A 71728-nucleotide genomic window follows, 5' to 3' on the forward strand; every position below is an offset into this window, starting at 1 on the left:
TTCTTTGGACACTGTGTTAACTAACCTCCAGACGAGCTTCAATGCCATACAACTCTCCTTCCGTGGCCTCCAACTGCTCTTAAATGCAAGTAAATCTAAATGCATGCTCTTCAACCGATCGCTGCCCGCACCTGCCCGCCCGTCCAGCATCACTACTCTGGATGGTTCTGACTTAGAATATGTGGACAACTAGAAATACCTAGGTGTCTGGTTAAACTGTAAACTCTCCTTCCACACTCACATTAAGCATTTCCAATCCAAAATTACATCTAGAATCGGCTTCCTATTTCGCATCAAAGCACCCTTCACTCATGCTGCCAAACATACCCTCGTAAAACTGACCATCCTACCGATCCTCGACTTCAGATATCCTGAGAGGAGTGGTGTGAGTAGTAGATTTGTACCAGTATAGAGGGATAAACCAACAAGTGATATATGTTTCAGAAAGATTGGATTTTTAGCATTTATATCAATGGTTATCAACTGTACTGCAGAGATGGAACGTAAAGTCACAGAAAATTGAGGATGTGGTGGCAGCTGCAGAGAGGTATTTGGGTGTGCGAGACTTGATGTCAGAAGAGCTACAGGATGTGTTATGTGGTGGTGTACTATCCTTTCAGGCCTGAGGTAGGACTAAATAGATTTAAATAGTGGAGTAGGGTGGTGGGTTTTTAGTGAGTGTAGGGCATTTTTATTATTTTTTTCAAGCAATGTATTATACTCCAGTCTAGTAGATGGCGAATGCATCATTCTTTTGGATGCCAAATGCCGTTAGTCCTCATCGACGAAGAAGAACGTGTAGCAAAGTTTTTATAACTCATCCAAGATGGATCACTGCTTGTCGTTTCCGATGGAAACAAATGAGTCATAGTGGGCAGAACTAGCAAGGAGGTGGGCAGAGTCTAGCACAAGCTACCAAGATCCTATTGGCACGTTCTAGAAAATATTTGCATGTTTCGGTTAGTCAACGCCTACTCTCTGAAGTGCATGTGTGCACTACCTAAATTCACATTTGCACTTCCTAAACAACGCGATGTTTTAAGACTTTGGCAAAGTCTACAAATCTTAGTCCACTCTGTTCATAAAATATTATAGTTTTAAATACATAAAACTGTATTGAGATCAAATTATTAATCGATGAGAAAAGTTTGCATAATGTCGGTCACAATCCATCTCGTTCAATCTTCTCCCACTGCCAGCCATATTTGCTTGTGATTGGAAACGCAGAGCGGAGGCTTCACATGTATACATCCGGTGAAATATCAGCGTCATTATTCTATCTGTGTTTCTTCTCGGATGTGACGTATGAGGGTTTGACTGTCAACATGTAAGATGGCGGCCCACCACAGACAGAATGCCGCTGGGCGAAGGAAAGTACAGGTCAATTGATATTTCTGTAATACAACTCTGTATACATGAAAATGCACACTATTCCAAATAGTGTGACAATGTGCACCACTAATCTTGGAAAGACGATGCAAATTGCAATCCAAGAATGCTCATCTCAGGCTAGCTAACGTACATGCTAGTTAGCTAGAATGCTAAACACACGATTTGAAGCATGATTTGCTCGAACAAAGTAACTTAAAATGAACCTGAGTTGTGCGACAATTTTATTTAACCATTGTTGCATTTCTTAGGGTATGTGTAAATTGTCATTGAATTGATAATTGCTATTCTAACATGTTAGCTGACTCCCAAGTGGCGCAGTGGTCTAAGGCCACTTGTAAATACAAATTTGTTCTTAACTGACTTGCCTAGTTAAATAAAGGTTTTTTAAAAAAGAAGCTGTGTCAGCTAGCTAACGTTAGCTAGGATCTTGAAACCTTAACCTGTAGCTTGCTAGCTAGCAAATGATGCGGTGAACTAGATGCATAAGTGACTGTAATGTAGTCATGGAGCCTCAGCCAACTTATACACATACTGTATATATATTTTTTTATTGTGTTATTTATTGTGTTATAGACTGTGTTTGTTAATTCCATGTGTATCTATGTGCTGTTGTTTGTGTCGCACTGCTTTGCTTTATCTTGGTCAGGTCGCAGTTGTAAATGAGAAACTTTGTTCTCAACTGGCCTACCTGGTTAAATAAAGGTGAAATAAAAAAAAACGTTTGGCCAAAGCTTTAGTCACGCATGCGTCAATGCTATAGAAGGGGTGTGTTCAGGCTATTATTGACCATCCCCCTCTATCTTTATTTGCAGGTATCTTATGTGATAAGAGACGAGGTGGAGAAGCACAATCGCAATGGGGTGAATGCTCTTCAGCTGGACCCTGCACTGAACCGGCTCTTCACGGCTGGAAGAGACTCTATCATCAGGATATGGAGTGTCAACCAGCACAAGGTATTGCGTCCCAGTCACCCTTTGATACATCTTAATATTAGCATAGCCCTGCCCTAACCCTTTGTGAGATGGTTTCCTGTATCATCTCCATTGAATGTGTTTTAAGACCACGATTAGGCTTAATCTGTGTTTGGGAAACCCCCCCGTCACCACTTATGTTAAGTGAATGTTATTTTACCATAGCAGGACCCTTACATCGCTTCCATGGAGCACCATACAGACTGGGTCAATGACATCGTCCTCTGTTGCAATGGAAAGACATGTGAGTATTGTTATGTTCCCCGGCAATAAACCAAAAAATTGTCACTCAAACAGAAGGGGGAACTAACAGACTAACAACCAAAACAGGTGGGGTTCTAAGTAAGTAGGTAGCCTTGCGTGAGCGAGCCGGAACAGCTCTTAGGAGCAGGAGCCCATCTCCTGTTTCTGTAGAGTGAACCAGAACAGCTCATAGGAGCAGGAGCCCATCTCCTGTTTCTGTAGCGTGAAGCAGAAAGGCTCATAGGAGCAGGAGCCCATTTCCTGTTTCTGTAGAGTGAACCAGAAAGGCTCATAAGAGCAGGAGCCCATCTCCTGTTTCTGTAGAGTGAACCAGAAAGAAAGGCTCATATGATTAGGAGCCCATTTCCTGTTTCTGTAGAGTGAACCAGAACAGCTCATAGGAGCAGGAGCCCATCTCCTGTTTCTGTAGAGTGAACCAGAACAGCTCATAGGAGCAGGAGCCCATCTCCTGTTTCTGTAGAGTGAACCAGAACAACTCATAGGAGCAGGAGCCCATCTCCTGTTTCTGTAGAGTGAACCAGAACAGCTCATAGGAGCAGGAGCCCATCTCCTGTTTCTGTAGCGTGAAGCAGCTTAATGTAACAGTACATCCCTTGAACAGGACGCTAGTCTTTAGTAGGGCCTTACCCCCTATCTATCTCCTTAAAGCTGAGTGCCAAACAGAGACGCATCAAATCAAACTTTATTTGTCACATGCACCGAATACAACAAGTGTAGACTTTACCGTGAAATGCTTACTTACAGGCCCTTAACCAACAGTGCAGTTCAAGAAGAGTTAAGAAAATATTTAGCAAGTAGACTAAAGTAAAAAAGTAAGAATAACAATAACAAGGCTGTATACAGGGGGTACCGGTACAGTGTCAATGTGGAGACTATATACAGGGGGTACTGGTACAGAGTCAATGTGGAGGCTATATACAGGGGGTACCGGTACAGTGTCAATGTGGAGACTATATACAGGGGGTACTGGTACAGAGTCAATGTGGAGACTATATACAGGGGGTACTGGTACAGAGTCAATGTGGAGGCTATATACAGGGGGTACCGGTACAGAGTCAATGTGGAGGCTATATACAGGGGGTACCGGTACAGAGTCAATGTGGAGGCTGTATACAGGGGGTACCGGTACAGAGTCAATGTGGAGGCTATATACAGGGGGTACCGGTACAGAGTCAATGTGGAGGCTATATACAGGGGGTACCGGTACAGAGTCTATGTGGAGGCTATATACAGGGGGTACCGGTACAGAGTCAATGTGGAGACTATATACAGAGGGTACTGGTACAGAGTCAATGTGGAGGCTATATACAGGGGGTACCGGTACAGAGTCAATGTGGAGGCTATGTACAGGGGGTACCGGTACAGAGTCAATGTGGAGGCTATATACAGGGGGCACCGGTACAGAGTCAATGTGGAGGCTATATACAGGGTGTTACGGTACAATGTGGAGGCTATATACAGGGGGTACCGGTACAGAGTCAATGTGGAGGCTATATACAGGGGGCACCGGTACAGAGTCAATGTGGAGGCTATATACAGGGGGTACCGGTACAGAGTCAATGTGGAGGCTATATACAGGGGGTACCGGTACAAAGTCAATGTGGAGGCTATATACAGGGGGTACCGGTACAGTGTCAACGTGGAGGCTACATACAGGGGGCACCGGTACAGAGTCAGTGTGGAGGCTATATACAGGGGGCACCGGTACAGAGTCAGTGTGGAGGCTATATACAGGGGGCACCGGTACCGAGTCAGTGTGGAGGCTATATACAGGGGGCACCGGTACCGAGTCATTTTGGAGGCTATATACAGGGGGCACCGGTACTGAGTCAATGTGGAGACTATATACAGGGGGCACCGGTACCGAGTCAGTGTGGAGGTGCACAGGTTAGTTGAGGTAATACAGTGGGGAGAACAAGTATTTGATACACTGCCGATTTTGCAGGTTTTCCTACTTACAAAGCATGTGGAGGTCTGTAATTTCATAGGTACACTTCAACTGTGAGAGACGGAATCTAAAACAAAAATCCAGAAAATCACAATGTATGATTTTTAAGTAATTCACATCTCTCAAGAGCACCGGAGCATAGGCCAGCCACTCTTAAATATCACCTGTAACACATACGGACTAACGAGGCGGAGCCAATCGGTGCGCCCCACGTGCTGACGTCCAACCTTAAAATATAAATAGAAAACCCCCCCCAAAGCCTATTATTAGTATTAATATTAGTATTGAACACCGCATCATCAGTAGTCCAATGTATTAGAAACATTCTGTTTTTATAATTCACTGTGTTTTAAAAATTCTTTCTTTCCAGTGATCTCTGCTTCATCAGACACGACAGTGAAAGTGTGGAACGCACAGAAAGGATTCTGCATGTCAACGTTACGGACTCACAAGGTGCTTCTTCTTTTTTTTTACACTCGATATTTGGCCTTTGTGGTTCAGAAATATGATGTCCATTTACAGAATACTGTTCTGCTGTGGAATTGTGCATATTTTTAAACAGTATAATAGAGATTTCCTATTTGAAAGAAGAAGGAAAAAGTTATGTTGTATTGCCCCCTGGCAGGACTATGTGAAGACCACAAAGTGATGTTGAGTTTGTATTTCCCCCTGGCAGGACTATGTGAAGACCACAAAGTGATGTTGAGTTTGTATTTCCCTCTGGCAGGACTATGTGAAGACCACAAAGTGATGTTGAGTTTGTATTTCCCCCTGGCAGGACTATGTGAAGACCACAAAGTGATGTTGAGTTTGTATTTCCCCCCTGGCAGGACTATGTGAAGGCATTGGCATATGCTAAAGACAAGGAGCTGGTGGCGTCAGCAGGGTTAGACAGACAGATCTTCCTGTGGGACGTCAACACACTAACAGCACTGACTGCCTCCAACAACACTGTCACCAGTAAATGTCATTTTATTGATTTCTACAATATTTACAAGTTGAGTCCCATTGAGTTTAAAAACATCTCCACAGGCCGGTTTCGTAGACACAGATGAAGCCTAGTCCAGGTCTAAATAGCATTCTCAATGAAGATTCGCCATTGAAAGACGTTTTCGGGCCAGGACTAGACTTAATTTGTATCTGGAGAACAGGTATTTGTTGAGGCAGAAATCAATCTTTAATCCCGCAAAGCCTATTGTTTTCCGTTGCAGTACGTGCCCTTAAAACAATGCTTTTACCTAACACAAACCTGTGCGCCGACCGTTGGAATCTTAACCGTTGTGCGTGTGTGTGTGACAGCGTCGTCCCTCAGTGGGAACAAAGACTCCATCTACAGCTTGGCTATGAACCAGATGGGGACAGTCATCGTATCTGGCTCCACTGAAAAGGTTAGAGGGCAACATTTTTAGTCACTTATTTATTTATTTTTTTGCCAGGTCAAAGTTAATGTTTTTAATACAATTTAATTGTATATCTACATTTTTTGACGGCAGTTGTTTGGCTGCCCTTTTGAAAGGTCACCTTTATTTACCAAGCACAAGTTCTACTGCATATTTGTAGACCGCTGTTGGGTTTTAAAGGTTGTTGTCTCTTCAATCTGTTGACGTTTCATCAGGTCCTGAGAGTATGGGACCCTAGGACGTGTGCTAAGCTGATGAAGCTGAAAGGCCACTCCGACAACGTCAAGTCACTGTTGCTGAACCGGGACGGCACACAGGTAAGGCATATCTTGATTCGGCTAAATAATAGATAATACTAGATAATACATTTTCAGAAAACGGTTATAAAGAAAATGAAGTGAGAGGTTCTACCAGAACTTGGTCCTAAAATAATGAGTATTTTTCTTTTCCGTCTCAGCATTTTTCCTACATTGCATCTGACCCTCTATTACATGAACCTTTTCTGTTTGGTTGTCCATCAGTCTAACTCTCCTCTCTCTGTGGTTCCCAGTGTCTGTCAGGCAGCTCAGATGGAACCATCAGGTTGTGGTCTCTGGGTCAGCAGAGGTGTATCGCTACGTATCGGGTCCACGACGAGGGAGTGTGGGCCCTGCAGGTGAACGAAGCCTTCACACACATCTACTCTGGAGGCAGAGACAAGAAGATCTTCTGCACCGACCTGAGGAACCCTGACATCAGAGTACTCATCGGTGAGGAGAAGGCCCCTGTACTGAAGGTAAGGGGAAGGGGGGTGCTGAGCTACTCAGGGTGGGGGAGGGGGGTGCTGAGCTACTGAGGGAGGGAGGGGGGAGGGGGGTGCTGAGCTACTGAGGGTGAGGGGGGTGCTGAGCTACTGAGGGAGGGAGGGGGGAGGGGGGTGCTGAGCTACTGAGGAGGGGGGAGGGGGGTGCTGAGCTACTGAGGGTGAGGGAGGCGGGGGAGGGGTGCTGAGATACTGAGGGCGAGGGAGGGATGCTGAGCTACTGGGGGTGAGGGAGGGAGGGGGGGGGGTGCTGAGCTACTGAGGGTGAGTGAGGGAGGGAGGGGGGTGCTGAGCTACTGAGGTTGAGGGAGTGGGATGTGGGTGGGTGTGTGTGTATTAACCTGGGTCTGACATGGGCTATCCCTCTCCTCCTCAGATGGAACTGGACAGGACAGCTGACCCTCCTCCTGTTATCTGGGTCTCTACCACCAAGTCATCTGTTAACAAATGGGTAAACAAACAAGCATGCCATGTCTTCCGATGCCCTCAGAGATCAATCTAGGGCTTTCTATGTGTCAGGGTTGGGGTCAATTCATTTTTTATCTAAAAAATAAATCTTATTTTTTTTTTCTGTTTTTGTTGCAGTGTCTAAAGGGAATCCACAACTTCCGGGCGTCTGGGGATTATGACAATGACATCATCGCCCCCCTGACCCCGCTGTGTACAGCGCCTGAACAGGTCATCAAAGGTACGGCTATGTTAGTGGGTGTGGAGTGATCCACCTAACTGGGTGTAGTTTTCACATGAATCTTAGTGCAACCTGTTTGTTGACCTCACTCAAATAGATCCTCTTTGGTTTGTTTTTTAAACTATCTCTTCCTGAATACAGTGGTTGTGAGGAGAGGCAGATGTGACCCTAGTTTCTAACCATGAACTAGGCTTGGGCGATATATCGTTTATAGTGTATACCAGGGTATTTCGAAATACCGACGGTATGATTTTCAATACCCCCAAATCTATATAAGTTTACTACATACACCTTAGCCAAATGCATTTAAACTCAGTTTTTCACAATTCCTGACATTTTAATGCTAGTAAAAAAAAATCCTGTTTTAGGTCAGTTAGGATCACCACTTTATTTTAAGAATGTGAAATGTCAGAATAATAGTAGAGAGATTTATTTCAGCTTTTATTTCTTTCATCACATTCCCAGTGGCTCAGAAGTTTACATACACTCAATAATTATTTGGTAGCATTGCCTTTATTTATTACTCCCTTCACAGAACATCGCAAACTGGCTCTAACCAGAATGGAAAGAGGAGTGTGAGGCCCCGGTGCACAACTGAGCAAGAGGACAAGTACATTAAGTACATTAAGAGTACATTAAGAGTGTCTAGTTTGAGAAACAGACAAGTCCTCAACTGGCAGCTTCATTAAATAGTACCTGCAAAACACCAGTCTCAGAAGCTGCCAGTTGAGAACTTGTGAAGCGTCTGTTTCTCAAACTAGACACTCTTAATGTACTTGTCCTCTTGCTCAGTTGTATGACGAAACATTTATTTGTACTGCTGTAATTACTTTGGTAACCAGTTTATAATGGCAATAAAGACGCCTTGGGGATTTGATGTATGGACAATATACCACGGCTAAGGGCTGTGTCCAGGCACTCAGCGTTGCGTCGTACATAAAAAATGCTCTTAGCCGTGGTATATTGGCCATATGTCACACCTCGGGCTTTATTGCTTAAATATCACTTGACCCTTTACAAAAAATAATTTACGTCCAAGCCTTATTCTAAAATGGATTAAATTATAATTTTTCCCTCATTAATCTACACGCCATAATGACAAAGCAAAAAATATTATTATTTGCAAAAAAAAATGGGCAAATATATTAAAAACAAATACCATATTTACATAAGTATTCAGACCCTTTGATATGAGACTAAAAATTGAGCTCTGGTGCATCCTGTTTCCATTGATTATCCTTGTTTCTACAACTTAATTGGAGTCCACCTGTGGTAAATTCAATTGATTGGACATGATTTGGAAAGGCACACACCTGTCTATAAGGTATCACAGTTGACAGAGAATGTCAGAGCAAAAAACAAGTCATGAGGTCAAAATAATTATCCGTAGAGCTCAGAGACAGATCTGTGCCTCGACACAATCCTATCTGGGGAAAGGTACCCAAACATTTCTGCAGCATTGAAGCTCCCCAAGAACACAGTGGCCTCCATCATTCTTAAATGAGTCTTGGTGGCTCCAAACTTCTATCTAGAGCTGGCCCGCACGGCCAAACTGAGCAATCAGGGGACAATGGCCTTGGTCAGGGAGGTAACCATCGGGTTCTTGGTCATCTGACAGACCTCCAGAGTTCCTCTGTGGAGGTAATTGTCCTTCTGGAAGGTTCTCCCATCTCTGCAGCACTAGTCCAATTGGGCCTTTATGGTAGAGTGGCCAGACTGAAGCCACTCCTCAGTAAAAATCACATGACGGCCCACTTGGAGTTTGCCAAAAGGCACCTAAAGACACTCAGTGGCAGGGACTGGAAGACTCGTCAGAGTACAGAGATATCCTTGATGAAAACCTGCTCCAGAGCACTCAGGACCTCAGACTGGGGTGAAGGTTCACCTTCCAACAGGACAACGACCCAAAGCACACAGCCAAGACAACGCAGGAGTGGCTTTGGGACAAGTCTCTGAATGTCCTTGAGTGGCCCAGCCAGAGCCTGGACTTGAACCCGACTGAACGTCTCTGGAGAAACCTGAAAATAGCTTTGCAGTGAAGCTCCCCATCCAACCTGACAGAACTTGAGAGGATCTGCAGAGAACAATGGGAGAAACACCAAATGCAGGTGTGCCAAGCACACCTGCATTTGTAGCGTCATACCCAAGAAGACTCGAGGCTGAAATTGCTGCCAAAGGTGCTTCAACAAAGGACTGAGTAAAGTGTCTGAATACTTATGTAAATGTGATTGTAAAATCTATTTTTTTATATATATTTTAAATTTGCAAAAAATTCTACAAACCTGTTTTTGCTTTGTCATTATGAGATATTGTGTGTATGAGTGGGGGAAAAATATTTAATCTGTTTTAGAATAAGGCTGTAACCTGTTGGATTCTACATTTCGAACATTGAGATATTAAAAGACATGATAGATGAGATGCATAGTATATAAAGGAGTGAGATCTGTAGAAAGACAGAGTGGCTGTGGAATGTGCTGCGTGGACGGGAGGAGATCAAAGGATTGCTATAGGGGAGGCAGATGGACATCTGTGGATTAGGCGAAGGAGGGGAGGAGGTCAGGTGGTGAGGTCAGATCCCCTGAAGGGAGTTATAAGGTTCCTGTGGAACCATAAGATGTAAGGATTGGAGAGGAAGAGTGTCCAAAGTGGAGATATTTACCTGTGATGGTGAGAAATGTTTTGTTCTCTGAATACAACTGTAACGACCCTTTGGGAAGAATTAAACTTGGTTTAGCTTCTCTAGTGTCCGTGAGTTATTTACTCTGAAAAATAAAAACCTAACAAACCATGGATAATGTCAAGGGGTCTGAGTGCTTTCCAATGGCACTGTATTTAAAATTTAAAAAATAGTGCCCCTTGTGTGCACTTTTAGTAATATCGTGTATCCCGTTATGGTACAGAAATTGTATGAAAATCTTAATACCGCCCAAACCTAGTCTTGCTGTGGTCAAACGATAACTACTGTACATATTTGCTGTTGTAGGAGGGGCCAGTATAATTCAGTGTCACATTCTGAACGACAAGAGGCACATCGTCACCAAAGACACCAACAACAATGTTGCATTCTGGGACGTGCTGAAAGCCTGTAAGGGAGAGGACCTGGGGAAAGTAGAGTTTGATGAAGAGATCAAGAAGAGGTTCAAGCAGGTCTACGTCCCAAACTGGTTCTCTGTCGACCTCAAGACAGGGGTAAGTTTCTCGTTTTATAACTTAGTAATACTATACTTATTCAGTGTTTTTTGAAAAGGTGAAGCTAGCTAGATAAGATTGGTTGATGTTGTGGCTCTCTCTCCCTCCTGTGTGTTGCTGGATAGATGCTGACCATCACGCTGGATGAGAGTGACTGCTTCGCTGCCTGGGTGTCTGCTAAGGATGCTGGCTTCTCAAGCTCCGATGGATCGGACCCAAAGTGTACGATTTTTTTGGGGGGTTTTAATTTTTAATATAACTTCTTCATACTGCATTTTTTTTTGTTTATCCTTTAGCTTTGCAATGTTTGTGTGTGTGTGTGTATAGTGAACCTTGGTGGACTGCTACTTCAGGCCCTGCTAGAGTTCTGGCCCAGGACGCACATCAACCCCATGGATGAGGAGGAGAACGAGGTCAACCATGGTAAATTGGCCTTGTTGTTGTTGTCAAAAACAGTGTTCACCTGAGATATTGGCTGTAGACGGCTATAGTGTTAGACATCCCATGTCGCAGGGTTAGGGCCCAGAAAAAAATGTCCATAGACTCACTATTTCATCATGGTATAGGAGCAGTAAAAAATATTCTAGTGACTTTTGACCTTGTCCAAACCCCAGCAGCAGTGAATGGGGAGCAGGAGACGCGGGTGCAGAAAGGGAATGGGTACTTCCAGGTGCCTCCACACACTCCAGTCATCTTCGGAGAGGCAGGAGGGAGGACTCTGTTCCGGTACATATTTCAATTTTACGAAACCCATAGCTAGCCTGCTAATATTGTTAGACTCGCTAAGTCTAGGGGTCTTAGGCCTAGCTACATGGTCTGTAACCTGACTCATTATGTCTAGGCCTCCTAGCTGCATGGTCTGTAACCTGACTCATTATGTCTAGGCCTCCTAGCTACATGGTCTGTAATCTGGCTCATTATGTCTAGGCCTCCTAGCTACATGGTCTGTAACCTGACTCATTATGTCTAGGGGTCCTAGCTACATAGTCTGTAACCTGACTCATTATGTCTAGGCCTCCTAGCTACATGGTCTGTAATCTGACTCATTATGTCTAGGCCTCCTAGCTACATGGTCTTTAACCTGACTCATTATGTCTAGGGGTCCTAGCTACATGGTCTGTAACCTGACTCATTATGTCTAGGGGTCCTAGCTACATGGTCTGTAACCTGACTCATTATGTCTAAGGGTCCTAGCTACATGGTCTGTAACCTGACTCATTATGTCTAGGGGTCCTAGCTACATGGTCTGTAACCTCACTCATTATGTCTAGGGGTCCTAGCTACATGGTCTGTAACCTGACTCATTATGTCTAGGGGTCCTAGCTACATGGTCTGTAACCTGACTCATTATGTCCAGGGGTCTTAGGCCCAGCTACATGGTGTCGTGTCTGTGACCTATCATTAAATGTGAAGACTGTTATTTTTATCAAATCAATTCTCTGTGTAATTTAATTACGCAATTAAAGTAATCATGTAACTTTAATTAACTAGGAAGTCGGGGCACCATGGAAAAATGTTGTTTATAGAGTGGTAATTTCCTGAATATAACTCTTCAGATATTTTCATATCTTATCGATTAGTCATTCTCATTGAGGTAATAATAATAATAATAATGATACATTATCAGTTCCATTACTGAACGTCCTCGAACCCTAGACTAAATCATGAATCAGCCATATACACATTTCCTTAATTATGTATTTACTAACTAAATAGTCACACAGAATTACATAACAAACCAACAGTGGATATTTGGGTTACTACATGATACAAAGTAAAAGTCCCTAGTGGACTAAGCCAATATGAAGGCTTGGTAGACAATGGAAAGGGGTGGGGACTGAGAGCAGAAAAGACAAAATGGATTCACTACCACAGTTGATAATTATATTAATTGAAATGCTAATCCTTTGCACATGAACGGCCGTTCATTTGAGAATAATTGCAATGTATGTATTTGTTGTCTTCTCTGTTGGAATCGCCGGTACGTCTGCTGGAGAGTCCATTCATCAGAGAGTCTCTGGTTAACTTCCCCAGAAGTCACAATATACTTTGTGGTTATAGTTTTCTGTGGTGTGACCACTGACTAGTTCAGCTTTTAAATGAAAATCCATATTCTCACTTAGAAGGCTAACATCACATTACATCTTTTCACAAAAAGTTTCATGTTTAATCACATACGTTCCACGATATGTAGATGTAAAGCTGACCGCTGGGAAATGTACACTTTAAGAGATACAGTTGTGTGTTTCCTGTCCCTCATGAGATCACCAAGTGAAACCCACTCGTCATGACTGTGCCTTTAAGTGTCCACAGACCACTCCCACATTCTCAACAATAAAAAATATTGTTATAATTTTTCAAACTTTTGATGACCAAGGGTCTCTGTGTTCCACAGTTTACATTCCAAGCTCAAACACTACAGAGCATAGAGGCAGTGTATTTTATGACCGACCATAAAACAGTTGACTTCCCGCTCTCCCCCCTCTATGAGAGAGACCCACTGTAACCCGGTCCTTCAGATCTTCACGAGTCATGATATTCCCACTCTACTAGAGAGAACACGCTGTAGAGAGGACTCACTGTAACCCGGTCCTTCAGATCTTCACGAGTCATGATATTCCCTCTCTACGAGAGAGAGCACGCTGTAGAGAGGACTCACTGTGACCTGGTCCTTCAGATCGTCACAGGAGGGTCATGATATTCCCCCTCTACGAGAGAGAGCACGCTGTAGAGAGGACTCACTGTAACCCGGTCCTTCAGATCGTCACAGGAGGGTCATGATATTCCCCCTCTACGAGAGAGAGCACGCTGTAGAGAGGACTCACTGTAACCCGGTCCTTCAGATCTTCACGAGTCATGATATTCCCTCTCTACGAGAGAGAGCACGCTGTAGAGAGGACTCACTGTGACCCGGTCCTTCAGATCGTCACAGGAGGGTCATGATATTCCCCCTCTACGAGAGAGAGCACGCTGTAGAGAGGACTCACTGTGACCTGGTCCTTCAGATCGTCACAGGAGAGTCATGACAATGGTCTGTAACCCGACTCATTATTTCTAGGGGTCTTAGCTACATGGTCTGTAACCCGACTCATTATTTCTATGTGGTCTTAAGCCTAGCTACATGGTCTGTAACCTGACTCAGTATGTCTAGGGGTCTTAGCTACATGGTCTGTAACCCGACTCATTATTTCTATGGGGTCTTAAGCCTAGCTACATGGTCTGTAACCTGACCCATTATGTCTAGGGGTCTTAGCTACATGGTCTGTAACCTGACTCATTATGTCTTGGGATCCTAGCCTAGCTACATGGTCCTTAAGCTGAATGAATGTGTGAATTTGTGAGAAATCAGTGTATGAGGACTGCGTTGGATGCAGGTGTGCCCAGGGAGACGACAACCTTACCTTAGGTCCAGGGCTCTGTCTTGACCCCTTTGGGTCAGTGAGCCCAAGTGGATTATCATGTGGTCACAGAAACAGATCTATACAGAAAGGAAAACTACAGACAGGCATGTCTAAGCTAAAGATTCCAAATGGAAAGCCTCATGACCACCAAACCGACCAGCAGCCTCGCAGCTCTGCCAGCTGGGACACTGACTGACAATCACCTGATGTGCTTATCAACCAGGCTCAGCATCTGGACAAGGTTGCTGCTGCCCCCCGGAGGAAGGGAGTGAAGTGTAACCTGGGTAGTGTGTTTGTCTATGACCTAACACTACCCCCCCCTCCCCAATCATAACACTACTGTTATATAAATACATTTGATTGAGGGATTATAGAGAATTTTGGGAGCAAAACATTTTTGTCGAGGCTATATCATGCATGCGATCATTCATGAATCTGAGAATGAATCACTACTTGTCTTGCATCACCAGTTGGACACACAAAAAAACCCCAGTCCTGTTTGCAACGTTTGTTTACTTCCCTGCACTGTTCTTCTAGCTGTTCTAATGCTGAGTCTCCTGTTTCAGACTGTTGTGTAGGGACTCGGGTGGGGAGACGGAGTCTATGTTACTGAATGAGACAGTCCCACAGTGGGTCATAGACATCACCGTGGACGTAAGGACCTCTTCAGTCTTCCTTTGCTTTTACTCTTCTTGCCTCGGACTTCACTTCATTTTTTAAAAACATTTTTGCCCTCTTTTTCTATGTCCTCCAGAAGAACATGCCGAAATTCAACAAGATCCCGTTCTACCTCCAACCCCACTCTTCTTCTGGAGCCAAGACACTGAAGAAGTAACATTTAGATTTTTTGATTTTCTCCGTTTCAGGTTTCTTCATGAGAAATCACTACATTCCACACTTCCAAGTCCCTTTTATTAATATTCGACTTTGATGTTCTTACCTGAATAAATCCTACACACACACACACACACACACACACTCACACGATTTGACCTCTACATATAAATGCACCGTCGACATTTCCCGTCGGAGATCAAGATCCCACTTCCCTTGACACATCCTTTTATTCCACTGTCTGTGTGTGTGTGTGTTTCTCTCTCTCTCTCTGTAGGGACCGTCTGTCTGCCAGTGACATGCTGCAGGTGAGGAAGGTGATGGAACACGTCTATGAGAAGATCATTAACCTGGACACTGAGTCCCAGACCACTGCTTCCTCCTTGGCAGCCAATGACAAGCCGGGAGAGACGGAGAAGGACGAGGACATGGCCCTCATGGCCGAGGAGAAGATTGAACTGATATGTCAAGACCAGGTGGGAACCCTCCCTACTCCTCATTCTCCTGTAGTTTCGGGAGGAATGAGGAACAATCTTAGCTTCTTTTTTTTTATAGTAAAGATTATGGACCTCAGTTGTTGATGGTTGAAGGAGAGTGTGTATCTGTTGTGATTCATAAGTCTTTTTTGAAAAAAAAGTCCACTACTTGACAGCTTCACTTTTGATGGTGGTTTGGGCAATGAGGTTTGTTGCTTCGATGTTGATTTTTTGAAAGTTATTTTGGTTTAGTATACCATGTCATATTACAGATTGCCGCAATGCTGATTTTGGTTTAGTTAAGTCATATTACAGCGTAATAATGACAGCGATGACTGAAATGCATATCCACCTGATTCACATCCTTGGTCGGTCTTCTCTGTTCTCACACAGGTCCTGGACCCAAACATGGACCTGCGAACTGTCAAGCATTTTATCTGGAAAAGTGGAGGGGACTTGACGCTTCACTATAGGCAGAAATCTACGTGAGGCAGACACCTCATTTTAAGGCATAAAGAGACAGTTTCTTCACACACTACCATCCTCCATCTTCAGCTCCGATGATTGGCTGGCCGAGAGAGGGTAGGCTTATCACCCCGCCCACTATGTTTATCAGGGTCGTAGTCATTAGACACCATATGGGAGAAACCATGGACTGAATCTGAATTTATTCAATAAGAATCACTTTTATTTTTATTCCATTTGCCGTTGAAGAATGTTTTGCTACGTTGTGTATGAATAAAAATACAACCCAGACGTTAAGAGATGTTTTCTCTGGCCAATTTGAGGGATGTGGGTGACTTCGTATTAATAGGAAACTCAACCGGACAGACCGGTGAAGCCCGGAGGCTAGTCAAGAGATTCATGATGAATGCGGTTCTTTCTTCAGACTGTGCTATAACGGAATGGGGGAAAAATGAAACAAATATTTTATCTAGCACTATGTAGGTTTTTTTTAAACATTTTGTTGTTGTCCTTTTGCTTTGTGATGTCATAGTTAAAAGGATAAGTGCAATGGTAGTGTATGTCTTCATGTATATGTGCTGTTTGTTCTTGTACATTCCAGAAACAGCCCGTTGCTCCTTCCTTCACCAATACTATGACTTAGTCCCAGTTCTCAACCCTTCTGGACTTGTACACTTTCTCGCATGTGTTTTTACAATGGAGGAAACTTCTTCCAGCCATTGCTTTTCCCTAATCCTATGCTTTTAGATCCAGGATAGGGACTATGCAAGTGTATATTTCTTGGGAAAGAGAATGGTACATCCCGATTCTCCAGGACCTGGTGTTCTTCCTTACCATGTGACTTGACCAGGAGCAACTCCTGGCCCTAACTCCACCTACAGTATACCTGGACAGCCTGACCAACTATTCAAGCCGATCAATGTTCGTCCCTGACTATATTGTTGTTCGTGGCTTAATTCTGTCAACCCGAATTAGGACTGACTGACTTGAGAGATTTGAATAATTGTTTTGTAAATAACATGCTTTATGTGAATTCATTTTCTCTTTATTTTTCAGGATGCTATGTTTAATTATTATTCTTTTGTACAGTTTCAACAAGTCAGAGACATTCACTTTGATTCAATGTTTTGTTTTTCTTCTTCAGAATCTCGGGATCAAAAGCACACGATATCAAGCCTGGTCCCAGTTCTGTTTGTGCTGTCTAGCCCAACTCATAACTGTCATTGTCGGAGCCAATGATCTGGGACCAGGCTACAGATTTTCAAGTATGTTTGTAGTTGTCTTAAGCAATCAGGATTTAAAAATAAATCTAAAAAAAGGTATTTCACACATTGTAACATTGGGAATCTGGTGGACAACGTTTACACATTTTCAAGTGAAATCTCCACCTACAGACTTGTTTTATAATCATGAACCAATATTCACATCTTCCAAGAGGGCTATTGTACTGTATAATGTTTCATATAGTTAGACAGAAATTGGGTCTAGGATGTTAGTTTAAAACAAATTTTAAAAAATCTCAAACTACAGGGTTTATACATATAACTTAACTGCGTATCCAAATTGAATATGTAAAATATATAGATTGGATGGGATGCACACTTACTTGTGACGAGTGAAATAACTAGTTTGAGTAAATTGTCTTTATTTTTAGGTTGTTATTGACTTGTCTCCCCCCTCTCCCCCCATTACTATGGTGATGAGTTAAGAGGAAGCTCCAGTATAGGGGCCACGTCATAGAAATATGACTTTCTATGGTGTAGACAGCAAGACGCCGTATCCTCAGTCTTACAATATTTATTGTTGGATGATGAAGTGTATTTTGGGCTTTCAAAAGCATATTAAATTTGAATGGTTTTAATATACTGAAATGTATTGTATTTGTTAACCGTCTCTCACATTTCACCATTCTCCTGCTTATGTCATTAATAACATCAATCAATCAAATTTATTTATAAAGCCTTTCTTTTGACATCAGCTGATATCTCAAAGTGCTGTACAGATACCCAGCCTAAAACCCCAAACGGCAAGCAATGCGGCTAGGAAAAACTCCCTAGAAAGGCCGAAACCTAGAGAGGAACCAGGCTATGAGGGGTGGCCAGTCCTCTTCTGGGTGGAGATTATAACAGAACATGGCCAAGATGTTCAAACGTTCATAGATGACCAGCAGGGTCAGATAATAATAATCACAGTGGTTGTAGAGGGTGCAACAGGTCAGCACCTCAGGAGTAAATGTCAGTTGGCTTTTCATAGCCGATCATTCAGTGTCTCTACATATCAATATCATAACGTTATTAATATCATGCAATAACGTATTAACATCATTCATATAAAATCAAATTGTTACATGCGCTGAATACAACAGGTGTATACCATACCGTGAAATGCTGAATACAACAGGTGTATACCATACCGTGAAATGCTGAATACAACAGGTGTATACCATACCGTGAAATGCTGAATACAACAGGTGTATACCATACCGTGAAATGCTGAATACAACAGGTGTATACCATACCGTGAAATGCTGAATACAACAGGTGTAGTAGACCTTACAGTGAAATGCTGAATACAACAGGTGTATACCATACAGTGAAATGCTGAATACAACAGGTGTATACCATACCGTGAAATGCTGAATACAACAGGTGTATACCATACCGTGAAATGCTGAATAAAACAGGTGTATACCATACCGTGAAATGCTGAATACAACAGGTGTATACCATACCGTGAAATGCTGAATACAACAGGTGTATACCATACCGTGAAATGCTGAATACAACAGGTGTATACCATACCGTGAAATGCTTACTTAAAAGACCTTAACAATGCAGTTCAAGAAAGTTAAGAAAATATTTACTAAATAAAAATCTAAAAGTAATAAGAAAATGACAACAACGAGTCTATATGCAGGGGATACCGGTACAGAGTCAATGTGGAGGCTATATACAGGGGGTACCGGTACAGAGTCAATGTGGAGGCTATATACAGGGGATACCGGTACAGAGTCAATGTGGAGGCTATATACAGGGGGTACCGGTACAGAGTCAATGTGGAGGCTATATACAGGGGATACCGGTACAGAGTCAATGTGGAGGCTATATACAGGTGGTACCGGTACAGAGTCAATGTGGAGGCTATATACAGGGTGTTACGGTACAGAGTCAATGTGGAGGCTATATACAGGGGGTACCGGTACAGAGTCAATGTGGAGGCTATATACAGGGGGTACCGGTACAGAGTCAATGTGGAGGCTATATACAGGGTGTTACGGTACAGAGTCAATGTGGAGGCTATATACAGGGTGTTACGGTACAGAGTCAATGTGGAGGCTATATACAGGGGGTACCGGTACAGAGTCAATGTGGAGGCTATATACAGGGTGTTACGGTACAGAGTCAATGTGGAGGCTATATACAGGGTGTTACGGTACAGAGTCAATGTGGAGACTATATACAGGGGGTACCGGTACAGAGTCAATGTGGAGGCTATATACAGGGTGTTACGGTACAGAGTCAATGTGGAGACTATATACAGGGGGTACCGGTACAGAGTCAATGTGGAGGCTATATACAGGGGGTACCGGTACAGAGTCAATGTGGAGGCTATATACAGGGGGTACCGGTACAGAGTCAATGTGGAGGCTATATACAGGGGGTAGCGGTACCGAGTCAATGTGGAGGCTATATACAGGGGGTACCGGTACAGTTGTTGCCGACCCTCACCGCCTAGGGGCGGCTCATCAGAAAGTCCAGGATCCAGTTGCAGAGGGAGGTGTTTAGTCCCAGGGTTCTTAGCTTAGTGATGAGCTTTGAGGGAACTATGATGTTGAACGCTAAGCTGTAGTCAATGAACAGCATTCTCACGTAGGTGTTCCTTTTGTTCAGGTGGTAAAGGGTAGTGTGGACTGTGATTGTGTCTCATCTGTGGATCTGAAATGGAGTGCGTCTAGGGTTTCCCTGCATGATGGTGTTGATGTGAGCCATAACCAGCCTTTCATTTAGGCAGGTTGCTTTCTTGGGCACATGGACTATGGTGGTCTGCTTGGAACTATGGTGGTCTGCTTAGATATTACAGACTCGGGTCAGGGAGAGGTTGAAAATGTCAGTGAAGACACTTGCCAGTTGTTTCTGCTATATCATCTTAGAACGCATTAATATCACGCTATAACAGCTTAACGTAGTTATGCTATTGTCGTGTCTTTGGCTATGCCGGATTAAGTGATATGACATGCTATTCTATAAAATCCTTTCTCTGTATTTAATATTACCTGATTGAGCTAATCATGTAAATGTAATTAACTAGAAAGTCTGGGGGCACCACGAAAGAGTGTTTATAGAGCTGTTATCTTCCGAATAAACTCTTAAAGACCTAGTAATATTTTACATAAATAGCAGGCAATATTAAACGTCACCTTATTTCAGTCTCATCTGAAAGTACTAAATACCTAACTAATCACACAATTACATATACGCAGAATGAATCATACCTTGATTACAAATGTCATAAAGGAAAACGTCCCTTGCGGAGGGAACAGATATGACAGCTTGTTACACAAAGAAAAGGGGGCTGGGTTTGAGTGATAGAGCGGGAAGACTGAAGAACAAAGGGAGAAGCGATGTCTCTATCGTAAATACAGTACCTTATGCATTCTAAATTACCGCCCATTTCGAAAAGGAAAATGCAATAAATATTTACTGAGCTGCGCTTCAATAGGTTGGTGGTAGATTGATGGCCGTGTTGCCCAACAGTCCGTTGTCTTTTGAAGAGTGTCTCTGGTGGTGAACGGGAAACGTTGTGTGGTAGACGGGATACTCTGTTCGTCCTTTCCTAGCCCACGTTTACAGCGGCCGCTGCTAACTCAACGGCTAGGAGGTATCACTTCTGTAGTGAATAAGAGTTCAAAGTTCATACCAATCGCAACCAAAGCTCACGCTGAGGTTGGCTTCGTTCTGTAGTTATCTGAACCCTTCTGATATCGGATTGTCGTTCTATTGTCAAGGCTTTCTATTGGAAGGGAGAGTTTCATTGGTTAAGACCAATGTCTCTTCACGTGGGCGGGCCACTGAGTCAGGCCTAATTCACTCATGAAAACCCAATTCTCACATTTTAGGAGCTAAAAAAAAAATCACATTTCATATTCAAACATTTAAATTGCACAACTATAATGTGTAGACTTTCCACTGTACAGTTTGTCATCCTATCATTGAGAATGTCTCAGATGACAACCGAACTGACATTATATTCATTAAGTACCACTGCATATGTTCAATTGGTTGGATTACCAAAATATGGTTCATTTCCCCCCCACCTTCTGATGTTCCCAGAATCCCTATGTTAACCAAGGGATTTTCAATAGTCACATCAGTAGGGTAGAGAGAGGGGGGGGGGGGGGGGGGGAAAGAGGGGGGGGGAGTATTTATGACCGTCATATGAACCTACGTCCAGCGTCATGACACAATGCTTAAAGGTTGAGAAAAACAAAAGGCTAAAATAAAATTGTGACCATTTTTATTTTTGTTCCAGTGACTAGAAGCGACTCCATTTTTGCATCAAAAGCTTTGCAGAGAATATTAATCAATTTTTCACAATCAGAATTTCATTTGCACTCATTAACAATAAACTCTCCATCCATTGATAAAATATTCCCCCTTCCCTCATTTCTCACAACTAAGTGCCTAGCCTAAATCAAAAAAGACCAAAGGAACCTTCTCTTACAGAAAAGCATTTGCTCAAAACATTTATATTAAACTAACAGTAGTGTCACTATTTAAATCAGAAGCTACTGCACAGGGTTGTGATCAAGTCAATTCAGAAAGAATTTAAGAGAATTGGAAATTTGAGTGTACTTCCTGAACTGACTAATTTAAATGGAATTTAATTAACAACCCTGATACTGTATTGTCTGTGGTTCCAGCTTACAGATATCTTCCATGATGGCTACAGTATGTTGCCTACAGCTTAAAAAAAAAAAAAAGTCAAACTACAAACATGGCTGACAATTGCATAGATCAAATATGACACAGATAAGAGGTAACATGGAGGAATGAGACTTTCCCTACTGTATGTTTACAAAATAATGACCTTTCACCTAAGGTGTACAGAAACCCATAAAATGACACTTTAAAAATAAATGCCCTGCAACAAAACCAATCCGATCATTCGGTAGATTTGAGATTTAGCACGGTTTACATTCAACGGTAAATTTACTATTGAGCCAACATATGCCGCGTTGGTGAATGTGGTCTCTGCGAACACAGGAACATTGACTTTATAAACAAGGTGCGTAGCCGACCAAACGCGATCGGATTGAATCTGGCCCTTACGCTACAGAAATCCAGAAAATATTATTGTCTAACAAATAAATGCACTGTAACTTATTGAAAACAGGTCTACCTCTACAGAAAGTACAGATTCAACTTTCTTGAGTTTAAGAACTAAAACTACAACCTGATCCCACATTAAAAATGTCACTCTTTTGTGAACACAGAACTAACAACAATTGCTATATTTGATGCATTAAAAACAACGACCGTTTCAAATATTTAAAAAAAACTTAATTTAAACATGGATTCCTATAACAGTAACCAAGGAAGACGTCACCTGTTCTCATCCTGTACAATGGATTAAAGTGACCTAAATTAAAATTCAGCCTTTTGTGTGGAGTACTCCCAACTCCTTTCTCCCTAGTCTGTTTGTCTTGGTAAGTCCTTCACATGGTTTCTAATCATTTTGTTTGCTGAAGTGCGAAGGTTATTTATTAAAACTTTATTTAAACGAGGCAAGTCAGTTAAGAACAAATTCTTATTTTACAACGACGACCTTTTCAAGGTTGACCTTGAACCCTTCCAAATGATAGGCATTTAAAAAAAAAGCTGTGCCCGATTGATTATATAAATGGTACTGTTCAGGTACTGAACCTGGGTCAAGTATGTATGTAAAAATGTCCAAAAATACATTTGAGATGCGCTTAATTTAGCTTGAAGTTTGTACTTTTGAGACTATTCCATGGTACCTGGCAAACTAACCGCTGAAGCCCAGGCTTCTCACGTTCGAGTCAACGAGTCGGGATTTGGAAGGAGGGCCATGCAAGCCTACTGGCAAACTAAATCAAGCGCGGCTCAAGTATTTGACTGTATTAGACCCAGGCCTATGAGGTCCACTCGTATGTCAAGTAGTGTATTTCAACAGGAATAGTCAAATTACAGGACTAAAAAAAGTTGGCGTCACAAATCAAATATTAAAAAGGTGCAACTATGCTTTAAGTTTATACATCACTGGTTTGTCGTAGTGAATTCTATAAAGTAGTTCAACAATATATAACGAATGTATTTATCTGTGTGTGTGTTTAATTATCTTTGGATCTTTCACACGGCCATTCCATTAATTGATTTGTTTTTTTAAGAAATCCAAAACCATAATAAAAAAATATCTATATTTTTTTTTTTTTTTTTTTTTTTTTTTTACACGAAAACAAACTACAAAATGTTCATAACATTGCAACCCTTACGGCTAATCAGAACATGAAGCTGAACTTGTAACATAGGATCCTACACCCCAAAAATACAAGAGAGCTATTGTTATGCATTTCTACCATGATCTCTCTCGTGACCCATCCAACCAGTCGTTCAAAAAAAAACTGTACAACGTTCTCTTGGACCATAGACTGTACGCTCGCCATCACTCATATACCAGAGGCCTGTTCAGCACGTTCAGATAGAACAGACATCCATTGTCATCATATAAAATTGGGGAAGCGTGTCAGTTAAATTCATTACATTTCTATCTGGTTCTATTAGTGTGTCATCTCAATACATCACCCCAGGTCTTTTCACCAGTGTCCTGAACATTTCCCATGTTGTTTGACTGCTCAGTATCTCTGCTAGTGTTTCTTCAGGCAGTGACCAGACCCGGAAAGAAAACACACAAACCTACTCTTCCTCCACTTCCTGGTTGCTGACCTCATGCTCGTGGTCATGGCAACACTCGTGGTCGTCATGGTGGTGTTCCGCCGCGGCGGTTTCAGACTGCTCCACAGAGAGTTGCTCCAGGGAGCTGATGACGTCAGGCTCTACCATTGGCTCTGGTGGTGTTCCATCCAATGTGACGTCGTCCTGAGTGAGTGAGTCCCCCACCAAGATGTCACTTACCTGGGGCTGAAGCAGGAGCTGGTCCTGGGGCAGGAGGTCCAGGGGAGGGGAGGGGGAGAAAGAGGTGATGTCTGGGTCCGGGAGAGAAGCTTCAGCATCAACAAGAGGGGCGAGGGACTCAACGTCAGGAGGAGGGGCGAATGGAGCCTCCACAACTGTGTCAGGGGATCCAGCGGATTCGGACGCTTGGTCTTGTGATTCGGTGATAAGGGACTCACGATGTTCAGTCTCCATCCAGTTCTCTGGTGGCGTCTCAGGAAGCTCACCCAGCTCTTTTGTACAAACAGAGAAGAGAGACACCGTCAACGTCGGGACTACGGAGATTCATTGTTGGACAAATTGGTTGCAGCGGTATAAAATAAAGTGTTTGACAGATAAGGGTATACCGTTTCACATTGTGATAATAAATAACAACAACAGTTTGCTTGTCTTGTTATGACACGGCAACCAATTGAAAATACAAACACTACCAAAACAACAGCTCGTTTCCCTTTCAATAAGCTCCAAGTTATAGTTAACTTGCCGGAGATGTTGTTGCTGTCCTTTTCCTCGTGCACGGCCAGAGAGGTGCCGGTCATGTCGATGGACGAGACGGACAGGTCCAGTCGATCAGCCATGTCTTCTGATGGGTCAGGGGTCATCATAGCCACCTCAGACTCAGAGAAGCCTGGAGGAACACAGAGTCACAGATTCAGAACCTAAAGAAAGGTTCACTTCCTTATCAGACAAAAAGGCAAAGCCAAGGCAGAGCACAGAGGTAGTTCAAGATAAAATAAAACAGACAACGACAGAGACTGCATCAATATAACAGTTTCACAGATTCAGAACCTAACCTCAGACACCCAGAGGAACACAGAAAGACAGATGTATTAACTGAACGGCCAAACAAAAACAACAACACAAGAGGGTCATGGAAGATGAACAGTAAAGACAGACATAGTTATCAGTCTTGGTTTCGGTGTATAATTGCGTTGTGTGGACCAAAGGACGAGTAGCTATTGCCCCCCCCCCCTCCCCCAAAAATAGACAAACATTTTAATAAACTCCTATTTCATTAATGGCTTTATGCTGTTGGCTGAATGTGTTTTATAATGATCTAGGGTGCGTTTGTATATTCACTCTGGAGTGCTAGAGTGCGCCCTGGGCGTTCGTCAGATTGTCTGTTGGTAAATTCAGAGTGTTTCGCCCTCTTAGCTTTCAGAGCACACAATGGATGCTCTGGCAGAGGAGGAGGGTTGATCCGAGCATTCAGTTAACCCACCTGGATCCATGACTTCCTTGTAACCAACCAGTCAGTCAGTCAACCCACCTGGATCCATGACTCCCTGTAACCAACCAGTCAGTCAACCCACCTGGATCCATGACTTCCTTGTAACCAACCAGTCAGTCAGTCAACCCACCTGGATCCATGACTCCCTGTAACCAACCAGTCAGTCAACCCACCTGGATCCATGACTCCCTGTAACCAACCAATCAGTCAACCCACCTGGATCCATGATTCCCTGTAACCAACCAGTCAGTCAACCCACCTGGATCCATGACTTCCCTGTAACCAACCAATCAGTCAACCCACCTGGATCCATGACTTCCCTGTAACCAACCAATCAGCCAACCCACCTGGATCCATGATTCCCTGTATGGGTAGAGGTGGAGGACTGTCCTCTTTCTGCAGAGTGATCTGTTCCAGTCTGTTATCTTGGTCTGTCATCTCTGTTCCCTGTCCCAGGCGTGGGCCGGACTGACCCACCATCAGAGACGCCTGTGGATCACACAGCCCACAACCCATAACAGTTGATTCATTTATTTCACAGGGACAATGCACATCAATGAACATTCTGGAAATGTGCCCTATGGGGGGGGGGGACAACATGTTTGCTGTTGTCATCTGTAGTTCCAAGTTTAATACTGCCGATCGGTATAATGCATTATGATGTCATAAGCATGTGTGATAGCCTTGTAATGGGGGTAACGGTCAGCCTCGTCACTAGCAGGCCTGTAGATTCATGTGTCATTACTGTACAAGTGACGGGCATAGTGGCATTCCCTCGGTCTTATTCCCATACATGTAGTTGTAGTGAAACACAAGGAGCCCATCCACACCTCTTGGTGTCCATTGGCGTGTATCTCTGGCGTGGAGTCATCTTCAGGAAGAGAGGGAACCATGGATGGGATCCTGTGCAAGTAGCCGTATCCGATACCGCAGCCCAAACTAAAAAAACAGATATCAGTTAGACTGCTGATGTTTCAGAGCCTTGGCATTTAGGCAGTACAGAATAACCTCAGAGAGAGAGAGCCCAGGTAAGACCTAGTGGCTCACTCACCTCCCCGGGTAAGGCTCAGCCCACTCACCTTCCCTCTCCTCCCCAGGCCCCGTTGGGTGTGACCACCACCTCTCTGCAGGCGTTTGTCTCTGTGTTGTAGATCAGCAGTTTCAGAGGTTTCCCCTCGTGGGCCTCGATCAGCGAGAAGAAGTCCTCCGACTGAGGACAGACACCGAGATCACAGTGCCAATTGTTTATTGCAATGGGTTATTTTCCCACTAAATTAAAAAGGCAACGACCTAGTCAACGGAGATAACAACTTTGAAAAACGTTAAGAATGTGAATGATAATAATTACGCTTACATCCTGCAACACCTGGTCTGCTCCAACGATGAAGTCACTGTGGGCCTGAAGGCTGGCCAACGCAGCTGGTGAGTTCACATCCACATCCTACAGAAAATAACACACAGAATAGCATGATGTGAAACAACATGTAGGACCCCCCACCCACCCCCCAGACTAGACAGACAACTGATCACACCACAGATAAAACAATACCTAGTTGTTTGAAATTGTAGCCGTGTGTACGTTGATCTACTACTACCTAATCATAGCCTCATCGACAGCCAGGTGAGTCCTCACCAGTACATGCCAGACGTTCTCATTGGCTCCTTGGTAGCTACAGAACCTGACAGACGCCCCCAGCAGGCCCTGTCCTCCCCACATGTTACTGGGCACCACCTCCACCTCCCTCAGCCTCATGGTCTTAGTGCTGTACACCTCCATGATCACTGCCTTCTCCACGTTAGCCTTCAGAAGGTCCTTCAGCATGTCATTCTCCTGGTTCTGGACACAAGTTAGTTTGTCAGTTGGAAATGTGCAATACATGGGTGGGTGTTGTGTGTGATAGATTAGATAGAGGAACTGAACAGAGTATCTAAGATGTATTTTATATTAATTGAAGGTCTATAGTAGAAATAAATAAGATGGTGTCACAATGCTCTGACTAACTCACCAGTCTGTGGTCTCCCAGAGAGAGAGAGAGAGAGGATGAATCTGACTAACTCACCAGTCTGTGGTCTCCCAGAGAGAGGATGAAATCAAAGAACGGCTCCAGCCCAGATTTCTCTGCAGGGGAATTCTCCTGCACCTATCAGATCACCACGTGGACATTGGAAGACAAACGCAACCATTTAATCCAATGCTTGTGCTTCTAGTTCTGACAGTTCAGCAATATATAACAATTCCACAACAAGTACCGTTAACCAACAAATAGTTGATCATATAGTGGTTTAAGTAAGCTGTGTTGTGCAGTATTGTATGCATTTCAGCTATGCTGTTGTGCAACATGTGGCTCCTGCAGATAGCAGCAAGGGTGGGTATAATTGGTGGAACTTTCCAACAGGATACTGTTCCAGAAATGTCGTAAAGTACAAGGATGCCAACAAACAACGAACAGAAAGTAGAATGATTAATTCACCTAGCTTATTAGCTGCCGAATAGGTATCAAATCATCATATAGCTTATTCTTAATATTTGTCCATAGGTTACCAGAGTGAGGATAGACATTTTTGGGGGGGAATAAACGTGGTAACTAAATTGTCCGCTCCCTACCAGGTATCTTATTCTGCCGCTATACAACTTTGTATGCGTTATTTGTTGGCAACCGTGTTATTTATGGAACCGAATTTAGACCGTTTAATCACAATGTTCCTCTCTGGCGAATGTAATGGCACAACTAAAAACAGCCATCTAGTTAACGTTAGTTAGTTGAGTAAAGTCAACTTCATATGGAGTTGACTTTACTAAGTTACTATATAGTTAACTCGTGTAGCTATATACACACATTTATAATATAAATGCATGCATGAAAATGTGTCAACGTTAAAATGTTGTTGTTATTTGGTCACCGCTAGGCCTAAGTATATCTACAGTAGCAACATCGACTTGGTTTAAGTTGTTACATTGGGTGCTCATTCACACAGAAGACAAAGTGTATATCGTATACAGACTATACACACAGTTATTATGCTCGACTGTTTCAGCTCGTAAATCAATGTGAGGTCGTTGTGTTATCGGTGCGCCAAAACGGGTAGCTAGTTAAGTGCCACCTCATCCATCAGCTTTCGGTAGGCCTTATCCGGCTCCTACACCACTGTATGCCTCCTGTATATTACCGTCAATTCTCCTTGTCAACAACTACACGCAGCGTCAGAAAAAAAGTGCAATAAAATAAAGACTCATTATTACCCCGTGGACGTGGTATCCATCTGTTCCTCCTTCCGACGCACCGGTGCTTTGTGATAAACCCATTATTATAGAAAGCACCAAATGTTATTTCACTGTAGCTGAAAGAGTTGACAGATTCCTCTAATGCTCCGTGGCCATCTTGTCATTGGCGATCTCCTATATCAGACCAGACTAGTCGCACACTGGTGACACCGAGCACCACGCAGTATGTAGAGCAACGATCCTGCCACCTGCTAGCCCGGAGTATAACTCCCTTATACTTTACTGGAACAAAATTAGAAAGAAATAAAACAAATACCCTATCATCTAACACTACACGCACAAAAATAATAATAATAATTTAAAAAACTAAAAAATATATCATACCCCGCTATTTAAATATATTTAGTCCTACAGGACATTTACTGATAGTTGTGGCTGCGTAGTGTGATGTATTGTTGTCTCTACCTTCTTGCCCTTTGTGCTGTTGTCTGTGACCAATAATGTTTATACTATGTTGTGCTGCTACCATGTTGTGTTGTCATGTGTTGCTGCCATGTTGTGTTGTTGTCTTAGGTCTCTCTTTATGTAGAGTCTCTGTTGTTGTTGTGATGTGTGTTTTGTCCTATTTTATTTTTGTAAATTTTTTAATCCCTGACCCGGTCCCCGCAGGAGACCTTTTGTAAATAAGAATATGTTCTTAACTGACTTGTCTAGTTAAATAAAAGTTAAACATTTATTTTTATTTTTTATAAAATACTTCAGGTCAAACAGCCTGAAAGGATGGGACACCACCACTTAACACGCCCTGTAACTCTTCAAATCAAATGTTTATTAGTCACATACACATATTCACCACTGCAACAGTGACTCTTCTGACGTCAAGTCTCGCACACCCAAACACCTCTCTGCAGCTACAGTTGATAACCATTGCTCTAAATGCTAAAAATCCAATCTTTCTGAAACATATATCAGTTGTTGGTTTATCCCTCTGTACTGGTACAGATCTACTCCTCACACCACTCCTCTCGGGATCTCTGCCCCTTGATCCATATTCCTCTACTTTCTTCACTGCCTCAACATATGACAACTTCTGCTCTACTCTAACCCTGGGAACCTCAACCTGCATCTCTCGCATGGGACATTTCTGATCCCCAGCCCCACGGGCACCCCTGCAATTAACACATACCACTACTTTCCCCAATGCTACACATTCCTTTGTCTCATGCCCTTCTGCACACTTCTCACACCTAGGAACCTCCCTCCTACACACTGCTGCCACATGCCCAAAAGCTTGACACCTATAACAACGTAATGTGTTTGGCACAAAAGCTCTTATAGGAAAACCTATATATCCTAACATCACTTTGTCGGGCAAAGACTCAACATCAAAACTCAAAGAACAGACAATGACTCTTCTGTTTCACCACCCTGTCTGCGTCACACCAAACGACGGGCATCACAAACACTGGGAATCTTCCCCTTCAGTTGGTCAACTTTAAGATTTACTGCTACCCCAGTAATCACTCCTTTCAATGGCACCCTTTTCTTGAGAACAAAACAATTCACATATCTTGTCCCCATTCGTTTAACACGGAGCGCATTCTCCCTCTGACCAGCAGAAACACAAGCAATTATCACAAGACCACATCTGGTTACCCTCACCAATTCCACAGCACCTAACTCTGTTTTCACCCACCCTGAAACTACAAATGGTCCACTTTTTTCCCCCCAAAACTTCACTCCTACTGTCACAGACTCATCTTTATCCTGACCCTCAGTGCAAGCCTCGGGCTCCGAGAACTTCATCACACCTACCACCGCCCGATACTTTGCCCTCATTCATTTCCATTTCTCTTCCTGTCTTCAACTCACTCTGTTTATACTTTCTACCGTTCTGTTCCAACCAATCATCTCCCTTTCTTCTGACATTTTGAATCAACTCAAGCTCACCCTCTTCCTCTCTCTCTTTCCTAGACCTCCTCTGCCTCTCTTATTCCCTCCTCTGTACTCCAAGTATAAATCTCCTGATGATAATATTGCACTTCTCCTGACATACATCTTGTTCTTGCCCTGTCAAGGGACGCCATTTTAACCCGGCTGTCACAATCTCCGTACAATCAGCACGAACCCCTCGGGATTTTAGTGTCAACAATGTGTCCCACTTGTAAAGCAGCTGCTTCGTCTTGATGTTTCTTCTTTAACAATAGCTACCGCGACGCTTTCCATCTCATCAGTCACGTGACACCCATTAGTCAGAACCCTTTAGTGAATCTCTGTGGAGTACAGTAAATTAACGAAGTGAATTTAAGAAGTCATTTTTTTCCCCTCCACTAATTACCTTATTATTTTAACTGGAATGATAATGTTTTTGAAGACTGTTTGGTTGGTCACATTGTTGATGTTTCTAGTTCTGTCATACATGCAGTAGCGTTCTGTCATACATGCAGTAGGCTAATAAAGGTTAGCTGTCTGTTCCACATTGTTGGGGTTTCTAGTTCTGTCATACATGCAGTAGCCTAATAAAAGATAGCTCTCTGTTCAACATTGTTCCAAAAGATGTATGTTTATTCATTGATAGAAGATTTGACTTTGCTTTAAAATACAAGATTCAGTAACACATTGTAAATGCTAATATATTTCCATAAAAAATAACTTAAAAAGACAGACAATGCAAAACGTTCTTAAATACACGGAGCACATATCAGATTCCATTGATATTTTTGCAAAGCAATGACTTTTCAGTTTGTCAAATAAGCCAAAACGAAGAAGAAGAAAAAATAATAAGTTACCTATGGTGGAGGAGAGAGATGGATCTCCAAAACATGAAACTATGGCGTTTTGACACGAATCAACAGCAATACATTTAGCTAAATCATTTCATGTAGGCCAATACACAGTAGTAGTACTACAATTAATAATAAATGACAAGATGTTGTAATTCTGAATATTGTGCCACAGTCTTGATTGAAACAAAACTTCACATGAATTACAATTCATAAAATGTCATGAATGTCTCCATCTGTCCGTCTCACGGTGATGCCAACAATCCCTCCGCTAAAAAAAAAATGTACATCAAGTAAATAAATAAATTAAACCATTGTTCTTTTTTTTAATGAATAATCATTTATAAATAACTGCTGGAAAGCACATTTAAAAATAAAAAAAACGTGAACATCAGGAAACATGAAACATGTTATGTCTTGTAGTGATGACATTTAGGGTTTTGTGATATTTGCTCATGTATAATATTGTCTAAATCATGAATAACCATAATGTGCCTCTTCTTCTTCAACAACATCATATTTAATAAATCTGAATAAAATATCTCATACTGTACATTTAAATATCTTATTAAAATACAAACTGTAGACTGTACATATTAATGTTCTTCTAGGCTCATTTTAATGTCCATGAGCCAATCAGGTCCCACAGAACCCTGACAGTTCAGCCCATTGGTCACTGAATTACCTGCTCCAATAACGGATTGTCTGTGGATGAAGGAGTTTCTATTGGATCGGATAAGCCAATCAGAGACTCCAGGAGGCAGGTGCCAGCTGTCTCGTTGAACTGTGGGACATTTGCAGAACTCAACACCTGCAGATGAAGGAAGTTGTCAGGGTGCTTGTGGCCTTTGAATGAGTTGTGTAGAGGGGCTGAGCTATAGTCTGTAGGGAAGTTGTCAAAGAGCTCCAAATCCGAGTCAGAGGAGAGACTGAGGTCCATGTAGCTGCTGGATGAGTAGTCTATGGAAGGAGAGGGTGTGTTGGGGTAGTCCTGGAGGGGACTGTGGGTGAACAGGGCCGTCGCTTGGTTGGCATTGTCGTCTTGATACTCGGCCATGAAAGAACCGCCGCTGTAGCTGTTGTCTGTGTGTCTGTGTGTCTTCTCTGTGTACCTTTGTGTGTTGTCTGTGTGTCTGTGTGTCTTCTCTGTGTACCTTTGTGTGTTGTCTGTGTGTGAACTGGGTGCGTTGGACAGGCCGAGCGTGGCTGTGGTGTCTTTACAGAGACCGTACGACGTGTCGAAGCCGGTGACACACTGGGGACGGTGTGGCGACGGTTGTCTCCCTGGCTTTGAGCCACTTTCACTGCCCATGGAGCAGTCCTCATTGTCAGAGTCACAGAAGCTGAGGACACAAGCCAGACCTCCGTCGTCCACATCCAAGAGAGGCTGGTGCTCTCGAGGGCTTCCTCCCACGTCGGAGTCCTCGCTCTGGGCAGAGACGCCGGACGAGTCGGTCATGTCACTACAGCAACTATTCTCAACCTCACACAGTTCAGAGCTGAAGTGGAAGGTAGGGGTGGTGGGGATGGAGAGAGGGAAGCCCTCTTCTTCCAGGGTGAACCCGAAGGGGCATCTCGCCTCCTGGGCACAGTCCTGCTGATGCTGTCCCTGGTCCTGGAGCTCCTGGAGATCGTCTTGGTTCTCCTCTGGGTCTCTCCTCTGGGTTAGTATCTCATCCTGCAGTCTCCTCTCCAGCTCCAGCCTCATGACAGTGTGTATGTAGTGGGTCTGAACCCGTCTGGAGTTGAACTCCACGCGACCGTTAGTATTCCCACAGCCATCCTTTGTGCAGCCGCAAGGGAAGTTGGAGCGATCCATCTGTTGCAGGGAGAGATCACATTCATATTAGCTCATTATATGACTGAAATCTTAGCTCATTATATGACTGAAATCTTAGCTCATTATATGACTGAAATCTTAGCTCATTATATGACTGAAATCTTAGCTCATTATATGACTGAAATCATAGCTCATTATATGACTGAAATCATAGCTCATTATATGACTGAAATCATAGCTCATTATATGACTGAAATCTTAGCTCATTATATGACTGAAATCATAGCTCATTATATGACTGAAATCATAGCTCATTATATGACTGAAATCTTAGCTCATTATATGACTGAAATCTTAGCTCTTTATATGACTAAAGTTTGCATCTGATCTAGGTGTGGGAGAGAATTCTCATTCTTTGCCAAATGGCTTGTGTTCATCAGACGCCCAGGGATCAAACCCCTCACATCTGCATGGCTCTCACCTGGCACTTGATCCCGTTAAGACTACAGGCGCAGGTTTCAGGTTCACAGAATCCCTGGCAGTCACATCCACAGTCCTCTCGGGATTTCCTCAGAGCATGGAGCTCTCTCTTCTCCTCCCGGTCGATGTGCCTCGCCCCCGCCGCCCGGAGTAGGGCCTGTCTCTGGCGGGAAGCGTAGGGGTACAGGAACCCCCCGTCACCCCCGTCCTCCTCCCCATCCTCAAGGTCAGCCGCAGGGAGGTGGGCCTCGATGTCTTCGTCAGGCACCTGGTCGATCTGATCGATGGTGAGGCGATCTAACTCCTCCTGGTCCGTAATGCCACTGGCTGTCAGCTGGAGAGAAGAGAGTTAGTTCAAATAAAATATTTACACATCGTCCTTAACTTTTATTTTGAAATGCTTTTAGAGTATTTTCAAGGGAGTCAAGGAAAACAAGAAGCAACCCTTCTGGATGTCATTACAGTAACCCATCTGGGTCGTTCCATGTTATTAAGGTAAACCCATCTGGGTCGTTCCATGTCATTAAGGTAAACCCATCTGGGTCGTTCCATGTCATTAAGGTAAACCCATCTGGGTCGTTCCATGTCATTAAGGTAAACCCATCTGGGTCGTTCCATGTCATTACAGTAACCCATCTGGGTCGTTCCATGTCATTAAGGTAAACCCATCTGGGTCGTTCCATGTCATTAAGGTAAACCCATCTGGGTCGTTCCATGTCATTAAGGTAAACCCATCTGGGTCGTTCCATGTTATTACAGTAACCCATCTGGGTCGTTCCATGTCATTACAGTAACCCATCTGGGTCGTTCCATGTTATTACAGTAACCCATCTGGGTCGTTCCATGTTATTACAGTAACCCATCTGGGTCGTTCCATGTTATTACAGTAACCCATCCGGGTCGTTCCATGTCATTTCAGTAACCCATCTGGGTCGTTCCATGTCATTAAGGTAAACCCATCTGGGTCGTTCCATGTCATTTCAGTAACCCATCTGGGTCGTTCCATGTCATTACAGTAACCCATCTGGGTCGTTCCATGTCATTACAGTAACCCATCCGGGTCGTTCTATGTCATTACAGTAACCCATCTGGGTCGTTCCATGTCATTACAGTAACCCATCTGGGTCGTTCCATGTTATTACAGTAACCCATCTGGGTCGTTCCATGTTATTACAGTAACCCTTCTGGATCGTTCCATGTCATTTCAGTAACCCATCCGGGTCATTTCATGTTATTACAGTAACCCATCCATGTCATTTCAGAAGGCCATGATCCTCACCATCTCAGAATGTACTGAAATCGTTTCTATAGTTAGAAACAGATAAGATTAGCATCCAGGCAACATTATTATGTTGAAATAGAATTTGATTGCACCCAAATTGCCCATAGGATTAATTTTTTAAACACGGACCCCACACACCCAACCACCCACACGCCAACCACCCACATACCCCCCACCCCAACCACCCATAGACCCCCCACACCCAACCACCCACAGACCCCCCACACCCAACCACCCACAGACCCCCCCACACCCAACCACCCACATACCCCCCCACACGCCAACCACCCACATATCCCCCCCACACGCCAACCACCCACATACCCACACGCCAACCACCCACATACCCCCCACACCCCAACCACCCACATACCCCCCACATCCAACCACCCACAGACCTCCCATGCCCCAACCACCCACATACCCCCACATCCAACCACCCACAGACCCCCCACACGCCAACCACCCACAGACCCCCACACGCTAACCACCCACAGACCCCCACACCCCAAAACCCACAGGCCCCCCCACACCCAACCACCCACAGACCCCCCACACACCAACCACCCACAGACCCCCCCACACACCAACCACCCACAGACCCCCCCATACCCAAACTACTCCAACAATGAGTATACAGCAGAGGAGGCTGCTGAGGGGAGGACGGCTCATCCATAATGACTGGAATGGAGCCAGTGGAATGGGAACCTGGAAACCATGGAAACCATGTGTTTGATGTATTTGATACGATTCCACTGACTCTGCTCCAACTATTACCACGATGCCTGTGGTATATAGTATCAGTTCTCTATGACTGACCAGCTGCTATGACTGACCAGTAGTATGGGGCTGCTGTGTCTGACCAATAGTATGGGGCTGCTATGGCTGACCAGTAGTATGGGGCTGCTGTGTCTGACCAATAGTATGGGGCTGCTATGTCTGACCAGTAGTATGGAGCTGCTATGTCTGACCAGTAGTATGGAGCTGCTATGTCTGACCAGTAGTATGGAGCTGCTATGTCTGACCAGTAGTATGGAGCTGCTATGACTGACCAGTAGTATGGAGCTGCTATGTCTGACCAGTAGTATGGAGCTGCTATGTCTGACCAGTAGTATGGAGCTGCTATGTCTGACCAGTAGTATGGAGCTGCTATGGCTGACCAGTAGTATGGAGCTGCTATGACTGACCAGTAGTATGGAGCTGCTATGTCTGACCAGTAGTATGGAGCTGCTATGGCTGACCAGTAGTATGGGGCTGCTGTGTCTGACCAATAGTATGGGGCTGCTATGTCTGACCAGTAGTATGGAGCTGCTATGTCTGACCAGTAGTATGGAGCTGCTATGTCTGACCAGTAGTATGGAGCTGCTATGTCTGACCAGTAGTATGGAGCTGCTATGACTGACCAGTAGTATGGAGCTGCTATGTCTGACCAGTAGTATGGAGCTGCTGTGTCTGACCAATAGTATGGAGCTGCTATGTCTGACCAGTAGTATGGAGCTGCTATGACTGACCAGTAGTATGGAGCTGCTATGCCTGACCAGTAGTATAGGGCTGCTATGACTGACCAGTAGTATGGAGCTGCTATGACTGACCAGTAGTATGGAGCTGCTATGACTGACCAGTAGTATGGGGCTGCTATGACTGACCAGTAGTATGGAGCTGCTATGTCTGACCAGTAGTATGGAGCTGCTATGGCTGACCAGTAGTATGGGGCTGCTGTGTCTGACCAATAGTATGGGGCTGCTATGTCTGACCAGTAGTATGGAGCTGCTATGTCTGACCAGTAGTATGGAGCTGCTATGTCTGACCAGTAGTATGGAGCTGCTATGTCTGACCAGTAGTATGGAGCTGCTATGACTGACCAGTAGTATGGAGCTGCTATGCCTGACCAGTAGTATGGGGCTGCTATGACTGACCAGTAGTATGGAGCTGCTATGACTGACCAGTAGTATGGAGCTGCTATGACTGACCAGTAGTATGGAGCTGCTATGACTGACCAGTAGTATGGGGCTGCTATGACTGACCAGTAGTATGGAGCTGCTATGGCTGACCAGTAGTATGGAGCTGCTATGACTGACCAGTAGTATGGAGCTGCTATGTCTGACCAATAGTATGGAGCTGCTATGACTGCTGTTCTTCCTCCATTTCAATGTTAAAGGCATAGTTAATTTGAATTACAAAATGACATATTGGTTTCCTTACCTTGTAACCAGTTTATGGACAAGGTATGACAGCAATCCATGGTTTGGTTTTGTTTACCTGACCACTGTTTCAAATGGTAATGTTTTTTTTTTGCATTTGTGGCACAAATCCAATGCAAGTCAATGGTACCTATATTAACATTTTCATGGTTTCATGTCAAAATCATCCTGGACTTAATTTCAAATTATATTTAAAAAAAAATAATGTTGGAAGAAAGCTAATCTCATCGGTTTTCTAACAACATAAACATTAATAACAATCTGAGATGGTGGGTGGAATGACCCATATTCTTGAGGTGGAATGACCCACATACATGACGTTTAAGTTACTGTAAGATTAGACAGCCTATAGAGAGGAGGTCAGAGACCTGGCCGGGTGGTGCCAGAATAACAACCTATCCCTCAACGTGATCAAGAGATGATTGTGGACTACAGGAAAAGGAGGACTGAGCACGTCCCCATTATCATCAACGGGGCTGTAGTGGAGCAGGTTGAGAGCTTCAAGTTCCTAGGTGTCCACATCACCAACAAACTATTATGGTTCAAACACACCAAGACAGTTGTGAAGAGGGCACGACAAAGCCTATTCCCCTCAGGAGACTGAAAAGATTTGGCATGGGTCCCCAGATCCTCAAAGTTCTACAGCTGCACCATTGAGAGCATCCTGACCGGTTGCATCACTGCCTGGTATGTCAACTGCTCGGCCTCCGACTGCAAGGCGCTACAGAGGGTAGTGCGTACGGCCCAGTACATCACTGGGGCCAAGCTTCCTGACATCCAGGACCTATATACTAGGAGGTGTCAGAGGAAGGCCCTAATAGTCAAAGACTCCACCCACCCTAGTCATAGACGGTACCGCATGGCAAGCGGTACCGGAGCACCAAGTCTAGGTCCAAGAGGCTCGTTAACAGCTCCACATTGACTCTGTACCGGTACCCCCTGTATATAGTCTCCACATTGACTCTGTACCGGTACCCCCTGTATACAGCCTCCACATTGACTCTGTACCAGTACCCCCTGTATATAGCCTCCACATTGACTCTGTACCAGTACCCCCTGTATATAGCCTCCACATTGACTCTGTACCGGTACCCCCTGTATATAGACTCCACATTGACTCTGTACCGGTGCCCCCTGTATATAGCCTCCACATTGACTCTGTACCAGTACCCCCTGTATATAGCCTCCACATTGACTCTGTACCAGTACCCCCTGTATATAGCCTCCACATTGACTCTGTATCGGTACCCCCTGTATATAGCCTCCACATTGACTCTGTACCAGTACCCCCTGTATATAGACTCCACATTGACTCTGTATAGGTACCCCCTGTATATAGCCTCCACATTGACTCTGTACCGTAACACCATGTATATAGCCTCCACATTGACTCTGTACCGTAACACCCTGTATATAGCCTCCACATTGACTCATTACCGGTACCCACCGTGAATATATACTCCTCAACATTGACTCTGTACCGGTACCCCCTGTATATAGCCTCCACATTGACTCTGTACCGGTACCCCCTGTATATAGCCTCCACATTGACTCTGTACCGTAACACCCTGTATATAGCCTCCACATTGACTCTGTACCGGTACCCCCTGTATATAGCCTCCACATTGACTCTGTACCGGTACCCCCTGTATATAGCCTCCACATTGACTCTGTACCGGTACCCCCTGTATATAGCCTCCACATTGACTCTGTACCGGTACCCCCTGTATATAGCCTCCACATTGACTCTGTACCAGTACCCCCTGTATATAGCCTCCACATTGACTCAGTACTGGTACCCCCTGTATATAGCCTCCACATTGACTCTGTACCGGTACCCCCTGTATATAGCCTCCACATTGACTCTGTACGGGTACCCCCTGTATATAGCCTCCACATTGACTCTGTACGGGTACCCCCTGTATATAGCCTCCACATTGACTCTGTACGGGTACCCCCTGTATATAGCCTCCACATTGACTCTGTACCGTAACACCCTGTATATAGCCTCCACATTGACTCTGTACCGGTACCCCCTGTATATAGCCTCCATATTGACTCTGTACCGTAACACCCTGTATATAGCCTCCACATTGACTCTGTACCAGTACCCCCTGTATATAGCCTCCACATTGACTCTGTATCGTAACACCCTGTATATAGCCTCCACATTGACTCTGTACCGTAATACCCTGTATACAGCCTCGTTACTGTTAATTTTATTGTCGCTCTTTAACTATTATTATTATTATTTTTATTTTTTCATTTTATTTATTGTTTACTTCAGTTTATTTAGTAAATACTTTCTTAACACTTGTTTTTTCTTAACTGCATTGTTGGTTAGGGGCTCGTAAGTAAGCATTTCACTCTAAAATATACACCTGTTGTAATCGGCGCATGTGACAAATAACATTTAATTTGATTATTTGATTTTGATTTGATTTTAATTTAAGCCAATGGGATGCAAGAAACTATAACCAGAATGGTCCGTTTGCACTCGACTGGGACAAACACAGGACAGCATGCTTTTTATTTCAGGGGTAGGCTTAATCTGGTTCACTAGTCGATTAGAAGTCTAGAATACTTACTCTCTGTCTGAGTGTCTCCAGCCTCTCCTCCCTCAGTCTATCTCTGAGTCTCTCCCTGCGCCTCCTTCGTCTCTCCTGGGTGTGCTCTGCCAGTGTGTACCTCCGGAGGGCGCTGTGCTTCCTCACCATGCCCAGGGTGGCACCGCCGCGCCTCGGAACGCTGGTGAAACCCTGGCAACGCTGGAACAGGAACACCGTCACCTGGTTGAAGACAACGCTGTTGCTATGGGCGCTGTTGTCATGGGAAAGTTTTGGGCTCTTCAGGATGGAGCGGACTGTTGGTGGTGGAGGAGGAGGAGGAGGAGGAGGAGGAGGAGGACGAGAGGAAACAGGGTTTAGAGTCACGACAAGAAGTTGGTGTATTCTATGCCTTTGTCAATGTCAGCTTGTTAGAGCTACTGCATATCAGTTCTGAATGTAGTGTTTTGATGTCTCTCTTGTCGTGATGTGTGTTTTGTCCTATATATATATATATATATATAATCCCAGCCCCCGTCCCCGCAGGAGGCCTTTTGCCTTAAGCCATCATTGTAAATATGAATTTGTACTTAACTGACTTTACTAATTAAATAAATAAAAATAAATACAAAATAAGTATGCTGAAAGTGCTGATCCTGCAGTTCTGTCAGCCGCCACTGGGTGGCAGACTACACTACCTCACTTACTGTCAATGGTTACAAGTTACAACCCAGTGTTAACAACTTTGTCAACTGGGTCACCAGAGTTGAACATAGGGGAGTTTATCTGCTAGAAACAAAACACCAAGGAATATTTATAATAATGCAACCGAAGCCAAATGAGAGAGAATGAAGAGAGAGAAAGACAATGTCTCCCTCAACACAGAGACAGAAAGAGACCCCGCTTATAATTATAGTAAGACCCTCTAACCTCTCTGCAGTTTGGTGAGAAGTAGCCACCCTACTACTAAGAGACTGTTAAATACCCATCAGGTCACTGATGACCCATCAGGTCGCTGTTTACATTTGACAGTTTGGCCTCATGATAACGAGTCGTTTGACCTTCACATGCTGGAGTGGAGAAGGAACTCAAAAGTGAGGAGGTTGGTAAACAACAGCTCAGCAAGCTACGTAGTAACCTATTCCATGTCCCAAATAGCACCCTATTACCTATAGGGGCCCTGGTCAAAAGTAGTGCACTACATAGGAAAGAGCGTGCCATTTGGGATTCAGCTTAGTTCCGCTGCTGTTATTTTGGCTAAAGACATTCCATACTGGGACACAGTGTGTTTGCAGTAGTGTGGGGGGAGAAATGGTAGTTTCATGATTGATTAACTATTTATGACCGATTTCACGTCTATCCTGTAATGAATCTAACTCTCAATGTGGTTTGGAGAAAAAAATAATTACCACATTGGTCCATGTAATCAAAATAACAACCCACAATCTAATAGACTATGTTGAGCCTAAGGGAAGTGTGTCTATGTGCTGTCCATTGAAAACAGTACAAAACAGAGACGCTGGCGTTTGTAGTGATCTCTGAATGAAATGACGTGAACCTATTTGATAACTGTCATTCACATCGCATTGCTTAGTCAAATGATTCAGTCAAACTCAAGGGGCAAAGCCCAGTACCTCAAAGAGAAGTCTATTCTCTGCTATCAGCGGGTTGTAACTTAGCTGCTGTAGTGTGATAATGGGACACTCCTTCAATACACTCCCTAGCAGTGACTCTGATAACAATAGTGTAGCTTTGCATTTATTTGAAAGATAAGACATATTCATTGCAAGTTTATTGACCAATGACCATAAAAATTATATACATTAACATATACTGTATATAGACATATTGTATAAAACATACTGCATACTATACATTCAGGGAGATCTACTGGACAAAATATTGCTTTAAGATTGTAATAACATGGATCATCAACAGATGTGTTAAATGTAGCTACATCATTCTGAGATGTGTTCATGTAGCTACATCATTCTGAGATGTGTTCATGTAGCTACATCATTCTGAGATGTGTTCATGTAGCTACATCATTCTGAGATGTGTTCATGTAGCTACATCATTCTGAGATGTGTTCATGTAGCTACATCATTCTGAGATGTGTTCATGTAGCTACATCATTCTGAGATGTGTTCATGTAGCTACATCATTCTGAGATGTGTTCATGTAGCTACATCATTCTGAGATGTGTTCATGTAGCTACATCATTCTGAGATGTGTTCATGTAGCTACATCATTCTTATTGACTTACTGGGTAGATGGGAGGTAGGTGAGGCAGAGTTGAAGTCTTGGTTGTCACTGTTGCGGCTCTCCTCATCCGACTCCCATTCCGAGGAGGCGGAGGAGGAGGGGGAGGAGGAGGAGGAGGCGGAGGAAGATGGGGAGGAGTAGCAAGGGTCCTCCTCTTCTACCTCGGAATACTTCCTCTTCAGGACCCCACTCATGGCTTCTCTATGGCGGTTAGACGATCTGCCTGGATACAAAACAGTAAAAATAAAAGATGGTGAATATACATTAACAATACACATTCATTCTGGTGATGGTGATGAATGAATACTCACTAACTGTAGTACATGGATGTGTAATAATGGGGCGGCAGGGTAGCCTAGTGGTTAGAGTGTAGAGGCGGCAGGGTAGCCTAGTGGTTAGAGTGTCGAGGCGGCAGGGTAGCCTAGTGGTTAGAGTGTAGAGGCGGCAGGGTAGCCTATTGGTTAGAGTGTAGAGGCGGCAGGGTAGCCTAGTGGTTAGAGTGTAGAGGCGGCAGGGTAGCCTAGTGGTTAGAGTGTAGAGGCGGCAGGGTAGCCTAGTGGTTAGAGTGTAGAGGCGGCAGGGTAGCCTAGTGGTTAGAGTGTAGAGGCGGCAGGGTAGCCTAGTGGTTAGAGTGTAGGAGCGGCAGGGTAGCCTAGTGGTTAGAGTGTAGGAGCGGCAGGGTAGCCTAGTGGTTAGAGTGTAGAGGTTAACTGCCTAACCCACTGTTCCTAGGCCGTCATTGAAAATAAGAATTGGTTCTTAACTGACTTGCCTAGTAAAATAAAGGTACACATTTTTTTTTAAAATAGTGACAGGGGCAGAACGACAGATTTTGTACCTTGTCAGCTCGGGGATTTGAACTTGCAACCTTTCGGTTACTAGTCCAATGCAGTTAACCCACTGTTCCTAGGCCGTCATTGAAAATAAGAATTGGTTCTTAACTGACTTGCCTAGTTAAATAATGGTAAAACATTTTTGGGGAAATAGTGACGCAAAAGCTTTTCTAAGGAACCGTATTTTGCTGACTATATGTCTCGTGAAAACCGAGGTATAACAATTACAACTGTTAAAGTTAACTTAAGTTAACTTTTTTTGTCATTTTTAGTGCACAATTTATTTGATCGTGATTAATTGTATTGTCTGAAAACATCTCAGATACATAACTTTTCTAGCTAAAACAACAACGTGATGTCAAAACAAGTTGACATTGAGGTAAAAACAAAAGAAAAGAAAGCTGTACTTTATCAATGTATCTGATTTTGCTAAATCAAGACATTAATATCCTATACTTTTTGTTTATAAAATCTTAAATTACAGCTCGTTTTGAGCAAATTCTGAATTTGTGATTAATCACTGCTATTAAGTCGATTACATTTGAGAAAAAAAAACATTTTCACGGCCCCCGATATATCCATGAGTCATACACAATGCCGTCGATATATCCATGAGTCATACACAATGCCGTGCCCACTCACTCGGTGAATCAGTAGTCTACCGTAATAACTGAACGTGTGTAACAGTGATTCACAAGCTTTTTTTTTCGCACACTGACGTTATTTATAATTGCATTTTCTGACTACTATAGCTAATATCAGTCTGGTGAAAACAGAGTTTAACAATACCCATGGTTGAGTCATGCAAAGTTGCAAAGTGCGGTATTTACTCAGTAACATACACACTGCTCAATTTCACCCGCGACATTTCCATGTCAAACAGGCATCGAAAGACATATGCAAAACAAAAACAAAAAAACATCACTGGGACTTTCCTTTCCAATAACATTTCACAAACCGCCAACAATAAATTAGATCTCTGTCTCGATGTCAATGGGCAAAAACCACAGCAGAGTAATCTGATACTGCTTATGTTGTTCATTGTGACACACAGCAACGGGTAGGAGCGTTATTTTCCAACCTCATTCCTTGACTGAGGTACCTGTACTGGTTTGACAGGTTTTAAAAGGAGGACATCTGCTTATTTAAACTAATGAAAGCCGCCCCTACAGATGATCCAACAATCACTGATAACTTACATAGGCCGAGATATTGATAACCCGTGTCATAAACATGCTCAATAACTATTGCAGTCCAATTTTTTTTTTTTTTTTTTTTTTGCTTTAGTGAAAGACAAGGGAAACTGCAGGCTAGGCTAAAAATGTCAATAGCTCTTTCTCTTTTTCCTTCTCGTCATTAACATTCCAATGATTCCAGGGACATTTATCAGGAAGAAAACGTGGAAACAGGGAGGGCTGGGAAACTGGGAGGGAGGGAGTCCAGGAAGGAATATTTCTGAGGGAAAATTATGTCTAGAGCAGGCTATTTTGGCCCCAGTGAAACAGGGAGGTACAGTGGAAACCAAGCCCACACAGAACAAACAACATACAGGTTTATTTAATGATTACAAACTTAGCTTGTGTTGAATACTACTGTAAATACATACTTAAATAGGCTCAACTGGACTCTGACGTAAAGTGTAAAATACAAGAGAGTAGAGCAGTGGTCTTCAACTTTTTTTTGCACATTTATTTTACCCATGTTTAATTTTTGTGTATGATAATGACAAGGAGTAATCAACATTTTCAAATGAATAGATTTGGGTAAATCATTTTTTCATTATTTTTGACCTATGGTTCAAATTAGAAGACATCATCAGCCTATCAGTTAAAAAAAAAAAAACAGCGGTTAGCCGTGTGTTGGCAAACATACATGTCCAAGTCAAGGAGACTTACCGCCTTGCCACGAGCGGTACTCAAGGGTACATTTTCAAAGCCTGTCAGATACTCCAGTGAGTGTTATTTCCCTCCATATTAATATTAGGGCTTGAGAAATAAAGTTGTATCACCCTTACAAATAAGATATGACCCTCTTCTATACTATAGGTATGTCATTCAAAATGAGTTGAATTTTGTTGGTTTTGTAGTGATATTCAGAAAAACAATAACAAAAACAATATTTTTTCCAGCTTTTATATTTGTATATTTTTTGCAGAACCCCCAGTAGGACCCCCAGTAGGACCCCCAGTAGAACCCCCAGTAGGACCCCCAGTAGGACCCCCCAGTAGGACCCCCAGTAGGACTCCCAGTAGGACCCCCCAGTAGAACCCCCCAGTAGGACCCCCAGTAGAACCCCCAGTAGAACCCCCCAGTAGAACCCCCCAGTAGGACCCCCAGTAGAACCCCCCAGTAGGACCCCCAGTAGAACCCCCAGTAGGACCCCCAGTAGGACCCCCAGTAGAACCCCCCAGTAGAACCCCCCAGTAGGACCCCCAGTAGGACCCCCAGTAGGACCCCCCAGTAGAACCCCCAGTAGGACCCCCAGTAGGAGTTGTGTACTTCAGCTTGAATACACCTGGTGTAGAGGCTTGTTGTCGCAGAAAAGCTCTCTATTCTAGTAATTTGAACTCTTGTCTCCCCCCCCCCCCCCCCCCCCCCCCCCCCCGTTTCTACTAATAGGAAGGTTTAAGAGGAATCTGTTACTAGGAAGGAATAGGAGGAATCTGTTACTAGGAAGGAATAGGAGGAATCTGTTACTATGAAGGTTTAAGAGGAATGTCCTACTAGGAAGGAATAAGAGGTATCTACTACTAGGAATAATTAAGTCGAGAACACACACTGCCCTGTCAGTGTCCACTATATAACTCTGACAGTATCCCAGGTAACCACACAGTACTCAGTGTCATACACACAGATATAACTATCGGGGACAAGGCAGTCAAGACTCATTTATATAACACATGGTTGCTAGGAATTTGTCTTGGTGTTAAGAGAAAGAACACACAGTTTCTACAGAGAAGGAACTATCTCATGTCTGGTTGCCATGACTAACTGCATTATTCATTTGTGGTGATTGCAAAAGTTGCACTACGATATGTGTATTTATAACCGGGTAAACCGGGTCCTGGATGCCGATTGGCTGAAAGCTGTGTTATATCAGACAATATTCCATGGGTATTCCATGGGTATGAGACAAAATGACTCGTTTACTTTTCTAATTATGTTGGTAACCAGTTTACAATAGCAATAAGGCACCTCTGGGATGGTGATATCCGAACCAATATACCACGGCTAAGGGCTGTATCCAGGCTCACCGTGTTGAGCATAAGAACCATCCTTAAGCCGTGGTATATTAGGCATTATATCACACCTCCTCGGGCCTTATTGCTTAAATACAATATGCGTGCTGTTTCAGAACACGTTATGGTTTTCTTCTGCAATTTTATGAAAATCTCACCAAGAGACATTCTGTTCCTTGACATCCCCTCTCACTTCAGGTCAAATGTAATGGTGAGTGTACAGGTGGGTGTGTGCATGTGTGTGTGTATGTGTGTGTGTGGGGGGGGGGGGGGGGGGGGTGACTAATATAAATAATTCAGTGACTCACAGCAGCAGAAATACCTGAATTGCAGTGTTGCATAGCACTGTGCAACACACACACACACACACACACACACACACACACACACACACACACACACACAAAACCAACCAACCAATATTTTACTCAAATTGCCACTACTACTAAGCGCCCACTGCCTCACTATTTGGCTTCCATCCCGTTATAAACGCGACCCAACTTCCGCCACTGACCTCGTCACTCCGCGAGCTTCATGTGGTCAGTAATTAGGCCTTTACAATGAAAACATTGTGCTGGTCAGCCCAGCAGCTAGTCACACTCAGCTGTTGCTGTTTGGCGTCTCTATTACAAGACCCAACTAGGCTACAGCAAGCAAAACAACTACTGGAAAACACTATCAAAAGGTTTTTGTCGATATAAATAGCTTTCATACAACCAAAACCAAACTTAAAGCCTAAAAACAATATATTATTCTGCTTATCTTTTTGACATTCGTGTAGTCTAATAATAAAAAATAAAAAACATGAAATAGTTGTCCGCTTTTTGTTACTTCTTATATAACTTTAAGACAACTTTCTCTCACACAAAGAGGCTTATCAAACACTCAGCATTAATGACTGGTTACAAAACCGCTGATGTTGAAATATGTTTTAGCTTTGCCACTAAGCAGATCAAAAGACGCGGTCATTAGTTAGGCTACTCACCGAGAATATGAGATCACCATCTCCTAAATTCAATAGATCAGTTATTAACTTGACGGTTTTGTAAAAGCTTCGAGGGTTTTTGTTTCTCCGTGGCACTGGATCGCTGACGATGCCTGCTCTCTTGTTTCCCCTCTATCTGTCTCTCTGGACTAGCCTACTGTAGTGTAGTGCGCACATCAACCGTGTGTTCGTCAGCGGAAAACTCCCACTGCGCGACGCTGACGCAGGCGGTCGCACAGGAAAGGGGAGCGACACACAATTCTTCCTGCTGCTGTTCACGTTCTGCTACTGCCTACAGCTTCCTGCATTACCTTATCGGTCCAGATAGAATATAATAGACTATTCTGCCACTACCTATGTCTTCATGCCTTGCCCACGACACATAAGAGATATATAATAAGTAGCCTACTGTTATGTTTAATGATGTGTGTGTTGCCTTCTCAGATGTAGACGTTGTGATTTTACATATTCAGCTCATTGGATTGGTCATAGAGCAGAAAACCGTTGTGGTAGGTAATGGATTGGGTTAGGGAAAGCCATTGGGTACACTGTGAAGAAAGGTGCAACACACAATCTCTCTCTCTTTCTCTCTCTCTCTCTCTCTCTCTCTCATTGTCATGATATTAAATAAACTCATACTATTAGAATTTAGTTGATACATGTTATTATGAAACCATTGCCCAAGATTATGTTGTGGTTGATTAGTCAGCTTGTTGCTAGGTAGTTTTTCTACTCCCATACTCTGCAGACAGTCCTCTCCTGAGGGGTAAAGGAGGGGAGGGGTCTGCTATCTCTGAGTTCAAAGGTCACTAACCCTGTGCCTCAGCATGTTTACAAACCAGTTTCAGCTGGTGCTGTCAGCATATTGCCTTGAGAGAGAGATTTGTGACCTGTTGCCACAAGAAAAGGGCAACCAGTGAAGAACAAACACCATTGTAAATACAACCCATATTTATGTTTATTTATTTTCCCTTTTGTACTTTAACCATTTTCACATCGTTACAACACTGTATATATATATATATATAAAATGACATTTGAAATGTCTTTATTAGTTTGGAACTTCTGTGAGTGTGATGTTTACTGTTCATTTTATTGCTTATTTCACTTTTGTTTATTATCTACTTCACTTGCTTTGGCAACGTTAACAAATGTTTCCCATGCCAATAAATGTTTAAGAAAAAAGTGATTAACAAAGTGAAACTATCTCAGACAGTGGTGGATATAACCAAAACGTCGCCACAATGTTTTAGTCTACCACTGTGTAATGAAGCTATTGTACACAAACAAGCTAAACTAAGTACAGAACCAAAGTTGTCCAAACAGACATGTCTCTCTGCCTCCCTCCATCCCTGCCTCTCTGACTCCCTCCCCCCTCTCTCTCTGCCTACCTCCCTCCCTCTCTGCCTCCCTCCCCTTCTCTCTCTGCCTACCTCCCTCTCTCTGCCTCCCTCCCTAACCTCTCTGCCTCCCTCCCTCATCCTCCCTCTCTGCCTCCCTCCCTCTCTGTCTCCCCCCTCTCTCTCTGCCTACCTACCTCTCTCTCTGCCTCCCTCCCTGCCTCTCATCCTCCCTCTCTGCATCCCTCCCTCTCTGCCTCCCTTCCTGCCTCTCTGCCTCCCTCTCTGCCTCCCTCCATCTCCCCTCCCTGCCTCTCTGCCTCCCTCTTGGTCTCCCTGCCTCTCTGCCTCCCTCTCGTTCTCCCTGCCTCTCTCTCTGCCTCCCTCTCGGTCTCCGTGCCTCTCGGCCTCCCTCCCTGACTCCCTCTCTGCCTCCCTGCCTCCCTCTCTTTCTCCCACTCTCCCTGCCTCTCTGCCTCCCTCCCCCTGCCTATCTGCCTTCCTCCCTCCCTGCCCCTCTGTCTCCCTCTCTCCCTGTCGCTCTGCCTCCCTCCATTCCTGCCTCTCTGACTCAATCCCCCCTCTCTCTCTGCCTACCTCCCTCCCTCTCTGCCTCCCTCCCCTTCTCTCTCTGCCTACCTCCCTAACCTCTCTGCCTCCCTCCCTCATCCTCCCTCTCTGCCTCCCTCCCTCTCGGTCTCCCCCCTCTCTCTCTGCCTACCTCCCTCTCTCTCTGCCTCCCTCCCTGCCTCTCTTTCTCCCTCCCTGCCTCTCATCCTCCCTCTCTGCCTCCCTCCCTGCCTCTCATCCTCCCTCTCTGCCTCCCTCCCTCCTTCTCTGCCTCCCTACTGCCCTACCTCCCTCCCTCCCTTCCTCCCTCCCTCCCTTCCTCCCTCCCTGCTCACTGAGCTTTTTAAGGATAATCGTACAACATGTTCCTGTTTTGACTGCAGAGAGGAGTGAGCTGAGCCCCATGTCCAAGCAGCCGACCATAGAGGTCACATGTAAGGCAGAGATACAAAGACAGAGGATGCCTCCCAAATGGTAGCCTATTAAGTATATAGTGCACTACTTTTGACTAGAGCCCTATGAGCCTATGGACCCTGGTCAAAAGTAGTGCACTATATAGTGAATAGGGTGCAATTTGGTACGCTAGAATAGAATGTTCCTCCAGCTGCTTGACAAAGTAACAGCTCACGCTGCTCACGAGGATTGCAGGCGTGCTATTATGACATCATCAACTTTACTTAAAGGTGTGATTATAAACTGCTTATATACCTGGTGGGGAGAGCGAGGGTGGGAGTGAGAGAGGATGGGAAAGAGAGAAGGTGGGAAAGAGAGAAGGTGGGAAAGAGAGAAGGTGGGAAAGAGAGAAGGTGGGAGTGAGAGAGGATGGGAAAGAGAGAAGGTGGGAAAGAGAGATGGTGGGAGAGAGAGAGGATGGGAAAGAGAGAAGGTGGGAAAGAGAGAAGGTGGGAAAGTGAGAAGGTGGGAGAGAGAGAGGGTGGGAGAGAGAGATGGTGGGAGAGAGGGTGGGAGAGAGAGAGGGTGGGAAAGAGAGAAGGTGGGAGAGAGAGATGGTGGGAGAGAGAGAGGGTGGGAGAAAGAGAGAGAGAGAGAGAGAGAGGGAGAGAGAGAGAGCAAGAGAGAGAGAGAGAGGGAGAGAGAGAGAGAGAGAGAGAGAGAGAGAGAGAGCAAGAGAGAGAGAGAGGGTGGGAGAGAGAGGGTGGGGGAAAGACAGAGAGAGGGAGAGAGAGAGCAAGAGAGAGAGAGAGAGAGCAAGAGAGAGAGAGAGGGGGCGAGGGAGAGAAAGAGAGATAGAGAGAGGGAGAGAAAGAGAGAGAGAGAGACCGAGAGAGAAAGAGAGATAGAGAGAGGGAGAGAAAGAGAGAGCGAGAGAGAGAGAGAGAGAGAGAGAGACATCCACCCCGATTCTAGGTGACAATAGGACTATTGAGACAGGAGGGAGCAGAGGAAAATCTGCAGACTAAAGTCTGCCCGGCAACCCCCCAAAACAAGGGACCGTCGCCTAGTGCCTGGAGGGTTTTGTGTGTGTGTGTGTGTGTGTGTGTGTGTGTGTGTGTGTGTGTGTGTGTGTGTGTGTGTGTGTGCGTCTTCACCTCACGGTATAGGTGTCCTGTTGTGACAGGAGCATATAGACTATAATGTCTACACCATTTAGGAAATCTCCTGCACATCCAAATCCTCTGGTTCTCATAGGAAACAGTACTGTTCCTGACCTCATGGCAAAATGAGAGAGAGAGAGAGGGGGGAGAGAGAGTGAGAGACAGATATGGTTTATCCATATTCAGTTGTTCCCCTTCTCTACTGGTAACTACTGTGACTACAGCATTAGGTCACTTAGACTCAGAGGGTTATATGAGGATAATTACTGTGACTACAGTATTAGGTCACTTAGACTCAGAGGGTTATATGAGGATAACTACTGTGACTACAGCATTAGGTCACTTAGACTCAGAGGGTTATATGAGGATAATTACTGTGACTACAGTACTAGGTCACTTAGACTCAGAGGGTTATATGAGGATAACTACTGTGACTACAGCATTAGGTCACTCAGACTCAGGGGGTTATATGAGGATAACTACTGTGACTACAGCATTAGGTCACTTAGAGCGTTATATGAGGATAACTACTGTGACTACAGCATTAGGTCACTCAGACTCAGGGGGTTATATGAGGATAACTACTGTGACTACAGCATTAGGTCACTTAGACTCAGGGGGTTATATGAGGATAACTACTATGACTACAGCATTAGGTCACATAAACTCAGAGGGTTATATGAGGATAACTACTGTGACTACAGTATTAGGTCACTTAGACTCAGAGGGTTATATGAGGATAACTACTGTAACTACAGTATTCGGTCACTTAGACTCAAGGGTTATATGAGGATAACTACTGTGACTACAGCATTAGGTCACTTAGACTCAGAGGGTTATATGAGGATAACTACTGTGACTACAGCATTAGGTCACTTAGACTCAGAGGGTTATATGAGGATAACTACTGTGACTACAGCATTAGGTCACTTAGACTCAGGGGGTTATATGAGGATAACTACTATGACTAAAGCATTAGGTCACATAAACTCAGAGGGTTATATGAGGATAACTACTATGACTACAGTATTAGGCCACTTAGACTCAGAGGGTTATATGAGGATAACTACTATGACTACAGTATTAGGTCACTTAGACTCAGAGGGTTATATGAGGATAACTACTATGACTACAGTATTAGGTCACTTAGACTCAGAGGGTTATATGAGGATAACTACTGTGACTACAGCATTAGGTCACTTAGAGGGTTATATGAGGATAACTACTGTGACTACAGTATTAGGTCACTTAGACTCAGAGGGTTATATGAGGATAACTACTGTGACTACAGTATTAGGTCACTCAGACTCAGGGGTTATATGAGGATAATTACTGTGACTACAGTATTAGGTCACTTAGACTCAGATGGCTATATGAGGATAACTACTGTGACTACAGCATTAGGTCACTCAGAGGGCTATATGAGGATAACTACTGTGACTACAGCATTAGGTCACTCAAACTCAGGGGGTTATATGAGGATAACTACTGTGACTACAGCATTAGGTCACTCAGACCCAGGGGGTTATATGAGGATAACTACTGTGATTACATCATTAGGTCACTCAGACTGAGGGGGTTATATGAGGATAACTACTGTGACTACAGCATTAGGTCACTTAGAGCGTTATATGAGGATAACTACTGTGACTACAGCATTAGGTCACTCAAACTCAGGGGGTTATATGAGGATAACTACTATGACTACAGTATTAGGCCACTTAGACTCAGAGGGTTATATGAGGATAACTACTGTGACTACAGCATTAGGTCACTTAGACTCAGAGGGTTATATGAGGATAACTACTGTGACTACAGCATTAGGTCACTTAGACTCAGAGGGTTATATGAGGATAACTACTGTGACTACAGCATTAGGTCACTTAGACTCAGGGGGTTATATGAGGATAACTACTATGACTACAGCATTAGGTCACATAAACTCAGAGGGTTATATGAGGATAACTACTATGACTACAGTATTAGGCCACTTAGACTCAGAGGGTTATATGAGGATAACTACTATGACTACAGTATTAGGTCACTTAGACTCAGAGGGTTATATGAGGATAACTACTATGACTACAGTATTAGGTCACTTAGACTCAGAGGGTTATATGAGGATAACTACTGTGACTACAGCATTAGGTCACTTAGAGGGTTATATGAGGATAACTACTGTGACTACAGTATTAGGTCACTTAGACTCAGAGGGTTATATGAGGATAACTACTGTGACTACAGTATTAGGTCACTCAGACTCAGGGGTTACATGAGGATAATTACTGTGACTACAGTATTAGGTCACTTAGACTCAGATGGCTATATGAGGATAACTACTGTGACTACAGCATTAGGTCACTCAGAGGGCTATATGAGGATAACTACTGTGACTACAGCATTAGGTCACTCAAACTCAGGGGGTTATATGAGGATAACTACTGTGACTACAGCATTAGGTCACTCAGACCCAGGGGGTTATATGAGGATAACTACTGTGATTACATCATTAGGTCACTCAGACTGAGGGGGTTATATGAGGATAACTACTGTGACTACAGCATTAGGTCACTTAGAGCGTTATATGAGGATAACTACTGTGACTACAGCATTAGGTCACTCAAACTCAGGGGGTTATATGAGGATAACTAATGTGACTACAGCATTAGGCCACTCAGACTCAGGGGGTTATATGAGGATAACTACTGTGACTACAGCATTAGGTCACATAAACTCAGAGGGTTATATGAGGATAACTACTATGACTACAGTATTAGGCCACTTAGACTCAGAGGGTTATATGAGGATAACTACTATGACTACAGTATTAGGTCACTTAGACTCAGAGGGTTATATGAGGATAACTACTATGACTACAGTATTAGGCCACTTAGACTCAGAGGGTTATATGAGGATAACTACTGTGACTACAGCATTAGGTCACTTAGAGGGTTATATGAGGATAACTACTGTGACTACAGTATTAGGTCACTTAGACTCAGAGGGTTATATGAGGATAACTACTGTGACTACAGTATTAGGTCACTCAGACTCAGGGGTTATATGAGGATAATTACTGTGACTACAGTATTAGGTCACTTAGACTCAGATGGCTATATGAGGATAACTACTGTGACTACAGCATTAGGTCACTCAGAGGGCTATATGAGGATAACTACTGTGACTACAGCATTAGGTCACTCAAACTCAGGGGGTTATATGAGGATAACTACTGTGACTACAGCATTAGGTCACTCAGACCCAGGGGGTTATATGAGGATAACTACTGTGATTACATCATTAGGTCACTCAGACTGAGGGGGTTATATGAGGATAACTACTGTGACTACAGCATTAGGTCACTTAGAGCGTTATATGAGGATAACTACTGTGACTACAGCATTAGGTCACTCAAACTCAGGGGGTTATATGAGGATAACTAATGTGACTACAGCATTAGGCCACTCAGACTCAGGGGGTTATATGAGGATAACTACTGTGACTACAGCATTAGGTCACTTAGACTCAGAGGGTTATATGAGGATAACTACTGTGACTACAGCATTAGGTCACTCAGAGGGCTATAAAAGAGGATAACTACTGTGACTACAGCATTAGGTCACTCAGACCCAGGGGGTTATATGAGGATAACTACTGTGACTACATCATTAGGTCACTCAGACTGAGGGGGTTATATGAGGATAACTACTGTGACTACAGCATTAGGTCACTTAGAGCGTTATATGAGGATAACTACTGTGACTACAGCATTAGGTCACTCAGAGGGCTATATGAGGATAACTACTGTGACTACAGCATTAGGTCACTTAGACTCAAAGGGTTATATGAGGATAACTACTGTGACTACAGCATTAGGTCACTCAGAGGGCTATAAAAGAGGATAACTACTGTGACTACAGCATTAGGTCACTCAGACCCAGGGGGTTATATGAGGATAACTACTGTGACTACATCATTAGATCACTCAGACTGAGGGGGTTATATGAGGATAACTACTGTGACTACAGCATTAGGTCACTTAGAGCGTTATATGAGGATAACTACTGTGACTACAGCATTAGGTCACTCAGACTCAGGGGGTTATATGAGGATAACTACTGTGACTACAGCATTAGGTCACTCAGACTCAGGGGGCTATATGAGGATAACTACTGTGACTACAGCATTAGGTCACTCAGACCCAGGGGGTTTATATGAGGATAACTACTGTGACTACATCATTAGGTCACTCAGACTCAGGGGGTTATATGAGGATAACTACTGTGTCTACAGCATTAGGTCACTTAGAGCGTTATATAAGGATAACTACTGTGACTACAGCATTAGGTCACTCAGACTCAGAGGGTTATATGAGGATAACTACTGTGACTACAGTATTAGGTCAATTAGACTCAGAGGGTTACATGAGGATAACTACTGTGACTACAGCATTAGGTCACTTAGACTCAGAGGGTTATATGAGGATAACTACTGTGACTACAGCATTAGGTCACTTAGACTCAGAGGGTTATATGAGGATAACTACTGTGACTACAGTATTAGGTCACTTAGACTCAGAGGGTTATATGAGGATAACTACTGTGACTACAGTATTAGGTCACTTAGACTCAGAGGGCTATGTGAGGATAACTACTATGACTACAGTATTAGGTCACTTAGACTCAGAGGGTTATATGAGGTAACTACTATGACTACAGCATTAGGTCACTTAGACTCAGAGGGTTATATGAGGATAACTACTATGACTACAGTATTAGGCCACTTAGACTCAGAGGGTTATATGAGGATAACTACTATGACTACAGTATTAGGTCACTTGGACTCAGAGGGTTATATGAGGATAACTACTATGACTACAGCATTAGGTCACTTAGACTCAGAGGGTTATTTGAGGATAACTACTATGACTACAGTATTAGGTCACTTAGACTCAGAGGGTTATATGAGGATAACTACTATGACTACAGTATTAGGCCACTTAGACTCAGAGGGTTATATGAGGATAACTACTGTGACTACAGTATTAGGTCACTTAGACACGGAGGGTTATATGAGGATAACTACTATGACTACAGCATTAGGTCACTTAAACTCAGAGGGTTATATGACGATAACTACTATGACTACAGCATTAGGTCACTTAGACTCATTAGACTCATACAGCATAGTACAGTACAGCACAGTGCAATACACCACTGTACAGTACACCACAGTACACCACAGTACACCACAGTGCAATACACCACAGTGTAGTATGTATGTCTCATACTTAGCTGCAGGGCAATTACAGTGAGGAGCCTTTTCTGCTTCAGATTTCCCCTTAGTCAGAGAGTATCTTAGCCCAGGAGGCCACAGAGAGAGGGAGGTGCGGAAGGAGTAGGTGGAGAGCAGTGGGGGGAGGGAGAAAGAGATGACTCATAGCAGAGGAGCCTCCAGATGCCCATGTAATATGATTTGCTATAGACTCTTATAACATGACATAGGGCCATTTCTACTTCAAACACGACACAGGGGCCAGTTTTACTTCAAACACGACACAGGGGCCAGTTTTTCTTCAAACACTGACAACAACAAAAAAAAACATTTGCGAGCTGCCTTTCTGAAACCGTAGATGGAAAGAGAAAGAAAGAGAAGTAATTTCTCTCTCCTTCCTTCATCTCTCTTCTGTGCACACTGTCTTTTTATAGCTAATCACAGTTATGTTGCATATGGTCTGTCTGACTGACTGCCAGCCGATGGCCCACCAAGACTACACACTGTAATGTGTATTTTGTTTTTACAGTACAGAACAAAGACATGTTGGGACTGCTAAAGAATAGCCCACATAGTGTATGAATACTTTAGCAACCTTAACCCAACACCTAGCGGCCTCATCAAGAGGTTGGGGGTCTAATTGGCAATAAGGTAGTGAGTGGGTTAATTAACAACAGGTTGTGAATCCCAGTCAGGGCTAGCCACTGAATTTTCTATAATACTAATGTGTTTAACAGCACATTTCTCAAAATTATCATCAAGTGATTTTCAAAAGCTATTTTCGTCCCCAATATCATATAATTTCTCAACAATCAATGAACATACAGACTAATTCATCTTGAACTGCAGTGTTGGTTAAGGGCTTGTAAGTAAGCATTTCACAGTAAGGTCTACACCTGTTTTATTCTGCACATGTGACACATAACATTTGATTTGATTTGATTAACCCTCGCTAGTTAACTCTCATCCAGTCATACTCTCCTGTGCTCCAGCCAGCTACTCTAGCCAGCTACTCTATCCAGCTCTATTCAAGGGGCTTTATCCAAATACTCCAAGCAGGTACTCTATCCAGCTCTATCAAGCTACTCTATCCTCTATCCTGCTACTCTATCCAGCTACTCTATCCTCTATCCTGCTACTCTATCCTCTACCCAGCTACTCTATCCTCTATCCTGCTACTCTATCCTCTATCCTGCTACTCTATCCTCTATCCTGCTACTATCCAGCTACTCCAGGTAGATACTCTATCCAGCTACTATATTCTCTATCCTTCTACTCTATCCTCTATCCTTCTACTCTATCCTGCTACTCTATCCTGCTACTCTATCCTCTATCCTGCTACTTGATCCTCTATCCTGCTACTCTATCCTCTATCCAGCTAATCTATCCTCTATCCTGCTACTCTATCCTTCTACTCTATCCTCTATCCTGCTACTCTATCCTCTATCCTCTATCCTGCTACTATCCAGCTACTCCAGGTAGATACTCTATCCAGCTACTCTATCCTCTATCCTGCTACTCTATCCTCTATCCTGCTACTTGATCCTCTATCCTGCTACTCTATCCTCTATCCAGCTAATCTATCCTCTATCCTGCTACTCTATCCTTCTACTCTATCCTCTATCCTGCTACTCTATCCTCTATCCTCTATCCTGCTACTATCCAGCTACTCCAGGTAGATACTCTATCCAGCTACTCTATCCTCTATCCTGCTACTATCCAGCTACTCTATCCTCTATCCTGCTACTCTATCCTCTATCCTGCTACTCTATCCTCTATCCTGCTACTATCCAGCTACTCCAGGTAGATACTCTATCCAGCTACTCTATCCTCTATCCTGCTACTCTATCCTCTATCCTGCTACTATCCAGCTACTCCAGGTAGATACGCTATCCAGCTACTCTATCCTCTATCCTGCTACTCTATCCAGCTACTCTATCCTCTATCCTGCTACTATCCAGCTACTCCAGGTAGATACTCTATCCTGCTACTCTATCCTCTATCCTGCTACTCTATCCTCTATCCTCCTACTCTATCCTGCTACTCTATCCAGCTACTCTATCCTCTATCCTGCTACTCTATCATCTATCCTGCTACTCTATCCTGCTACTCTATCCTCTATCCTGCTACGCTATCCTCTATCCTGCTACTATCCAGCTACTCCAGGTAGATACTCTATCCAGCTACTCTGGACAGATACTCTATCCAGCTACTCTGGACAGATACTCTATCCAGCTACTCTGGACAGCTACTCTATCCTCTATCCTGCTACGCTATCCTCTATCCTGCTACTATCCAGCTACTCCAGGTAGATACTCTATCCAGCTACTCCAGGTAGATACTCTATCCAGCTACTCTGGACAGATACTCTATCCAGCTACTCTGGACAGATACTCTATCCAGCTACTCTGGACAGCTACTTTATCCTCTATCCTGCTACTATCCATCTACTCCAGGTCGATACTTTATCCAGCTACTCTTTCCAGCTACTCTGGACAGCTACTCTATCCAGCTACTCTGGACAGCTACTCTATCCAGCTACTCTGGACAGCTACTCCAGGTAGATACTCTATCCAGCTACTCTGGACAGATACTCTATCCAGCTACTCTGGACAGCTACTCTATCCTCTATCATGCTACTATCCATCTACTCCAGGTCGATACTTTATCCAGCTACTCTATCCAGCTACTCTGGACAGCTACTCTAGCCAGCTACTCTATCCAGCTACTCTGGACAGCTACTCTAGCCAGACAGCCAGTGTCTTGGAGTCTAGATCGTTACTCTCCAATGCGGTCACTGCTGTAACCATGTTGCATAACTCATAGTTAAGCTACATTCAGCCAGGCAGCCGGGCTCCCGTCTCTCTCTCCAGTCCTCTCAGGTTGCTGCCTAGCTGGCTGCCACGGTCTCTTGTACCCCACTTTCCTTCCTCTCGTCAAGCTGGGCCAACCGTGGCCTACATACAGCACCACACAGTCACAGCACGGGGAGATGCTCACTACGGTTTTTTTTTCCCACAAAGCTGCTGGAGGCATGTGTGCGAAACTACACTGCCCCAGTTCCTGTTGCCTCAATACACGAGAGAGAGAGAGAGAGAGAGAGAGAGTCAAAATTAATTCAATTCAATATACTTTGTTGACGTGGAAAGTAAAACACTTCCGTTGTAAAAGTAAACATATAACAAGGATGGCCAAAGACAGGAATAGACTAGACTGTTGATGATCACTCTACTTCTCATTGGCTGTCCCTTCAGGTTGAATAATCACCCTCTACTTCTCACGGGCTGTCCCCTCAGGTTGAATAATCACCCTCTACTTCTCATTGGCTGTCCCCTCAGGTTGAATAATCATCCTCTACTTCTCATTGGCTGTCCCCTCAGGTTGAATAATCACCCTCTACTTCTCACGGGCTGTCCCCTCAGGTTGAATAATCACCCTCTACTTCTCATTGGCTGTCCTCTCAGGTTGAATAATCACCCTCTACTTCTCACGGGCTGTCCCCTCAGGTTGAATAATCACCCTCTACTTCTCATTGGCTGTCCCCTCAGGTTGAATAATCACCCTTTACTTCTCATTGGCTGTCCCCTCAGGTTGAATAATCACCCTCTACTTCTCACGGGCTGTCCCCTCAGGTTGAATAATCACCCTCTACTTCTCATTGGCTGTCCCCTCAGGTTGAATAATCACCCTCTACTTCTCATTGGCTGTCCCCTCAGGTTGAATAATCACCCTCTACTTCTCATTGGCTGTTCCTCAGTTTGTGCCAGGAGGCCACACATTTGGCTGCCATTTTGTTTTTTCACCAACTATATATTGAAGTTATCTTCATCATTTAGGTTTTCAAATTCTTCGTATTGCTTTATATTTTTTGAACATCGGTCACAATTTGACAGAAAATACAGCTGTCTCTATCTCTTCCTGGGTGCAGAATGAGCGCACCCTGTCCTCTCTGGACAGCCAGGTTTGTCTGTGACGACCCGTCACAATGGCCAGGCTGTGCTCCCCGAGTCTGTACCTAAGTCAGTGTTTTCCTCAGTTTTCTATCAGTCACAGTGGTCAGATAGTCTGCCACCATGTACTGTCTGTTTAGAGACAAATAGCATTGAAGTTTACTTGAAGTATTTTTTTTTGTGGTGTCTTTCCAATAGGTGATGTATTTTAATGTTTGTTTTGTGATGATTTGGTTGGGCCAGATGCTTTATTGGGTTGGTAGGATTGAGCCTCAGGACCAGTTGTATGAGGGGACTCTTTTTTTTAAAGTCAACTCTTGGCATTTGAGGGCTTTGTAAAGGAGTGGGGTCACTTGTTTTTAAATTATTATAACATTGGGTGGATATTTTGGGGGGGGGATATTAATCAGAAGAGGGAATTGGCCTAATTCTGCTCTGCATGGCATTGTTTTGAGTTTTTCTCTGTACTCTGAGGATGCTCTTACAGAAATCCACATGCAGGATTTCAATTGGATGTTTGTCCCATTTGGCAAATTCTTGCTTTGTAAGTGGACCCCACACTCCACTGCCATATAGTGGACCCCACACTCCACTGCCATATAGTGGACCCCACACTCCACTGCCATATAGTGGACCCCACACTTCACTGCCATTTAGTGGACCCCACACTTCACTGCCATATAGTGGACCCCACACTCCACTGCCATATAGTTGACCCCACACTCCACTGCCATATAGTGGACCCCACACTTCACTGCCATTTAGTGGACCCCACACTTCACTGCCATATAGTGGACCCCACACTCCACTGCCATATAGTGGACCCCACACTCCACTGCCATATAGTGGACCCCACACTTCACTGCCATATAGTGGACCCCACACTTCACTGCCATATAGTGGACCCCATACTCCACTGCCATATAGTGGACCCCACACTTCACTGCCATATAGTGGACCCCACACGCCACTGCCATATAGTGGACCCCACACTCCACTGCCACATAGTGGACCCCACACTTCACTGCCATATAGTGGACCCCACACCTCACTGCCTTATAATGCTATTGAAGTTCCCTGTGGAGCTGCAGGTTGGAGTTCCCTGTGGAGCTGCAGGTTGAAGGTCCCTGTGGAGCTGCAGGTTGAAGTTCCCTGTTGAGCTGCAGGTTGAAGTTCCCTGTTGAGCTGCAGGTTGAAGTTCCCTGTGGAGCTACAGGTTGAAGTTCCCTGTGGAGCTGCAGGTTGAAGTTCCCTGTGGAGCTGCAGGTTGAAGTTCCCTGTTGAGCTACAGGTTAAAGTTCCCTGTGGAGCTGCAGGTTGGAGTTCCCTGTGGAGCTGCAGGTTGGAGTTCCCTGTGGAGCTGCAGGTTGAAGTTCACTGTGGAGCTGCAGGTTGGAGTTCCCTGTGGAGCTGCAGGTTGGAGTTCCCTGTGGAGCTGCAGGTTGAAGTTCCCTGTGGAGCTGCAGGTTGAAGTTCCCTGTGGAGCTACAGGTTAAAGTTCCCTGTGGAGCTGCAGGTTGGAGTTCCTTGTGGAGCTGCAGGTTGGAGTTCCCTGTGGAGCTGCAGGTTGAAGTTCCGTGTGGAGCTGCAGGTTGGAGTTCCCTGTGGAGCTGCAGGTTGGAGTTCCCTGTGGAGCTGCATGTTGGAGTTCCCTGTGGAGCTGCAGGTTGAAGTTCCCTGTGGAGCTACAGGTTAAAGTTCCCTGTGGAGCTGCAGGTTGGAGTTCCCTGTGGAGCTGCAGGTTGGACTTCCCTGTGGAGCTGCATGTTGGAGTTCCCTGTGGAGCTGCAGGTTGGAGTTCCCTGTGGAGCTGCAGGTTGGAGTTCCCTGTGGAGCTGCAGGTTGGAGTTCCCTGTGGAGCTGCAGGTTGGAGTTCCCTGTGGAGCTGCATGTTGGAGTTCCCTGTGGAGCTGCAGGTTGGACTTCCCTGTGGAGCTGCAGGTTGGAGTTCCCTGTGGAGCTGCAGGTTGGAGTTCCCTGTGGAGCTGCAGGTTGGACTTCCCTGTGGAGCTGCAGGTTGGACTTCCCTGTGGAGCTGCAGGTTGGACTTCCCTGTGGAGCTGCAGGTTGGACTTCCCTGTGGAGCTGCAGGTTGGAGTTCCCTGTGGAGCTGCAGGTTGGAGTTCCCTGTGGAGCTGCAGGTTGGACTTCCCTGTGGAGCTGCAGGTTGGAGTTCCCTGTGGAGCTGCAGGTTGGAGTTCCCTGTGGAGCTGCAGGTTGGAGTTCCCTGTGGAGCTGCAGGTTGGAGTTCCCTGTGGAGCTGCAGGTTGGACTTCCCTGTGGAGCTGCAGGTTGGAGTTCCCTGTGGAGCTGCAGGTTGGAGTTCCCTGTGGAGCTGCAGGTTGGAGTTCCCTGTGGAGCTGCAGGTTGGACTTCCCTGTGGAGCTGCAGGTTGGAGTTCCCTGTGGAGCTGCAGGTTGGAGTTCCCTGTGGAGCTGCAGGTTGGAGTTCCCTGTGGAGCTGCAGGTTGGAGTTCCCTGTGGAGCTGCAGGTTGAAGTTCCCTGTGGAGCTGCAGGTTGGAGTTCCCTGTGGAGCTGCAGGTTGGAGTTCCCTGTGGAGCTGCAGGTTGGAGTTCCCTGTGGAGCTGCAGGTTGGAGTTCCCTGTGGAGCTGCAGGTTGGAGTTCCCTGTGGAGCTGCAGGTTGAAGTTCCCTGTGGAGCTGCAGGTTGGAGTTCCCTGTGGAGCTGCAGGTTGGAGTTCCCTGTGGAGCTGCAGGTTGAAGTTCCCTGTGGAGCTGCAGGTTGGAGTTCCCTGTGGAGCTGCAGGTTGGACTTCCCTGTGGAGCTGCAGGTTGGACTTCCCTGTGGAGCTACAGGTTAAAGTTCCTTGTGGAGCTGCAGGTTGGAGTTCCCTGTGGAGCTGCAGGTTGGAGTTCCCTGTGGAGCTGCAGGTTGGAGTTCCCTGTGGTTCTGCAGGTTGGACTTCCCTGTGGAGCTGCAGGTTGGAGTTCCCTGTGGAGCTGCAGGTTGGAGTTCCCTGTGGAGCTGCAGGTTGGAGTTCCCTGTGGAGCTGCAGGTTGGAGTTCCCTGTGGAGCTGCAGGTTAAAGTTCCCTGTGGAGCTGCAGGTTGGAGTTCCCTGTGGAGCTGCAGGTTGAAGGTCCCTGTGGAGCTGCAGGTTGGAGTTCCCTGTGGAGCTGCAGGTTGGACTTCCCTGTGGAGCTGCAGGTTGGAGTTCCCTGTGGAGCTGCAGGTTGGAGTTCCCTGTGGAGCTGCAGGTTGGACTTCCCTGTGGAGCTGCAGGTTGAAGTTCCCTGTGGAGCTACAGGTTGAAGTTCCCTGTGGAGCTGCAGGTTGAAGTTCCCTGTGGAGCTGCAGGTTGAAGTTCCCTGTGGAGCTGCAGGTTGAAGTTCCCTGTGGAGCTGCAGGTTGGAGTTCCCTGTGGAGCTGCAGGTTGGAGTTCCCTGTGGAGCTGCAGGTTGGAGTTCCCTGTGGAGCTGCAGGTTGGACTTCCCTGTGGAGCTGCAGGTTGGAGTTCCCTGTGGAGCTGCAGGTTGGAGTTCCCTGTGGAGCTGCAGGTTGGAGTTCCCTGTGGAGCTGCAGGTTGGAGTTCCCTGTGGAGCTGCAGGTTGGAGTTCCCTGTGGAGCTGCAGGTTGGAGTTCCCTGTGGAGCTGCAGGTTGGAGTTCCCTGTGGAGCTGCATGTTGGAGTTCCCTGTGGAGCTGCAGGTTGGAGTTCCCTGTGGAGCTGCAGGTTGGAGTTCCCTGTGGAGCTGCATGTTGGACTTCCCTGTGGAGCTGCAGGTTGGAGTTCCCTGTGGAGCTGCAGGTTGGAGTTCCCTGTGGAGCTGCAGGTTGGAGTTCCCTGTGGAGCTGCAGGTTGGAGTTCCCTGTGGAGCTGCAGGTTGGAGTTCCCTGTGGAGCTGCAGGTTGGAGTTCCCTGTGGAGCTGCAGGTTGGAGTTCCCTGTGGAGCTGCAGGTTGGAGTTCCCTGTGGAGCTGCAGGTTGGAGTTCCCTGTGGAGCTGCAGGTTGGAGTTCCCTGTGGAGCTGCAGGTTGGAGTTCCCTGTGGAGCTGCAGGTTGGAGTTCCCTGTGGAGCTGCAGGTTGGAGTTCCCTGTGGAGCTGCAGGTTGGAGTTCCCTGTGGAGCTGCAGGTTGGAGTTCCCTGTGGAGCTGCAGGTTGGAGTTCCCTGTGGAGCTGCAGGTTGGAGGTCTCTGTGGAGCTGCAGGTTGGAGTTCCCTGTGGAGCTGCAGGTTGGAGTTCCCTGTGGAGCTGCAGGTTGGAGGTCTCTGTGGAGCTGCAGGTTGGAGTTCCCTGTGGAGCTGCAGGTTGGAGTTCCCTGTGGAGCTGCAGGTTGGAGTTCCCTGTGGAGCTGCAGGTTGAAGGTCCCTGTGGAGCTGCAGGGCTTGTATTTGTTTTTAAATGTAATCCCTGTTTCTGTAATTGCTGTAATCCAAAGGGTTCTAAGTGTCTATAACAGCTGATTCAAGAATTATACATTTTGTTATGTACAGTCGTGGCCAAAAGTTTTGAGAATGACGCAAACATCAATTTTCACAAAGTCTGCTGCCACAGTTTGTATGATGACAATTTGCATATATTTCAGAATGTTATGAAGAGTGATCAGATGAATTGCAATTAATTGCAAAGTCCCTCTTTGCCATGCATTTCAGCCCTGCCACAAAAGGACCAGCTGACATCATGTCAGTGATTCTCTCGTTAACACGGGTGTGAGTGTTGATGAGGACAAGGCTGGAGATCACTCTGTCATGCTGATTGAGTTCGAATAACAGACTGGAAGCTTCAAATGGAGGGTGGTGCTTGGAATCATTGTTCTTCCTCTGTCAACCGTGGTTACCTGCAAGGAAACACGTGCCGTCGTCATTGCTTTGCACAAAAAGGGCTTCACAGGCAAGGATATTGCTGCCAGTAAGATTGCACCTAAATAAACCATTTATCGGATCATCAAGAACTTCAAGGAGAGCGGTTCAATTGTTGTGAAGAAGGCTTCAGGGCACCCAAGAAAGTCCAGCAAGCGCCAGGACCATCTCCTAAAGTTGATTCAGCTGCGGGATTGGGGCACCACCAGTACAGAGCTTTCTCAGGAATGGCAGCAGGCAGGTGTGAGTGCATCTGCACGCACAGTGAGGCAAAGACTTTTGGAGGATGGCCTGGTGTCAAAAGGGCAGTAAAGAAGCCACTTCTCTCCAGGAAAAACATCAGGGACAGACTGATATTCTGCTGAGGACTGGGGTAAAGTCATTTTCTATGATGAATCCCCTTTCCTGATTGTTTGTGGCATCCGGAAAAAAGCTTGTCCGGAGAAGACAAGGTGAGCGCTACCATCAGTCCTGTGTCATGCCAACAGTAAAGCATCCTGAGACCATTCATGTGTGGGGTTGCTTCTCAGCCAAGGGAGTGGGCTCACTCACAATTTTGCCTTAGAGCACAGCCATGAATAAAGAATGGTGCCAACACATCCTCCGAGAGCTACTTCTCCCAACCATCCAGGAACAGTTTGGTGACGAACAATGCCTTTTTCAGCATGATGGAGCACCTTGCCATAAGGCAAAAGTGATAACTAAGTGGCTCGGGGAACAAAACATCGATATTTTGGGTCCATGGCCAGGAAACTCCCCAGACTACACAGGAAACTCCTCTCCTACACAGCTGATTCAAATAATCAAACCTTGATGATGAGTTGATTTATTTGAATCAGCTATGTAGTGCTTAGGCAAAAAACATAAAGTGCACCCAGGGGGAGCCCCAGGATCAAGTTTGGGAAACGCTGATCTTTGGACTGATTGGCCTTGTGTAATTTACTAGGTTCTTCTCCCTTGTGGTTTGTTTCTGACCTTTTTAGATATGTTGTAATTTTTCTATAGTCAATCTCTCTCTCTCTCTCTCGCTCTCTCTCTCTCGCTCTCTCGCTCTCTCTCTCTCTTTATTTCTCTCTCTCTCTCTCTCTCTCTCTCTCTCTCTCTCTCTCTCTCTCTCTCTCTCTCTCGCTCTCTCTCTCTCGCTCTCTCGCTCTCTCTCTCTCTCTCTCTCTCGCTCCTCTCTCTGTCTCTCTCTTTATTTATTTCTCTCTCTCTCTCTCTCTCTCCTAGTCCAGAGTTGAGGAAAAAATATAGGTCAGCCATCATAGCTTAACTATATCTGCAGCCAGCTGGAGCAGCTAGCCAGCACTGTCTTCCATTAATCAACTATAAATACACGCTTTCAAACACTGTAGCAGGAAGTTTAAAAGTGTTTGGCTGAAAGAAAGCTTCTGCCAAAGTGTTTTATTTTTTGATTGCCAATTGCTTTCTGGTAGTTTCCAAGTACTATTTTTAGTCCATCTATAGGACTGATTTGTAATTTCTGGGTTCTTCTCCGTTGGGGTTTGGACTGTTCTTACCTCAGGCCAAGACGGGCTAATCGATGCAAGTACGGATAGCTGCAGCCCAATATGGCGATCGAAGTATGGGCAAGTGGGTGTGTTGAAAGGAGAGAGGGTATGGAAGGCGAATCAGCTAATTGGACAGATTCATTGCCACTCAAGACATTTAGCAAATGCTGATTGGGCTGCATGACAAGTTGATAAAACCGACGACCAGCTCCGATGTTGAGGTGCCTGCTAATGTGTCAAGTGTTTTCCTTCCCAGGACAGCAGCCTACACAATAAATAACTAATATAATAATTTAGATCTGGCCTTGATATGTATACAGTCTACTCAATGGGTAGGGGATGAATGGCAACAACACTGGGACATAGTGTCATTCGCTATCACTTGCCAAGCACCGTTTACTGTCCCGCAACGGTGTGGGAAGTATCTAACAGTATTTAACAGAGCGCATTCCACACACCCACTCCTTTCTACATGCCCACTACATTCCTTTTGACACACCCACTCCTTTCTACACGCCCACTACATTCCTTTTGACACACCCACTCCTTTCTACACGCCCACTACATTCCTTTTGACACACCCACTCCTTTCTACACGCCCACTACTTTCCTTTTGACACACCCACTCCTTTCTACACGCCCACTACATTCCTTTTGACACACCCACTCCTTTCTACACGCCCACTACATTCCTTTTGACACACCTACTCGCCCATACTCCAGTTGCCATATTGTGCTGCAGCTACCCCCTTCTCAATTGACAGCCCACTGCACTGATAAAATCAAATGGGGCCTACAGTATCAGAGTCTTGAGATCATTGGTTTACTGGAGCAGAGTTGTGTTAACTACTAGGGTCCCAACTAGATCTGGGGCAAGAGTTTCTCCCGGTCAGGTTTCGTGATGAGGAAAAACTCCTGGCCTTAATTATAGTGTTTAATCTATAGTGTATACAGTGGTGATTTTAGCATATAAATGTTGGTGGGGCAAACTCTCCCAATTTCTTTTAGATTCATGCCAGCAAAGCCACTACACTACACAACACAACACTAACCAATACCTTAACTGCCCTATAACGGTGCCCACAAACTGTTAGGACTTACATGAAGCTGTCCCAATAGCAGAGCTTTCTTTTCAGCACCATGGAGTGAATCCTTGCCACCGTTACACCTGGCTATCAGCGGAACCTTGTCTGGCAGCGAAACAGTTAATTCAGCCTCATTTACTGCCTTTAAAAAATATATAGTTGATATGGTTGACTTGCTTAAAACCTCTCTAGGGTATGTGGGACGCTAGCGTCCCATCTGGCCAACATCCAGTGAGATTGCAGAGCGCCAAATTCAAATACAGAAATACTCAGTTATAAAAATTCAGAAAACAAAACATATTTGACATAGGTTTAAAGATTAACTTCTTCTGAATCCAACCACGGTGTCAGATTTTTAAAATGCTTTACGGCGAAAGCATACCTTACGATTATTTGAGAACATAGCCCAGGTACCAGCCAAGCAGAAGCGTTACAAAACTCAGAAATAGAGATAAAATTAATCACTTACCTTTGATGATCTTCATATGGTGGCACTCAGAAGGCGTTCATTTACTCAATAAATGTTCCCTTTGTTCGATAAAGTCTCTTTATATCCAAAAACCTCAGTTTTGTTCGCGCGTTTTCTTCAGTAATCCACAGGCTCAAACACAGTCAAAACAGGCAGACAAAAAAATCCAAATTGTATCCGTAAAGTTCATAAAAACATGTCAAACGATGTTTATATTCAATCATCAGGTTGTTTTTAGCCTAAAGGATCTATAATATTTCAACAGGACAATAATGTCGTCAATATAAAAGGTAAACAAGAAATGCACTCTCTCGGGATTGCACATGAAAAAGCTCTGACACATCAGGGTCCACTCATTCTGACTGGTCTTACTCCCTCATTTATCAGAACACAAGCCTGAAACAATTTCTAAAGACTTTTAACATCTAGTGGAAGGCATAGGAAGTGCAAATTGAGTCCTAAGTCAATGGATACTGTAATGGCATTGAGGGAGTTGAAAGTCCGACTGTTTGAGGTTGTGGACAGGTGTCTTTTATACTGATAACAAGTTCAAACAGGTGCCATTAATACAGGTAACGAGTGGAGGACAGAGGAGCCTCTTAAAGAAGAAGTTACAGGTCTGTGAGAGCCAGAAATCTTGCTTGTTTGTAGGTAAACAAATACTTATTTTCCACCATAATTTGCAAATAAATTCATTAAAAATCCTAAAATGTGATTTTCTGGATTTTTTTTTCTAATTTTGTCTGTCATAGTTGAAGTTGTGCAAGTGGGGCAAAAAAGTATTTAGCCAGCCATGATGAAAATTACAGGCCTCTCTCATCTTTTTAAGTGGGAGAACTTGCACAATTGGTGGCTGACTAAATACTTTTTTGCCCCACTGTATATTCTGGGCCCGAGTAGCAGGCCGTTTAATTTGGGCATGCTTTTCATCCAAAATTCCGAATGCTGCCCCCTACCCTAGAGAGGTTTTTAAACAAATGTCGTTTCTACTGACAATTGAGATGTACGAACTATTGCATAAGGGAACGATGAGCTCATAAGAGGCCATCCGTGATTTCCATTAAGACATTAATGAGCGAGCAACTACGGACGTAGTCAATATAACTATTTGTTCAGCACTTTTGAAATGTACAGCGACAGAATTTAGAATATATGGGCCGTTCTTACAGTGTTCTCCCTGTACACCAAGTCTGGCCCACGGGTTTGCATGTGACTGTTTATCCTTTTAAGCTTGGAAAAGAGACCCTTAAACCCAGACTTGGACCACACACCCACTTCACTGAATAGCAGGCTAGTGATTGCTTTGCAACACTTGCAGTGAGCCACTGATTCCTTTCAAAACAGTCATTGTTGAATTTGCGATTTCCATCTTGTTGTGTAATGTTTATGTCCAATGGCCGATGAGCACCGATACATTGCATTTAGAATTTATCTTCATTTGACAAGGATTGAAAAGGATTTTCCAGTAGATTGTGGACGTGATTCATGATGATGATGACTGCTTGTCTTTGAAAGTATGATGCTGACATGATCAGATCAATAAAAGCTACGGTAGATATAACGAATGATGGGTCGCCACTAAATGTGTAGTGTATAGTGTGTAGTGTATAGTGTGTAGTGTATAGTGTGTAGTGTGTAGTGTGTAGTGTATAGTGTGTAGTGCATAGTGTGTAGTGTATAGTGTATAGTGTGTAGTGTATAGTGTATAGTGTGTAGTGTATAGTGTGTAGTGTGTAGTGTATAGTGTGTAGTGTATAGTGTATAGTGTGTAGTGTATTGTGTGTAGTGTGTAGTGTGTAGTGTATAGTGTATAGTGTGTAGTGTATAGTGTGTAGTGTATAGTGTGTAGTGTGTAGTGTATAGTGTGTAGTGTATAGTGTATAGTGTGTAGTGTGTAGTGTGTAGTGTAAGGTGTATAGTGTGTAGTGTATAGTGTGTAGTGTATAGTGTATAGTGTGTAGTGTATAGTGTATAGTGTATAGTGTGTAGTGTGTAGTGTGTAGTATGTAGTGTATAGTGTGTAGTGTATAGTGTGTAGTGTGTAGTGTATAGTGTGTAGTGTATAGTGTATAGTGTGTAGTGTATAGTGTATAGTGTGTAGTGTATAGTGTGTAGTGTATAGTGTGTAGTGTGTATTGTACAGTGCAGAGTTCCCCAACTGGTGGCCTGCAGGGCAAATTTGTTCCCAAGTATTCCCACGCATAATAAGGAGATATACACTGAGTGTGCAAAACATTTAATTACATAGACTGACCAGGTGAATCCAGGTGAACGCAGCTGTATCTGTTTGCAGTCAATTCGCAGTCTACAAATGTGTTGCAATTATTTTCCAGTGTCCTGACCATCCGCTCAAGAACAAATCTTCACACGGCTGAATCTAGTTGATGATCCTTGTTACAGTGTATATCAAACTAATTGTCCAATTAGGGGACACTACAGATGAACTGATATTGCTGTGAATTATCATTCCAAACATTAGTCCACTATTAGCGTATAGTCACCACAATACAGTGCAGACTGGAACTGAAGTCAAGTCAACATCAAGTCAATCTGCAGCTCTGTAGACTTAACTAGGTTATGCAATCACCTGTTTCGTCTCCCCTCCTCCCCTCCCCTCCCTCTCCTCTCCACTCCTCTCCCCTCCCCTCCTCTCCTCTCCTCTCCTCTCCTCTCCCCCCTCCCCTCTCTTCTCCCCTCCTCTCCTCTCCTCTCCTCTCCTCTCCTCTCCCCCCTCCCCTCTCCTCTCCTCTCCTCTCCTCTCCTCTCCTCTCCTCTCCTCTGCTCTCCTCTCCCCTCTTCTCTGTTCTTGTCTTCTCTTCCTTGCTCTGTTCTACAAGAGTGATCTTAGAGAATGAAAGAAAGGGCAGCAACCAACTGTTGGGTTAGTGTGGTATGACTGCTGCATTCAAGAGTAACTTTTTTCTTTGAACAATGAGCCTATTGTTGTTGATACATAGCCAGTTGCAGCTGTGACCTATTCTACTTAACATCAACTTTTACTAAGGGCTTGATTCAGACTTGAGATAAGTAGACTTGACATGGACTTCAGTCCACATTTTTTTTGGACATAAGTCCGTGTTAAGTCAACTTATCTCAAGTCTGAATCGGGCACTAAGTGCATTAATTCGATGTGGTTGCCAAAAGGAAGGCATTTTGTGAAATTAAAAAGTGCAGAGAGAAAGAAAGAGAACGTGTATGTTTGTTTGTGTGGTAGTTTTAAATATATCTTCTTTAAAATCTCTCCATTGATTTAGGATAGCACATTAGCAATCCTGCTGTCTGCCTGCCTGCCTGCCTGCCTATCTGCCTGTCTGTCTGCAGCACAGTCGGTTCTTTCTGTTAGAGACAGCAGCGTCACATGTTTCTCCATGTGAGGTACTGCAGAGGCAGCAGTTAGCCAGCAGGCAGCGGAGGGAGAGGAGAGGGAGGAAAGCCTGCCTGTTCAGTCCAGTACTGACTGTACTCTGTGGCTGTGCAGACAACGAGAGAGAGAGAGAAAGTTCAGTCCAGTACTGTCTGTTCTTTGTGGCTGTGTGGCGCCCAGTTCCCCCTCCATCCCTCCCTCCCTCCTTCCTTCCCTCCCTCCCACCCGCCCTCCTTCCCTCTCTCCCATTGCAGCTGGCAAAACACGAGCAACAGAGAGCTCCCAACACAGCTGCTGGAACAGAGTAGCCTCTCACCCACCAGGCAGCTACTACATGTCCCATGGCAGTACACGGGGTAGGAGAAATATATAACACTTTTCCCATTGGGCTTTATAGCCTTTACACTGTATTTCACCTCATCCGCTACCAATGCATAACATTGCATTACCCACAATGCGGAATTGTAGAGAATAAGGAAGAACCAACCCATTAGAGTATCATCTGTTTGGCTTCTCAAGGGACATTACAGTGCAGGAGTTACACATTACATTAACAAATTAAGTAGTAAAGAGGGAAACTCACCTCATTCACTACCAATGTGTAGCATTGCATTACCCACAATGCTGAACTGTTGAGACTAAGGAAGAACTAGACACAGCAGCAACGGATTAGGTTATATCTCCTCCAGAAACTTTAGAATACAGGAAGTGTTACACATGAATAAATTAAGCCTAGCAAGCAGCTTGTTTGATCTGATGAGGTAGAAGACGGGCGGCAGGTACCCTAGTGGTTAGAGTGTAGAGGCGGAAGGTACCCTCGTGGTTAGAGTGTAGAGGCGGCAGGTACCCTAGTGGTTAGAGCGTTGGACCAGTAACTGAAAGGTTGCCGAATCGAATCCCTCAAGGTAAAAAAAAAAAAAAA

At 44.4% G+C, this 71728-nt stretch overlaps 3 protein-coding genes across 14 annotated transcripts; 1 reads left to right on the forward strand and 2 right to left on the reverse strand.

The window, feature by feature from the left end:
* The first annotated feature begins 1284 nt into the window (after window positions 1-1284).
* On the forward strand, window positions 1285-17695 carry LOC139386627 (WD repeat-containing protein 48-like). Of its 11 annotated transcripts, none has more exons than XR_011629084.1 (19): window positions 1318-1380; window positions 2205-2345; window positions 2529-2607; window positions 4946-5028; window positions 5406-5535; window positions 5875-5963; window positions 6191-6292; window positions 6526-6750; window positions 7154-7228; window positions 7363-7465; window positions 10449-10654; window positions 10780-10876; window positions 10982-11077; window positions 11269-11380; window positions 14622-14709; window positions 14810-14886; window positions 15167-15365; window positions 15759-15947; window positions 16432-17695. XR_011629084.1 is itself a non-coding variant. In XM_071132358.1 (18 exons), exons 1-18 carry the CDS (start codon window positions 1333-1335, stop codon window positions 15852-15854), a joined length of 2046 nt encoding a protein of 681 aa, XP_070988459.1. In that variant the 5' UTR covers window positions 1285-1332; the 3' UTR covers window positions 15855-17695. The 11 variants fall into 11 exon arrangements, 7 of the variants coding, with proteins under 7 accessions (XP_070988459.1, XP_070988462.1, XP_070988463.1 ...); XR_011629083.1 differs by having other exon boundaries at window positions 16975-17695; XR_011629085.1 differs by having other exon boundaries at window positions 2532-2607; window positions 16975-17695.
* A 3632-nt stretch (window positions 17696-21327) lies between these two features.
* On the reverse strand, window positions 21328-28678 carry LOC139387423 (Golgi reassembly-stacking protein 1-like). Its single transcript, XM_071133577.1, has 9 exons — window positions 28495-28678; window positions 27314-27394; window positions 26887-27090; window positions 26608-26694; window positions 26333-26463; window positions 26084-26192; window positions 25601-25742; window positions 24507-24650; window positions 21328-24255 (listed from the first exon to the last, which is right to left on the reverse strand). Exons 1-9 carry the CDS (start codon window positions 28555-28557, stop codon window positions 23765-23767), a joined length of 1452 nt encoding a protein of 483 aa, XP_070989678.1. The 5' UTR covers window positions 28558-28678; the 3' UTR covers window positions 21328-23764.
* A 2331-nt stretch (window positions 28679-31009) lies between these two features.
* On the reverse strand, window positions 31010-47104 carry LOC139387422 (cysteine/serine-rich nuclear protein 1-like). Of its 2 annotated transcripts, XM_071133576.1 has the most exons (6): window positions 46870-47065; window positions 41815-42036; window positions 39591-39865; window positions 33521-33853; window positions 32414-33078; window positions 31010-32371 (listed from the first exon to the last, which is right to left on the reverse strand). In XM_071133576.1, the coding sequence occupies exons 2-6, from the start codon at window positions 42005-42007 to the stop codon at window positions 31933-31935; spliced, it is 1905 nt and encodes a 634-aa protein (XP_070989677.1). In that variant the 5' UTR covers window positions 42008-42036; window positions 46870-47065; the 3' UTR covers window positions 31010-31932. The 2 variants fall into 2 exon arrangements, with proteins under 2 accessions (XP_070989677.1, XP_070989676.1); XM_071133575.1 differs by having other exon boundaries at window positions 31017-33078; window positions 46870-47104.
* Between the last annotated feature and the right edge of the window lie 24624 nt (window positions 47105-71728).

Source organism: Oncorhynchus clarkii, chromosome 28 (genome assembly GCF_045791955.1).
Source record: "Oncorhynchus clarkii lewisi isolate Uvic-CL-2024 chromosome 28, UVic_Ocla_1.0, whole genome shotgun sequence".
Lineage (NCBI taxonomy): Eukaryota > Metazoa > Chordata > Actinopteri > Salmoniformes > Salmonidae > Oncorhynchus > Oncorhynchus clarkii.

Excerpts from the sequence above, each read along its gene's own strand:
- LOC139386627 (XM_071132358.1), top strand. The coding sequence starts at position 1,333 with ATGGCGGCCCACCACAGACAGAATGCCGCTGGGCGAAGGAAAGTACAG. Across the intron at positions 14,710-14,809 it reads TCATAGACATCACCGTGGAC|AAGAACATGCCGAAATTCAA; the intron begins GTAAGGACCTCT and ends TATGTCCTCCAG. Across the intron at positions 15,366-15,758 it reads AACTGATATGTCAAGACCAG|GTCCTGGACCCAAACATGGA; the intron begins GTGGGAACCCTC and ends GTTCTCACACAG.
- LOC139387423 (XM_071133577.1), bottom strand. The coding sequence starts at position 28,557 with ATGGGTTTATCACAAAGCACCGGTGCGTCGGAAGGAGGAACAGATGGA. Across the intron at positions 27,091-27,313 it reads CTCTGGGAGACCACAGACTG|AACCAGGAGAATGACATGCT; the intron begins GTGAGTTAGTCA and ends ACTTGTGTCCAG. Across the intron at positions 26,464-26,607 it reads CAGACCAGGTGTTGCAGGAT|TCGGAGGACTTCTTCTCGCT; the intron begins GTAAGCGTAATT and ends GTCTGTCCTCAG.
- LOC139387422 (XM_071133575.1), bottom strand. The coding sequence starts at position 42,007 with ATGAGTGGGGTCCTGAAGAGGAAGTATTCCGAGGTAGAAGAGGAGGAC. Across the intron at positions 39,866-41,814 it reads ACCTACCTCCCATCTACCCA|TCCGCTCCATCCTGAAGAGC; the intron begins GTAAGTCAATAA and ends CACCACCAACAG. Across the intron at positions 33,079-33,520 it reads TTAACGGGATCAAGTGCCAG|ATGGATCGCTCCAACTTCCC; the intron begins GTGAGAGCCATG and ends TCCCTGCAACAG.